General features: G+C 46.9%; 3 protein-coding genes across 4 annotated transcripts in view; all 3 read right to left on the bottom strand.

Annotated features, from left to right (window-relative positions):
• The window catches only part of BPIFA3 (BPI fold containing family A member 3), a 9,163-nt gene extending 2,163 nt beyond the window's left edge, over positions 1-7,000 (bottom strand). The window contains exons 1-4 of one of the 2 annotated variants that reach the window (XM_017884092.1): positions 6,646-7,000; positions 1,693-1,843; positions 1,191-1,298; positions 388-537 (exon numbers count right to left, since the gene is read on the bottom strand). In XM_017884092.1, coding sequence (XP_017739581.1) covers positions 388-537; positions 1,191-1,298; positions 1,693-1,843; positions 6,646-6,769 — 533 coding nt within the window. In that variant the 5' untranslated portion in view covers positions 6,770-7,000. The remainder of the gene's footprint in view (positions 1-387; positions 538-1,190; positions 1,299-1,692; positions 1,844-6,645) is intronic. The other variant, XM_017884093.1, reaches the window with a different exon arrangement.
• A 4,787-nt stretch (positions 7,001-11,787) lies between these two features.
• LOC108536989 (putative BPIFA4P protein) lies at positions 11,788-28,581 on the bottom strand. The gene is made up of 9 exons (XM_017884095.1): positions 28,545-28,581; positions 23,933-24,046; positions 22,783-22,930; positions 20,602-20,706; positions 19,551-19,700; positions 17,033-17,114; positions 16,325-16,388; positions 14,395-14,474; positions 11,788-12,144 (listed from the first exon to the last, which is right to left on the bottom strand). The coding sequence occupies exons 2-8, from the start codon at positions 24,030-24,032 to the stop codon at positions 14,434-14,436; spliced, it is 690 nt and encodes a 229-aa protein (XP_017739584.1). The 5' UTR covers positions 24,033-24,046; positions 28,545-28,581; the 3' UTR covers positions 11,788-12,144; positions 14,395-14,433.
• A 10,459-nt stretch (positions 28,582-39,040) lies between these two features.
• BPIFA2 (BPI fold containing family A member 2) lies at positions 39,041-50,578 on the bottom strand. Its single transcript, XM_017884094.1, has 8 exons — positions 50,422-50,578; positions 47,566-47,710; positions 46,472-46,579; positions 45,080-45,232; positions 42,529-42,610; positions 40,832-40,895; positions 39,906-39,983; positions 39,041-39,229 (listed from the first exon to the last, which is right to left on the bottom strand). Exons 1-7 carry the CDS (start codon positions 50,576-50,578, stop codon positions 39,943-39,945), a joined length of 750 nt encoding a protein of 249 aa, XP_017739583.1. The 3' UTR covers positions 39,041-39,229; positions 39,906-39,942.
• Positions 50,579-70,360: the final 19,782 nt, after the last annotated feature.

Below are 70,360 nucleotides of genomic sequence, written 5' to 3'. Positions count from 1 at the left end.
GGCCAATTTTCTGTGTTAGAAAGTTATTTCTGCTGCAGGGTGGGGAATGGAGAGTAGGAGGGGAGATCCGGGAAAGCCAGGAGGAGGCTCCTGTAGTGCTCCAGGCAGTGGAGTAGGAGGTGGAGATGAAAGAGAGAAGCTGAGGGCTACTAGGAAGTCATTATGGGAACTGGTGATGATGGGCCTGAGGAGTGGGGTGGGAGAAGAGTCTGGCTTCTGGGAGGGTGGTAGGGTCATCACGGTTGGGAACACGGGAGGAAGAGCAGATCCTGGGGGAAGGATGAGATCTGCTTTGGACTAATTTAGGAGATGGTCAGGAAGTGACACTGCAGCTGGGGCTTGTTAGGAAGGAGGCCCAGCTCTGGGGAGGGGCAGCTGGGGTCTTACTCGGTGAGGACGGCCACGTGGACACTGCTAGGCTCTGCATCGCATTTGCCTATCACCAGATCCCTCCGGCCAAACTCGTCTTTCTCCAGCCAGAACTCCACAACGATGCTCATGTGTGCACACATCTTTATGATGTTGTTATCGAAGGGCCTGCAGACGAGAAAGGAGGAGGAGGAAGGGCAAGGGGAGGAGGTAGAGAAAAAGTAGAAATCTCCGTGTTGGCAAAGACGGGCACTGTCCACCATCAGGGCTTCCCCTGTCACTCTGAGTCCTTTCAACAAACCAGGCCCAGTTAAATCCCAAAGTCAGTGCTTAAAGAGAAAACAGCTGTAGCCAGAGTAAAATCCCTTTTTAAATCCCTTTGAAAATCCCTTAAATAGGCCTTTGGAAATTCAAACGTTGAGAGGTAATCTCTGTTTCAAAAATCTTTCCCATTTAGCTGCATCCTCCCTTTCTTGGGGGCAGTGGATGTCAAAGGATAGTTTGAACAGGAGGATGGTGAGCAGGGGCGATGAGATGATTACAGCAGTTCTCTCTTTCTCTCTTTTATCAAGCTCAGTTGTTGTGAACTCTCATAGGTTTGAATGAGCAAATGACTTCCTTCCACTGACTAATGATGGTCATCCACATTTCAGGTAAAGAAAACAAGGCTCAGAGAGGTGAAGTGACTTGCCCAAGGTCACACAGCAAGTGGCCTTGGAAGCCAGGATTTGAATTTAGGTTGGGATCAGAAAGATCTGGATTTCCCAGGTTCCCTGTGAGGAGAGCTAGCACCTCTCAGATGCTGCTTCTGTATGACTCACGGTCTCAATTCAAGGTCAAATTCAAGTGAGATGTTTGCCGAGAACCACTCCTTATGGAATGACATCTGGATCCCACCATAGTCCAGCTGCATGTTGGTGATATTGATGCTGCACAAGGAAAGAGCAGAGGCCCCGCAAGGGTGAGGGACCTCAGAACAGGTAAGGCTTCCTGCTGAGAAACAAGACTGTCCCATCTATAAAGAGGGTCTGGCAATGGGAACTGGAGTGTGATTCTTTTACAGATGCTCTGAGGGCAAGAGTCAGGTGCGGGAGCCCTGGACTGCAAGCTGCCCCAGAGTGGGGCACACAGTGCCACACAGTTTTGATTTGTGCAGCTGGGCCCCCATTCTTCCTCATGTGGGCCTTCCACCTTCTCTTCTTTCAATCTTCCTACCTTCCCTCTTCACAGGCCTTGAACCTCCCCAGCCCCCCATCAGCTCCACCATTCGATCCAGAGCTCTATAAAGAGTTCCAGGGCCAGGGATGGAACTCAGGGTCTCACCTGCTCTCTTGCTGCTGCTGGTGTTTCCTGCCGCTGATTAGCCAGCCCACCATCCCTGGGGCCACTTGTGCCACGGCATTCAGTCTGTCCCCAAAGTGGATGTTCTGTATTCGGCTTTCTGCGTTGTTCTTTATGAGGCCCTGAGCAATAACTGGAAATGCACAAGGACCACTGACTTTGCACAGTGTCATGGAAAAGGTGGGGGGCTTGGGATTCAGAGACCTGGGTTGTAGGCTGGTGCAAGTCACTGCCTCCCCATGGAGATCTACCTCCTTCATCTATGAAATGAAATTATGCTTTGCAAGATTGATATGAGAAATAAAGAAAAAAACCTGCAGAGGGTCTGGCAGGCAGCAGCTGCTCAAAGGGGGGTATTCTGGTTGAAAGTTCACCCAACACTGTATTTCAGTCTGGAGCACGGAGCTAACATACGGGATGTAGATCAGAGTCAATGCTGGTTGAAGAGAAAATTTAGATGGGTAAGTGTGGAGAGAATAGATGTAAATTGCTCCACACCATATCTAGAATAAATTGCAGGACCCAGTGGAACTTCCACCAGAAAAGAATAAATCTCCCAAAGGAAGGAATTTTTAAAGCTATTGGAGATGCTTAAGTCCTGCCTATTTTGTCTCTAGACCCTCCTGCCTGGGATGAGGATCCAGCTCTGATGAATCTCAGAGTGTACCATAGGGCACATTATTTCACTGGTTTTACCTGCCCTGAGATCAGGTCCCACACTGAGAACTCTGGGTTACTGCAGAGTAGCAGTAAATGAAAAGGATACATTTATGATAAACCACAAAATTCCAAGTTCTGATGAGGAAAAATAGAAAACATTCATAACCGAAGAAATTAAGAAATTTCTTAACAAATAAAAATGGTGATTGAAGATCTCATTCTCCAAGAGCTTCTGACCTAGAAGATTTTACGCAGAGTTTTATCAAACTTTTATAAAGAGAAAACTGTGAAAGAAAATGGAGAAACAGAAAGATGTTAAATTCATTCTCTGAGGTTAGTATAACTTTCCTAGCCTCAAGGACAATACCAAGAAAAGAAAGTTACATATTAGTTTTATGTACAAAAAGTTTGCTAAGATCCTAAACAAATTATTAGTTAATGAAATCTTGGCTAGGCACAGTGGCTCACGCCTGTAATCCCAACATTTTGGGAGGCCGAGGCAGGCAGATCACCTGAGGTCCGGAGTTTGAAACCAGCCTGGCCAACATGGTGAAACCCTGTCTCTACTAAAAATACATAAATCCGTAGGGTGTGGTAGTGGGGGCACCTGTAATCCCAGCTACTCAGGAGGCCGAGGCAGGAGAATCATTTGAACCTGGGCTGGGAGGTGGAGGTTGCAGTGAGCTGAGATCCCGCCACTGTACTCCAGCCTGGGTGACAGAGCAAGACTCCATTGCAAAACAAAAACAAAACAACAACAACAACAACAACAACAACAACAACAAACTAATAGTACATCATAAAAATGTTCATTTTAGAAATGTTGGGAAGGTTCAACAGCAGAAAAATCTATTAGTACAATTTATCATTTAGTAGGTTGGAGGAAAAGAGTGATTAACTTTTAGATGCAGAGAAACTTTTGTTAAAGGTCAATACTGACTTATGATTAAGAAAAATTCATAAAACTAGGGGCATAAGGAACAAGCTTAATGTGATAAACACTATATTCCAAAAACCTACAGAAAATATGCTTGGAGGGGAATTCTGGATTCATTTCCATTCCTGTAGAAGGCTCTGGCTACAATGCAAGATAAGAAAAAGGCACAGGGAGTGTAAGGCTTAGAAGAGGAAAGATAAAGCTATTACTACTTACAGATAATATAATACTCTAGATAGAAAAACCCACAGAATAAACAAAACAATAAAACTATAAGAGGTCAGCAAGGCTTTTGAGTATCAGAAGAAGTCAATAGTTTTCCTTCCATCTGTACCTGCAATTCCAACTAGAAAATATAATAGAAGATTAGGTAGCATTTACTATGGCAATGAAAACTATAAATTCTCTAGGAATCACGTTAACAAATCATGCTCGAGACATTGATAGGACTTTAAAATTATATTATGGGATATATAGTAAAATCTGAATAAATGGAAAGATACACTAAGTTTATGATTGGGAAGTAAAAAATATCAACTCCCTTTAAATTAACTAATTCATTTTAACTCCAGTCAAATTTCCAGATGATTTTTTTTTTTTTTTTTTTGGACGGAGTCTCGCTCTGTCGCCCAGGCTGGAGTGCAGTGGAGTGATCTCCATTCACTGCAAGCTCCACCTCCTGGGTTCAAGCCATTCTCCTGCCTCAGCCTCCTGAGTAGCTGGGACTACAGGCCCTCGCCACCATGCCCGGCTAATTTTTTGTACTTTTAGTAGAGATGGGATTTCACTGTGTTAGCCTGGATGGTCTTGATCTCCTGACCTCGTGATTCGCCCTCCTTGGCCTCCCAAAGTGCTGGGATTACAGGTGTGAGTGAACGCGCCTGGTCTGATTTTTTTTTTTTTTAAGAGACAGGGTCTTTGTTGCTCAGGCTGGAGTGCAGTGGCACAATTATAACTCATTGCAGTCTCAAACTCCTGGGCACAAGTGATCCTCCCACCTCAACCTCCCAAGTAGCTGGGACTACAGGCGTGTGCCACCATGCCCGGTTAATTTTCTAATTTTATTTTTGTAGAGACAGGATCTTGATATGTTGCCCAGGCTGGTCTTGAATTCCTAGGCTCAAGCAATCTCCCACCTCAGCCTCTTAAAGTGCTAGGGAGCCACCATGCCCTGCCAGATGAATTTTTTAAAGGAACTCAACACACTCTAAAACTCATTTGGAAGAATATAGGTCTGTCAGATAAAACAGCATTTTACAAAGATGTTGTATTTACAATACTATGTTATTGGCGTAAAACAAATGTACAGATACAGCACAGGGAGCTTAGCAGTGAATCCTCATTTTTGGGAAGTTGATCATTTAGTAGATGAGTTAGGGAAACTGAGTCACATGGAGAGAAGCAAAGCTGAATCTCTGCCATACATACACAGGCATACATAAAGATAGCCTCCAGAGATGGGTTAAAATCTTAAATGTGAAAGGTAAAACTATAAAGCTATTAGAAAAAAACGAAGTAGAATATGTCTGAGGTAGGAGCCAGGTCTTAAGACTCTCCAAACACAAACTATAAAACAAAATATTGATGAATTTGAAAATATTCCTGTTCAGTGAAGGACCTGCAAAGTTAACGGATGACAGTTTGGGAGAAATATTCACAACGCATAAATCTGGCAAAGGGCTAATATCAAGAATTAAGTAATGTCTCTTCAAATCAAAGAGGATTAAAAAAACCCAGACAAGCAAATTTAAAAACGGACAAAAGGTAAGAACAGGGAATTCAAAGAAGTCAAAATGGGGCCGGGCACAGTGGCTTACGCCTGTAATGCCAGCACTTTGGAAGGCCGAGGTGGGTAGATAACTTGAGGTGAGGGTTTCAAGACCATCTGGCCAAAAAGATGAACCATCCCCACTAAATATACAAAAAATTAGCCGGGCATGGTGACATGCACCTGTAATCTCAGCTACTCAGGAGGCTGAGGCCGGAGAATCGCTTGAACCTGGGAGGCGGACATTGCAGTGAGCCAAGGTCATGCCACTGCACTCCAGCCTGGACGACAGAGTGAGACTCTCTGTCTCCAAGAAAAAAGTCAGAATGGTTAACAAAAGTAGAAGATGCTCAGACTTCCCACTCACCAGATAAAGTCAAGCTAAAACAAGTAGTTATCACTCAACCACATATCAAACTGGCAAAAAAAAAAAAAGTCTAAAAATAGTGTCAGTTCGAATTGTGTCCTCTCCTCCCCCAGCGCGACTGTCTTTGGAGATAGGGCCTCTAAAGAGCTAATTGAGGTTAAACAAGGTCATTAGGATGTGGCCCTAAACTGACGGGACTGGTGTCCTCATAAGAAGAAACAGAAGCGATCTCTTTCTCTGCATGCACAGAGAAAAGGCTATATGGAGACATGGAGAACATGTCCGTCTGCAAGCCAGCAAGCCAGGCCTCATCAGAAACCAACCCTATTTGCATCTTGATCTTGGACTTCCAGCCTCCAGAACTGTGAGAAAAGGAATGTGTGTTGTTTAATTCCCAGTCTGTGGTATCTTGTGAGGACAACCCTAGCTGACTGATACAGCTCAGTACTCGGCAGTGCTGGGGAACATGGGGAGACAGGTATAGTCATTTCTTATCGGAGCACGTGTAGACCACATGGCCATTTTAGAGAGGATTCTGGCAGTTTTGGTTAAATTGAGTTTATCTCTACCTCAGGACCCAGCCACTCTCCTTCTGGGTATATCCCAGAGAAATTCTCCCACAGGCTGTAACAGGGACACGTGCAAGGAGGTTCATCTCAGTGTACTTTATAATCGTGAAGAGTTAGAGACAACCTGCATGTTCATCCAGAGGGGAACAGCCAAATAAACTGGGGTGGATGAATCTTATGGCTCTTTCTGCACCAGCTGAAGCAACATAGATGTCAACAGCATAGTGCTGAGTGAAACCAGTAAAAAAAAACAGAATGGGATACATATGGCAATACAATTTATGTAAATTAAAGTACCGAACATACAAGGACACAGGCATATTTAAATATATCCATTAAACACACTGCAGTGCCTGCCAAGGCAGTAGAGATACAGGAGTGAGAATAAGGGATAAAGGGGGAAATAAGAAAATAAAACAAAAGGGGGACCTTGAAGTGGTTTGTGCCAATGAGGATGTGCTAGAAGTTGGCATATAATCAACACAACCTCAATTTTCTGTACTTGAGGTCTAAGAAAAAAAGAGGGTAAGTGACTAACCTGAAGTCACCCAGCAGGTTAGCGGTGGAGCCCAAATGGCACCTTCCCACCTCCCCGACCCTGTGGGCAGTAGGCAGAGCCCGGGGCTTAGCTTACTTCTTGCCAGGGTGGATTTGTTGTCTCTGTGGGCTTGGGCCAGGCCAGGCCAAGGCTGCTTGTGCGGTGCCAAGGGCAAGGCCAGCAACCCGAGGAGGATGAGGAGCCTCCAGAGTGGACACATCGTAGGGTCTGGGACCTGCAGATGTCAAGAGTGTCAGATGGGGCCTGGGCAGATGGCTTTGAGGGTGGCAGTCTGGAGGGATGGGCTCATAGTTTTCTGTAGAAAGATGACATCAGAATTAGCCCCCAGCATGCTGTGGGGAGGGGGTGCACCGGACCCTGGCAGCTGCCACCAGGGCTTGCTCACATTGGGAGAGCAACAGGTGGAACCCTGGGGGGAGGCCAGGGCTCCAGAGGAAGGCCTTGTTGCTTGGAGACACTCACCAGAGCCTATTGTTGGGTCATCCAACAGGAGTCCTCTCCCAGACTCTGGCACAGGCTGGGTGTTGGTGACTCTTTAGTGAACCAATGAATGAATACATTTGAGTAAGGATGGCTAACCCCAGGCTCTCCAATTGGGCTAGGACTTTCTTAAGGGCAAGACCAACCTCTTCAATCTCTACCATGACACTTGCTTGTCAGAAACTGAGTGCTAATGAATGTTTGTTGAGTGACCAAACAACTGAATTGATAAGTGGAGATGGCGAATCTCTGAATCTCCTCCAAGTTATGAGTTTCTTGAGGGCAGGGTATGAGTCTAATTAATCCTCATATCTACAGTGCCTCCTGTGTTTGCCGCATGGTAAGTACTGGTGAATGTTTGTTAATGCTACAAATGAATGAATGACTGGATGGATGGATCTTATCTGTCTGGATAAGATTTACAGTCTTGAAGCCAAAGCAGCAGGTTGACCTTGGAGCCCTGGGATTGGGATTCAGAGAGAATTCAGTTTAAGTCCCCTGTCCTCACTCTCAGGAAATGGTGCCAAGTCCATCTAGTTGCTCCAGTCCCAGCCCGTGGAGTTGCCCTTTCTTCCCCTTTTCCTATCTCCCACAACCCATCTGTCAGGAGATTCTGCTGACACTTCCAGAACATGACCACATCTCACAACTACTCCTCAGCCACCATCAGCTTGGTCTGAATTATTGCCAGTGGGTCCTGGCTGGTTTCCCAGCATTTAACTGTGCCCGCCTACAATCTCTTCCACACAGCAGCCTGGACAGTCATTTTAAGACGTAAGATAGGCCGGGTGTGGTGGCTCATGCCTATAATCCCAGCACTTTGGGAGGCCGAAGCGGGCATATCAGGAGGTCAGGAGTTCAAGACCAGCCTGGCCAACATGGTGAAACCCCGTCTCTACTAAAAATACAAAAATTAGCCGGGTGTGGTGGTACACGTCTGTAGTCCCAGCTACCTGGGAGGCTGAGACAGGAGAACTGCTTGAACCTGGGAGGCGGAGGTTGCAGTGAGCCAAGATCACACCACACTGCACTCTGCACTCTAGCCTGGCAACAGAGCAAGACTCCATCCAAAAAAAAAAAAAAAGATGTAAGGTAGACCATGCCACTCCTCTGCTCAAAACCCTCCAGCATTTCCTACTGCACACAGAGCAAAAGCCACATTCCACACAACACCTCCCAGGCCCAGGAGGGTCCCTGCATCCTCTTGGACCGCACTGCCTGCAGCTCTCCCTTGCCCACTATACTGCAGCAGCACAGGTCTCGGGGGTCTGGGCCCCACCATGCCATTGCTGTGAGCTCTGAGACAAAGGCATTTGTCACTGTCCCTGTGCTGTTTCCCCATACTGCGGGGGACGTAGAGGGCCTCATGTGGATGAGGGATGGGAACGTCCTTTGCAAATTTCACAGAAGCCTTGGGGCTATTCTTGGGCAATTTACTGTGGTGTTGTAAGAGACCGTACTGAGAAAGCCTTGGTTCAGGGTGTTGGCTTTCCCTATTTGAGGTCCTTTCTCAGAGTTCATGCTTCCCTTGGGGATGTTTGTAGAATATCACTTACTTCAAAATGTATTTTTCTAGCCTTCCTGGTCTTATGTAAGTGGTTGGAATTTTTTTTTTTTTTTTTGTCAAGAAAACAGAAGAGTGGGCACTGTCGGGAGGAACAAATCTGTTGTCCTTGGCTCTTTGGACATCTTAACACGGGGCAGGGGCTGTTGGTCCCTCCTCATCACAGGCTGTGGTTCTCAGGGCCACAGAGCCTAATGAAAGGACAGCGTGGAGGGTATAGATTTTCAGAGCTTGATGCATGACAAGAGAGAGCGGATTTGGAGGGATGAGAAGACCCTGCTCAGGGGCTGGGTACTGGATTTGAAGCCAACTCAGTGCAGGATCACATGCAGTCCAGAGCATGTGCTCTGGGGTCACGCAGACCAGGGTTCAACTCCTGACTCTGTCTCTTGGCAAACTCAGTTCCCAGGTCTGTAAAAGGATCACAGGGCAGACCTCAGAGCTATAGTGAGGATTAAAGCGAATCATGTTTGGGCCAGTGCTCCCAAACCATGTTATTGTGATGATCCTCCTCCTTGTCCTTACTCCTCTGAGTCTTCCTCACCTGTAAACCAGGGAAGCTGATGGAGTCAGTGACACGGAGCATGAGAGTCCCGAGATGGTTCCTGGGACATGTGTGCAATGAATGCGGGAGTCACCTCTATCAAGTACTTTCATGAATGAAATGCAACTGCAGAAGGCAGGCAGGAATGATAGAGAGGCTGAGATGGCAGTGACGATGTGATGGTCCTGGAGTGAGCTTGAGCGTGGTTGTTCAGATGGTGGACTTTGCTGTCATTCATTCAATGAATAAAACCACTAAAATCATTGAGCACTGAGTGCCAGGAGCCGTGGGCTCTGGGGATCCCACAGAGAGTGGTCAGGCAGGGCCCTTGTCCTCATGGAGCTCACATACCAGTGGGGAGACACACAGTCTTCAATTATCCCTGCAACTGAGCATAGGATTATGAAGTATGGCCCAGCGGTGAAGGAGGTGGGAGGTACTGTGGGAGGGCACAGTGAGGGGATACCTGGTCAATGGGGGAAAAGGGATGTCAGAGAAAAGACCTCCCTGAGGAGGTGGAGTTTCAGCTGACATTCAAGGGAAAAAGCCCAAGTTGGCTGGGCACCCCACGCTGGTGCTCTCAGGGAGGATGGTGGTGGAGTGAGGACTGCTCCTTAATGAGCAACTACCTGGAGGTTGGTGGAGCTGGTGTTTCTCCGTTGGGACCCGTTCCCTGTGCTAAGCCTGCTCTGTGGTCTATCTTATGCCGTCCTCATGCCACAAAGGTGAGGAGACAGAGACCCAGAGAAACCCAGCGGCTGCCTAAGCTCCCAGCCAGGAAGAGGCTGAGCTGGCATTCCAGCGGGCTCTCTTGCCTTCCCCAGCACTGCCTCAGATACTGTTTTCCTTAGACCCTGGAGCTGTGGAACATCACTGAGCCTCACGCATTAGCAGCCTCTTTCCGTATTCCAAATAGCTTTCCCTAAAACAAGCTTCTTTACCTTCTTGGGGGACATTTTGAAAATGCACTGGAAGTTTTGGTTTGTCTTTTAGAAAAAAAAATGCACCAAGCTAAAAAATGTTGCACACAGTACCAGGATTGCCATGGACCTCTTAAGGCATGCTCATGGGTTCAATGGTAAAACACTTGCTCTCCTGGGAAATTGGCTTTCAAGGAGTTTGACTTTGAAAAAAATTCATTTATCCATCCACCTAACCATTGTTTACTGCGGGCCAACTGTGTGCCTGGCACTGTGCTTGACTCTAGGGAATAACAGTCACCTTGTTCACCAGCAGCTTATCATCTGGCGAGGGAATCAGAACAAGGTGAAATAAACAAGAAACCAAATAACCGGCCGGGCGCGGTGGCTCAAGCCTGTAATCCCAGCACTTTGGGAGGCTGAGACGGCGGATCGCGAGGTCAGGAGATCGAGACTATCCTGGCTAACCCGGTGAAACCCCGTCTCTACTAAAAAATACAAAAAAACTAGCCGGGCGAGGTGGCGGGCGCCTGTAGTCCCAGCTACTGGGGAGGCTGAGGCAGGAGAATGGTGTTAACCTGGGAGACGGAGCTTGCAGTGAGCCAAGATCCGGCCACTGCACTCCAGCCTGGGCGACAGAGCAAGACTCCGTCTCAAAAAAAAAAAAAAAAAAAAAAAAAATCAAATAACCATAAATTATATTAAGGGGAAAAAGCTTAGTGTGAGATTGGAAATAGCAAGGAGGCCACATTAGACCGGGGCTAGGGAAGGTCTCAGGTGACATTCGAGCAGAGACCAGGAGGAGAGGAGGTGATGGAGCCAGCCTTGAGTATCAAAATGTGGAAGGGGAGCCAGGCAGAGGGAACCACGATGGCAAAGGCCCTCAGGTGGGAAAGGGCTCAGCAGGTTGGAGGAAGAAAGGAAGACAGTAGTGGCTGGATCTACGGGGTGAGAAGTCTGTACCCATGTGCCCAGGGAGAGGGCCTGTCTCCCATCCCTGGCTGCAGGAAGAAGCTGTCCAGTGGGACAAGGAGGCAGGAACCTCCCCTGGCAGAATTCTGGGCCAAGCAGGCTTATGCACACCTGTGATCTCCAACGGCCAATTGGGGTGTCCACTTCCTCTCCTTGGGGCCCTAAGGGAATTCCAGGTCCCTAGCAAAAGGCAGAGGTCCCCAAACTCCAGGGAACAGCAGAAGGCAGAAGCATTAAATGCATATTTCTGAATCTGATTTAGAAGGGGCTGGCGGAGGTGCTGGGAGCTGCCTTTGGAATGAACACCCTAGAGAGATGATGCAGGGGGTTCAGTCCATACTTTGAGAATTACTCTTCTAAGGAATGGAATTCATTATTCATCTAGTCATTCGTTCATTCCACTCTTTATGTATGTAATATATACATAAAGAATGGAACATATATATACACACATATATAACAGTTTTTGCAGAGGCACAGAAATGTTAAGTAAAATCCCCAAATCTACCCAGCTGGGGAGGGGTGGGGCTCGGATGGGAACCAGGTAGCCAGGCCTGCAGGAGGGAGCTCAGAGGAGCTGCTGCTCATTCCCCACCAACTGCTCCATCCCACACCCCATTCTGCTGCTCAACATGATCCTCAGCCCTGCTTTCCCCAGCCACAGGCATTGCAAGGAGAGGCAGGAAGAATAGTAAGGGTAGACCCATCTTGAACCCTGACTCTGGAGTCACTTGTCTAAGGACAAATCAACCCACGTATCCTCCCCTGCTTTCCAGACTTTCGTTATCATGGCCAGACCCACCACTGTCTCTGGCTACGTTGCCCCCATCCACATGGCGCTGTGTAAGGTGGACAATTTGCAGTTCAGAATTGCTAAAAATTTATTGTGGGAAGATTACAGGGAATCAGCACAGAGGTTCTGGTGAGGATTTACAGGGAAATAACCTCCATACCCAGAGAAGCAGGGGATCTTTGGGTCCAGGGTGGGTCATGCAGTTCCAGGCATCAGCTGAATAATCAACACCATCTACGCAGGTGGTGTCCTGGAGTGTGGAGAACATTCCAGGGAGAAGACTAGGATGCAGAAGCTGATTCTGTGTGAAATAATCCAGGTATTAGTAAATTTCACACCCTTTTTTCCGGTCAGAACTGACAGCCTTTCCCACTTCCTGCCCTCTCCCTCCGTGCTGGTATGACTGCTGTCCGTGGTGCTGAAGTCTATTCCTGTAGGGACACCCATCCACTGCCTCTCTCTGGATAACGTTTTCTCATTGTTTCCCTGGACTTCCTTTCATCAATTAAGGTGGCTCTTCCTCGTCACCTTGGCCTACTTCACAGCACAATAATACAAAATATCACCAGGTGCCCTAGTTAATCAAAAGACATATTTCTTACTTTTAATATTGGCAACTCAGTCACATGTATAAAACACTTTATAGGCTAAACCAAATACGTCTGTGAGCTGAATATAATATGGGGGGGTCACAGATTTGGGACTTCTGTGCTAAGTGACTGCCTAGATATATTGGCAGGAGCACCTGAGATGCCCTAGACCTTTCAACGTTTTGCAACTGCCAGCCAATTAACTTAGAGAGAGCTGCACTGTCCAATAGGGTAGCCACTAGTCACGCATGGATATCAGCATTTGAAATGCAGCTAGTCCACACTGAAATATGCTGTAGGTATAAAATACACATCAGATCAAAGACTTACCGCAAAAATAACATGTAAAATATTTTATTACTTTTATATTCATTCCATGTTAAAATGATAATATTTTGGATATAAACCAGTAAGTTTAATATAATCTGTAAATATAAACCAGTAAGTTTAATATAATCTGTTTCTTTTTCCTTTCAAAGATGGCTTTGCTAGAAAATTCAAAATTACATGTGTGTCTCCTGTTATATTTCCATTGGATAACAATGGTTTAGAGTATGACATAACTAAGCTAATTAACTCAAGGATATAGATTCCATTATGGTGTTGGCCACTTAATTTTTTATGTCCCCATCATGGACTGTACCTTATTACAACTCGATTCATCACATGTGACCTTGTTCTCACAAAGCATGTGTACAGCACAGCTTATTACATGCTTATCCTTCCTCCTCAGAGGAGGATACCTCTATCCCCCGTGACTCTTACGAGCAGTCACCCAGAGCTTCTCCCCATTGCCCAGAGCATCAGACCCTTTCCTGCTTCTGTGTACTTGCACATGCTGTATCCTCTGCTTATAATGTCTTTTCCCACCAAAAGAGTCTTTATCATTTTTCAATACCCAGTTTAAATCTTGCCTCTTCTGCAAAGACTCCTGGAAGTCTCCTGGCAAGGCTACTGGGTCTTGCCTGTCTACTTCCATAGAACCTTAACTGATCACCTCAGTGCACAAGAAATTGCCTATTTATTTGTTTTATCTCTTGCTAGGCTGGGGGATCTTGAGATCAGGGGCCATGTGTGATTCATTTTTGTAATCCTGGAACTTAGGATAAAACAGGGAATAAGATGAAGTCCCTGATTTCATGAGTTGTACATTATTTTGGGAGGGGTAGAGAAAAGATACAGATAATACAGTAGGAAGTAAGATAATAATGACTGTTATGAGGAAAAATAAAACAGGGAAGAGAGTGGTGGATGTGCCATTTTTGAGAGACTTGAGATAGTGACACCTGAGCAGAGTGTATTCAGCACAGAATTGTTGCAAATACATACATGATAAATGAATGAATAATGACATCTCCTTTTATAGAAACTCCCTTCCTTTTATCTGCCAGATATCACTCTTGTAAAGATGTCTCCTAAAACTGAGCTCCCTGCACACTCCAGCCCATGTCAACCTCCTTTCTTTACTTCAAAAAGGCAAGTTCCTTCATTCCTGCTTCAGGGACTTTGCACGTGTTCATCCTCTTGCTTGTGATACTTTTCTCCTGGGTCTTGGCACAACTCCTACTGCCTGATCATTCAGGGCTCAGCCGAAATATCTGTTCCCCAAAGAGCCTCTGTCTGACTATATTAATTTGATGCCTCTCTCTGTCCCCACCTCAGTTACTTTTGTCCACATCCTCCTGCTTTGTTTTCTTCTGAATACCCACCATCCTCTGGAATTTAGTTGACTAAATTTTATTTCTTTGTTCGCTGTTAGTATTCCCAACTAGGATACAAGCTTCAGGAAATCAGATTCCTTGTCCATCTCCTTCACTGCTGTATTCCTAACATGTAGAATAGTGTCTAGCATATAGTAGAGGCTTAACTACAATTTAATAAATGAATGAGTAACACACTTATAATGACCCTAAAGGCCAAAGGTCATCACTAAGGAATGGAAATATGCTCTGGTTTCTCACCGGATTGGTACACAAGTAGCTCCTTCACTTTGGGGACATTTAGATGGTGACTTGGTACTTTTCCTGCAGCAGGACCAGATCTAGAATGCAAAACAGATACCTCAGACAGTGGGGGTGGGGGAGGATCAGAGAGACCAGGGAGGTTTCCCCGTTGGAGCAGCACTGGGAGCAGAATGGGGAGGGGGAATGAGCCCAAGGTGTGGAGACAGAAGTCTGAGGCTGGAAGCTCTGATTTGCTGCTGGCTGTCTTGAATGATTTCGTGGACAGTTCTGGATACTGCATGGATACTGCATGGATAACCATGCAGTATAGTGACTACCAGTGTGAGCTCTGTAGCTGGAGGATGTGGGTTCACTCTGGCTCTGACACTTTCTTCCATGGAAATATGGGCAAACATTTTGATCTTCCTTTGTTTCTGTTTCCTTATCTTTAAAATGCAGATAGTGATAATACCTAGTTCATGGAGTCGTGTGGACTGATCAAGTTAACATATGTAAAGTCCACAAAGAGCCTGGCACATAGTAAAGCACCTAATATGCATTTAGATTTAATTGTTATTATTTTTTGCCAAGCAATCTTGGATAAATTGCTTAAAGTTCTTGGATCTTGGTTTCCTATCTGTAGATCAGGAACAACCACTTCCTTCCAAGCTAATCACTTAAGAGCTCCTACATTGGAATGAGACAGTGGAGAAAGGTGCCATTACTGCAGCTGGAGTCTCACTTCATCTGGTCATCTCTCTGAAGCGATGGCCCAATAGCAGAGTGAAGGTGTTGGTTGAGCTGTCCCATTCATTTGCATGGGCCTGGGATCACAAGCTTTGGGAATTTTTACGCTCATCCAGATTAGTTGCCTCAAGCTTCCTACCTCATAAGTAGTGAGTTCTGGCCGGGCGTGGTGGCTCACACCTGTAATCCCAGCACTTTGGGAGGCCAAGGTGGGTGGATCACTTGAGGTCAGGAGTTAAAGACCAGCCTGGCCAATACAGTGAAACTCTGTCTCTACTAAAGATACAAAAATTAGCCAGGTGTGGTGATGCATGCCTGTAATCCCAGCTATTTGGGAGGCCAAGGCAGAAGAATTACTTGAACTCTGGAGGCAGAGGTTGCAGTGAGCTGAGATTGCACCACTGCACTCCAGCCTGGGGAACAGAGTGAAACTCCATTTCAAAAAGCAAAAAAAAAAAAAAAAAAAAAAAAAAAGTAAATGAAGTTTCACCAGTCAATGAAGGTATAAAGCATAGGTCAGAAAATTGCTTGCTGGGAGAGCCACTCGAGAGAACTTTAGAAACTCCGGCATCTAGCACTTGGCAGGAATAGTGAATATTCAGTGAATGAAGGCATATACCTTTCAATTCAGCTTTTTTTTTTTTTTTTCGGGTGGGGAGGTTTGGAGTCCTGATGGGGGCCTGAGCTGCTGGGATTCAATCTTGCATTTTTTGCTTTGAATTCTAGCAGATATGAAAACTCTGGATGCTTGAGGTAGAGGCATCTGAAAGGAGGCAGTCTTTGTCTCGGCTGAAACCAGACCAATTTCCTGCCCGTCAATCAACATCATAAAAGTTTAGAGGAGAATAAAGGGAGAGTTGGGCAGATTTTCTCCCCTGGAGAAGCCTTCATTCATATCTTAGCTGCTCTAGGCTGAGGACAAGAATAGAATTGAAACAAGCATGTCCTTAGCTAAAGATGCACATTCAATTGCTAGTGCAGGCACAGTGCTTCATGTTGGCACACTGGGCCCCCTCAGTAAATGTCAGCTGAGTTTATTAAGGTTGTGATTATTAGGGACCATTCTACTTCAGCAGGAAAGAGATTTTTGGTCTAGGAGAAGTGCCAGGGTGAGGTAAGGGGAAATGAGATACACAGGGTGACAGAGGGGTCTCAGACTTCTTCTAGAGTGTTCCTGTCCCTTCCCACCTCCAGCACTTACTAATCAATTCTTTAACCACATGCTGCTCCAGGTTGTAGAGCCATTTATTAATCACGGGACACACCTGAAAGACAAGGAAATAGGCAAAAGTCAGGAGGAGGGCTCCATTAATAAAGCCTAAATAGGAGTGAGCAAGGCAAGTTCTCCTAAGCCAACCCATTCTGGGGACAACCAAGTAGATGGGTTTTGGGGACAGGCTGCCCTAGGGTCACAAGCCAGCTCAGGCTGCCCTAGGGTCACAAGCCAACTCAGCCACTTGGCAGCTATATGGCTTGAGTAAGTCATTGGCCCTGCCTGGGACTGTTTCTTAAATCTGGAAAATGAAGGTGATATTGTCACCTGGAGTATGAGATTGTTTGGAGGATGAGATAAGAAAATTTGGATACTTAGCATAGTGTTTGAGTGCTTAGTGAATGTTAATTTTGTGATTACTTATCCCCATTTTATGGATAAGGAAACTGAGTTTTGGAGAGAATTATCAACTCCCTTCTGGTCACACGGATGCTGATTTTGACCTGAAGAATTAAAGAATGTCTGTTAAATTATTCACCGGTGACCGATTGCAGAATGGGAGCTTAATAGATGCTACTCCATCTCTCCCTAGCTCTCCTTCCTGGAAGATTTCCTCCCACTTCATCAAGAAGATCCAATCCCTCGTTATCTGAGTCTCAGCTCAAAAACGGAAGTAATCTGGGTTTGCATACTTACCTTTTGTCCCAGATCATGGGCTACTATGTTTTTCAGGTTTCTCTCTATGTTTGCCACAATAAATTTTGCTGCTGGGGCGAGTCTAAATGAAGAGGCAGAAAATACGCAGAACAGATTAACTTCTCTCGGATTCCTTTCTCCACATCACTTCTTTGCTCAATGACCGTGAACTTCTTCACCCAGCCATGTCCTACTGCTCCAGTCCACACTCTAGGGCTCCTTAAAATTAATCGTCCAATTTAAGTCACCTTTCCCTTATCATTGTTACCCACCATTATCTTCTCTGTGACTATTTTGCATCTCCCTCTGGAGATGCCTTCTTCAAATTCTTGTTAGGCTCAGCCAACTGGTTTCCTTCAGAAAGCTCTTCCTGACCATCCTGGCTAATTCTGAGTTCTCTCTTTCCTTCTCACTTTCTCATTTCTCTGATTACCTGATGCTACAGTGGAACTTATCTCTTCTGCCGGAGGGCCAGTGCTTTCATGGAAGGAACAGTATAACATCGTTCTTTAATTGGGAGACAGGAGAAAGAAGCAGGAAATAGCATAAAGGTGTCCTTGTGTTCTGTGTTCCTGACTCAGTCTCTAATCCTTAACATGTGAGGATAAATCTGTCCTATTCTCAGGCAAAGGGTTTATGTCTTTATTTTTTAAAGAGTGTGCATAGAAATCAGCTATGATCTACTGCTTCCAAACTTAGGTCTCAGATTCCTCACAAAGGAGGGCCATGTTTTCTTTAGTACATCACGGGAGAGAGAGGTATTTGCAGAGTTTTCAGAATGGGAGATGGGCTGTGAATCTGGCCTGGTTCTCATTTATGTCTGAGCATGTCAGGAGGACAGGACCAGGTGTGCAGAAAGCATTCCACACCCAGAGCTTTCCTAAAACAGTGAGCAACTGAGATGAATCAAAACAGAGAATTCGTGAAAGAGGAAAACAAGATAGAAAATGGACTGGTGATGACCACTGGATTCAGCTAAATGTAGATATCAGCCTTAATTTAAACACACAAACAAATAAACAAACTTTTAAAAGGGCTAGGTGTGGTGGCTCATGCCTGTAATCCCAGCACTTTGAGAGGCTGAGGCAGGTAGATCACTTGGGTGCCAGAGTTTGAGACCAGCCTGGGAGACATGGTGAAACTCTGTCTCTACAAAAAACATGAAAATTAGCCAGGCATGTTGGCCTGCACCTGTAATCTCAGCTACTCAGGAGGCCTAGATGGGAGGATCGCCTGAGCTGGGGAGGTGGAGCTTGCAGTGAGCCAAGATTATACCATCATTGCACTTAAGCCTGGGCAACTGAGTGAGACCCCATTTCAAAAAAATATTTAAAAGGAAGACTTTTGAAAAAGGATTACAAATTTAGAAGTAAACACTAAAACTCTAGTTAACAAAAGGACAAAATCTCTGAAGACAGTTTCTTTGAAGAGGAAATATCAGAGACTAAGAAATGATGAAATCTTTTTCTACTGGTAGTCAAAGTAATGAAAATAATAGCATTTGTGGGATTTTCCTCCTAGTGAAAAGAAGATCTTGTCTTAACGTAGCTCAGAATAATCATATTCAGCACTTTTCCCAGCACCAAGCAGGCTGAAATAAATGAGTAAGAATGAGAGCCATCTATAGCAGATGCTTGGGGAAGGTATATATGTATAAAAGAATAAATGTTGTGAAAAAGAGAATAATTGGGATTTATTGTATATGGGACAAAATTGCCCAATATCAGCTAGAGACATGCCACTTGGTTCAGTTCCATTGGTAAGGTATTTGGTGAGCGGTTTGGCAGTGCTTAAAACTTAGAAGTTGTAGAACTGTGTATACTTTTGGAATAATCTTAAAAATCTACAATAAGAAAATAATTCTATTTTTGGAAAATTTTCCTATATCAAAATGTTCTGGGTTATTTATGATAGCAAAATGTTTGTCTTTTTAATTAATTTAATGTTTTCGAGACAGGGTCTTGCTTGTTGCCCCAGCTGGAGTGCAGTGGCATGCTTGTGACTTGCTGCCACCTCAACCTCCTGGGCTCAAGTGATCCTCCCACCTCAGCCTCCCTAGTAGCTGGGACTATAGGCACCTACCACCACACGTGGCTAATTTATATATTTTTTGTATAGACAGGGTTTTGCTATGTTGCCCAGGCTGGTCTTGAACTCCTGGGCTCAAGCTGTCCACCTGCCTTGGCCTCCCAAAGTGCTGAGATTACAGGCATGAGCCACCTCACTAGGCCCAAAAAGTTTAGAAATAACCTATCAACAAATGGCCAAGCAATCCTTTTTTTTTTTTTTTCTCAGTCCTATTTGGTAAGTCTCTTTTCATGTCAATAGAATTATTACTTTTGTAAAAAACAAAATTTTAAAGGCACAGAAAGTCCTATTTATTATACACACATCACCATACACACAAAAGCCTAATTTTGTAGGGTATTGTTTTTCTGGTGACATCTTTCAGGTGAAACCTCACTGGGAATATCATCATAACCAGCTGGACACAGAGAAAGACAGATGGAGAACTCACTGGGCTCCAGTTTGGATCCAGATAGCCTCAGGCAAGAGCTTGCAGTTCCCAAAGGCAAGTTCGTATCTGCCACCTACATTCTTCTCCAAACGAATCTGGACTTTTATATCTGACTGCATATTAGCTGTGAAGGGCTTCAAGGTCAGTAGCCTGTGGGAGGGAAGAGGTAAGGCAGGTGGGAGAGAAGCTCAGAGCTCACTACATCCCCATTTGTTTCTAGAACTAGGTTCCCCATGTTGCCACAGAATCTTCAAAACCACCCTGTTAAGGTCATTTTCTCATTTTTCAAGAGGCCATTCAGTCCTGGAGAATGGGAATGGCTTTCTCCAAGTCATGCATCCAGCCAGTGGCTAAGTCAGAGGGTTCTGCACTCAGGGAATCTAATACTTGCTATCTCTGGCTCTGGGGACAGTTAGGAAGGAAAATATTGATCCTAAGTATGGCATCTTATCAAAACTAGGAAGCTGCATCTGACCTTGGAAAGTCCTTTTCTAGAGGTCTCAGAATCCATTGCCTTGATGACCAGGCTTGAAATGGCAATGAATGAAGTAGACCGGCAGTTAGTTTCACAGGGAGAGGTAGAGGCTGTGGTGAACTGGAGAATGCCTGGCCTCTGCAGATGCACCATGCAAACCAGACAAAATTTATCAGTGGGCCAGATGCATCTCCTGGGGTGATCTCTAGGCAATAGTGTCACAGAATTGGGGTCCAGAGGTGATTCTGTGTTCTTGTTTTCAGTTACATTCAATCAGAACTAAGCGGACTCACGAAGTCCAAATAAATGAAGGTGGGGCTGTCTGGAAGAGGTAGGGGGAGGAAATCTGCTCAACCCTTCTGCTTTCCCCAGAGGGGCCCCAAGCTTGGAGCACTCAAGTATTCTGCAGGCCTCTCATTCTACACATGGGGTGACTCAGGCCCAGAGAGGGTGGATGTTTTGCTCTAACCACACAGCGAGTCTGTTGCTGAGTCCTTTGGTTAGGGCTCCTGCCCACAACCCCCGACTCCTGTGCAAAAGCCGATGGAACCTGCGAGACTCATAGCTGTGACTTACTGCACGATCAACTCAGATATGAATGGTACTCGTACAGTGGCCTCCTTTCTTTGAGGGGTGCTCTCAATGGAGACTTGGAGGAGTTGAGGATTTTTCACCTGTATCCTGGGTGAAGAAACAGCACAACACAGGGAGGCTGTGGCTCCTGCTGCAGGTGGACCTCACTTTGTGCAATGGCAGGTCCCTTGCAGAGAAGAAGTTGAATATAGGCAAAGATGGTTACTCATTCATTAACCAGGTAGTTTATTGCAAAGCTACTATGTGTTATAAGCACTGGAAATATATCTCCGAGCAAAAAGAAGCTCTTATCTTAATGCATCTCAGAATAATCATGTTCAGCACTTTGCCCAGCACCAAGCAGGCTGGAATCAATGAGTGAATAAGACTGAAAGCCATATACAGCAGATGCTTGGAGCAGGTATGTATGTATAGGAGAATAAATCCAGTAAATAAATACATACAGAAAGTGATAGGCATGGTGAAAAAAAAGGCCCTACAGGATCAGGACAATGGAAGATAATATTGGGAAGAGTGGAATTTCAGACAGGGTAGTCAGGGAAGGTTTATCAAAGGAGTGGACGTTTGGGCAGAGTCACAAATGAAGTGAGAATGAGTCGTGCAGAGAGTCAGGAGAAGGAAAGGACAGGCTTAAGACAGAGCAAGGCTGGGTGCATGGCTCATGCCTGTAATCCCAGCACTTTGAGAGGCCAAGGCAGGAGATCAATTAAGTCTGAGAAGTCAAGGTTGCAGTGAGCCATGATTGTGCCACTGCACTCCAGCCTGGGTGACAGAGCAATACCTTGTCTCGAAAACAAAACAAAGGAAAACAAAAAATCAACCAACCAAACAAAAAATTAGCTGAGCATGGTGGCATGTGTCTGTGGTCCCAGCTACTCGGGAGGCTGAGGCAGGAGGGTGGCGTGAGCCCAGGAGGTTGAGGCCGCAGTGAGCTGTGGTAACACCACTCACTGAACTCCAGCCTGGGAGACAGAGCGAGACCCTATCTCAAAACAATAATAATAGTAAAAATAATAAAGAAGGCAGAGCAAGTGCAAAAGCCCTGAGGCTGAAATGTGGCTTGTGGCTTGTGTGTTTGAGGAACAGCAACAGGCTTTGTGTGGCTAGCAGGCAGAGAGTGAGGCGAGACTAGTAGAAGAGGTGAGCGAGGTAGCCAGGGCCAGATTGCGTGGAGCCTTGAGGACCAGTGGTAAGAACTTTGGACTTGGTTTTGAGGGTGAAGATAAGACATTGGAGGGTTTGGACAAGGGAGTTACAGGGTTGGCTCTGCTTCTTAGAAAAATTTTTCTGGATACTGGCAGAACAGAATGGAGGAGATGAGGGCTGGTGGGTAGAAGCAGGAGAATCCGTGGCTGTAAGTCAAGCGGGGAGATAATGGTGGCTCAGATCACCAGAGGTGGGAAAAAAAAGTGGTAAGATACCTGGCTGTGATTTGAAGGCAGAAGTGACAGGGAGGATTTGGCAACAGGCTGGAAGCAGGTGCAAGGGAGACAGAGGAGCCAAGGGAGGACATCATGATTTTTGGCCAGAGCAACTGGACGGATGGAGTTGTCATTAGGTAAGATGGGCTGGGCAGTGAGAGGCACAGGTTGGGGCAGGGATGAAGGTGGGAGTCAGCAGTTGAGTTTTGGACATGTTGAGTTTAAGAAGCTTGTGAGACAAGGGACCCAGGTCTTTTATACTCTGGTGGCCAGTCTAACCCTAAAGCCCAGCATCATCTAGTATTAGGATTATCACATTCTTGCTGTTGTTTATTACCTGTGATTGGATGCGTACTGAGGAGAGGAAGATGTGCAAGCATTTTACACATATTATTCCACTTAATGTTCACAACAATCCCATGGGGGTAGATGCTATTATTCCCCACTGAACAGGGCAGATGTTGAGGCTCAGAGAAAGGGGGAGATTGGTGATGCTGTCACAGCTGGTGAGCAGCCATCCTCTTCCCAGACAAGGGGACTGGATCCCTGTGTCTTTAGCCCGTCCCCTAGCCTCCTGCAGTGGGAGTTTCTCCCAACCAGGGGATCTCAGGCCATCAGAGTTGGAAAGGCTCTTTGTAAGGGAAGGGCCTCTGCGAGGTCAGGAAATGTGGGGAGAGCTCTAACTATCCAACAAACCAGGACAGCCTGGACTGGGGGTGGTTGGTGATCAGAGACCACTCACCTAACAGTGTCGATCTCATTGGTGAGTGGAGGCCCCAAGATGTTCAGGAGGCCTGATACACCGTCGAAGGCACTACTCAATGATTTCTGGAGGCCGATTGTCTGCAGGCTGGGAAGAAAGTCTGCCCTGAGGAGTCCTTGAGTCAAATCTGTAAAGAATGTCCCACCCCCAAATCCATGTAGACATTTAGATGCCAAAGATCCTCAGATATAACCCTGACTTCTGAGCATGTCCCCTATGTGGCTCTGACTTGTCGATCAGCTATTTCTGGCTTGCTGGGCTCTGGGCCAACTTCCAGACATAATCATCCAGCAAATATTCACAGGGGCCTACTATGCACCTGGGCCATGCACCCAGTCTGTTCACCACCCTGGGCACCACCCTGATGGAGCTGGCATTCTTACGGGGCTGAGGAGAGACAGATGAAAAAGTGGAGGATAAAGGGACAGGCAGGATTCAGGTGCAAACAAGTGCTGTGAAGGGGTTGGTTTCAAAGTATTTAGCAACGAGCTCAACAGGGGCACTGGCCATAACTCTGGACCCAGGTCCTGGGGTCCCTGGGCTGTGCCAGGTGTTAACTGCATAGTTGTTTAGTTCATGGGGAAGCTAGAGTTCTGGGGGTGAAGCTGGGATGGTTGGGGCAATAGGGAGCACCTGGAAAGTCTGTAAGCAGGAAGTATTTCCCAAATAGTATAACCCAAAATTTCAATATTTTAACCATGATGACCATGCCGCTGAATATCAGTCCATCCTATGACGAAAAATAAAAGGCAGGGTGAGGGATTCATTTATGCAGGAGGTCAAGGAAGGGCTTTCTGCAAATGTGGCATTTGAGCAGAGACCTGAAGGAAGGGAGGCAGCCATGTTGACAGGTAGGGGAAGAATGTTCCAGGCAGAGGGAACAGCAGGTACAAAGGCTGGGACAGGGACCAGTCCATGCAGAGCTGGTTCCTTTGATGGTGGGTCTTGATAGATAAAGCACAGCAAGGAGACAGGAAAGAGGGGGCTCTCGGAAAACGAGGATTAAACGATGTTGCAGTCAGGACAGCGAACAATTAATAGTGTTAATTTTGTCCCAGGCACTTTGCTAATGAGAACTTCACTGGCATTGGCTCAGGGTTCTGCATGATCCAGAGCAGGACAGTCTCACCATTAAGGAGCTGGGAAGAAACTCCAGCCAGGACCTCCTGTGCAGTGGATGAGGCAAGCAGCCCACAGAGGAGGACGAAGAGGCCGGAGACATTCAGCATCTTGGGTTAGGTCCCTGTGGAGGATCAGGGCAAAGAGGTCATTTGCAAGGACACTTTCTGAGAGAGTCTTCCCAGAGCTTAGGTCTGACGTGGCCACAGAACTCATGTGGACCCATTCACCTATGTCCATTTTACAGATGGGTCGACTGAGGCTCAGAGAGGGACCTGCTTTTCCTCAGAGTTTAGAGCAAGAAACGGAGGGTCCAAGGGATGAACTCACTTGCCCAAGGCCACACAACTTGTATTTATGCCCAAAAGCTGGACATACGGTTTTTCCTGCAGGGACACTGCCTTCCCCAGCAGGGCTGCTCACGGCTGCTACAAGAGGCTGCATAATGTTAGAGTTATGACAATGGTCTCTGAAGTCCCCCACCTGTTAGCAGCTGTGGGATTGTGGGATTTAGCGCAAGTTGCTTCACCACACGATGTTATGCAGGACACACTCTCCTCATTTTACAGTGAAATGGTGGTGGTGATATGCCCTGGCTTCAGACAGACATACCCGGGATGGAATCCCAGCTCTGCCACCTACCTGCTGGATACCTGAGGCTTTCCTCATCTGGAAATTGCAGAGGATACAAACGCATACCTTCCTCTTGCCCTTGTTATAAGCACTTAGCTCAGCACCTTGCACATTGTAAGTGCTTCACAAATGGTCACCACTGTGCCGATGCGTCATTATGATCATGATTTTCACTTGACATTTTCAAGGGCTGACCTCCCTGAGCTGGTGGGAGAGAGTAGGCTCCGCAGCACGGACAAGAAGGGCCCAGGCTGAGGGACCAGGGCTGGAGTATGTGGACACTACAGGCCCATCTACTGTGCCCGTTTAAACGGTGCATTCCCTGGACTGGGAGTGGCCCTTGGGACCTTGACACACACTCCACCCCTCCCGGAAAGGAGGTGCATGCAGGTGTTCGTGTGGCTTCCTGGGACTTCAACCAAATGCCAGTGCAAATGGCCCCACTGGGACCTGAGACTAACAGGTAGAGGCTGATAGGGGACAATTCTCTCCTTAGACCCTTGACAGATTCCAAGGAGACTCTCAGCCCAGTCCCTGGTCACTTTTCTCATGTAAATTCATAACCCATTTGGTTTAGCATTTTATTTTATTTTATTTATTTATTTTGAGACAGAGTCTCACTCTGTTGCCCAGGCTGAAGTGCAGTGTCGTGTGATCTCGGCTCACTGCAACCTCTACCTCTTGGGATCAAGCAGTTCTCCTGCCTCAGCTTCCCAAGTAGCTGGGATCACAGGCACCCACCACCACGCCCAGCTAATTTTTTCATATTTTTTAGTAGAGACAGGGTTTCACCATGTTGGCCAGGCTGGTTTCGAACTCCTGACCTTAGATGATCCATCCGACCTGGCCTCCCAAAGTGCTAGGATTACAGGCGTGAACCACCTCATGGTTTAACATTTTAATTTGGGTGATCTGTTTTAGGCAAGTAGAAAATTAGAAAATAAAGATATGTACAAAGACAGAAAAGTAGATAAAAATAAGTTCACAGAGATAACTTCTGTTGTGTCTTTTTTTGGCAGTTTTTCTTTCCATAGGTATGCATTCACGTAACATGATGAGAAACAAGGATTGGCCTGTCATGCTTCTACAGAAGCATTTATTCAAGTAGCAGCACGTCAGGACTGTCTACCTCCTCGTCTGCAGAATTTTCTAAGGTATGTATTGACCGATGTTCATGGAATGTCTCCTCTTTTGGGCAATTTTCATGTTTTTACCCCAGATGGCACCGGCAGGAACATCCTTAGGTGTTTTTCTGCATTTCCCTGCCACATTATAACCCGTGAAGCATTTTCCAGAAATAACCAACCCTGAAGTTCTTTGTGTGTGTGTGTGTGTGTGTGTGTGTGTGTGCGCGCGCGCGCGTGTGTGGTGTTTTGTTTTGTTTTTGAGATGGAGTTTCGCTCTGTCACCAAGGCTGGAGTGCAGTGGCGCAATCTCAGCTCACTGCAACCTCTGTGCCAGCCATCACAGCCGGCTAATTTTTTTTTTTTTTTTAATTTTAGTGGAGACGGGGTTTCACCGTGTTGCCCAGACTGGTCGTGAACTCCTGAGCTCAGGTAATCTGTCCCCGTCAGCCTCCCAAAGTACTGGGATTACAAGCATCAGCCACCACGCCTGGCCTGTTTTTATAAATATGGAAGCATTCTCTGTGTTCATCCTTCTCACCCTATCCCTGAACCACACTGAGGGTTCACAGTCCTTGTGAAATCTACACTCAAGTTCCATCTGCAGAGTTCTGGTTTTGATCACGACAGAGTATCTTGCATCAGACTAACCCTCCCAACTAGAGTCAACTATAAGAGATGGAAATCTATAAAAACAAAGGAGGACATCCATGAGCAACTACACGGGCACAAGTTGAAATGCTGTGATTCTTGAGAAAGAGGCATCATTCAAGGTGGGCTCCATATTCACCCCAGCTTTTGCTTGAGGTCATTTTCCAACATATCAACCAGAGTCCAAGCAAAAAGAGTCTTACAGGGATGAGGAGACAAAAATTGGAATTTGGGGCCACCAAAGTAGCTGGGACTTGAGGGGCAAAATCCCAAAGAGGAAGGTCTCCAGGGAAGGAGCCTTGAAATCTCAACTTTTAAGCTGCGCCCTTGCAGGGTAGGACTCTCAGGCTTGAGGCAGAAAACAGCAGCGGAAAGTTAAAAAGCTGAACAGAGACATCAGCACCTCCACTGTGTGATGCTGGGGAAGGAAGCGCTGGTTGGAGGTGGGCCCCTTTGATGGGAGGGACCTTGGTACACATCTTAAGCTCTCAGTGAAGACACAAAAGACTATGCTCTAGGAGAAAGGGCCAAACCCTAGAAATAGTCTCCCTCTAAAAGTAAGAACAAGACCAAAATGGTTCTATCTAATAAAACACAAAGCTAAGCCAAGGCAAGGTCATGATCCATTTCTGCTCTATCTTTCTGCCATCTTCGTTTCTTGAAAAAAGATAATGTCATTTCACCATCATGTTCAGCATCCAATAAAAATTTACAAGGCATGCATGCTTAAAAAATGACCAAGGGACTAAAGGCCAAGAAATTAAAATATACAATATAATAAATCCACAGGCAAGTCAAATATTCCAATACTGAGCAGACAGCAGGGCAAGAAACCAACAGAGGATGAGGAGGCCCGAGACCTTCAGCGTCTTGGGGCAGTACCCGTGGGATACCAGGTAAGTAGAGTCAGCTTCAGGGTCACTCTGAGAAGTTCTCTATGGAGCTAAAAGAGATTGGGGGGAGCAAAGGAGTCATTTGGACTCATTCCTACCCACCCAACACCCATTTTTTTTTGTTTTGAGATGGAATCTTGCTCCGTCACCCAGGCTGGAGTCAGTGGCATGATCTCAGCTCACTGCAACGGCCACCTCCCAGGTTCAAGCGATTCTCCTGCCTCAACCTCTCGAGTAGCTGAGACTACAGGCATGCGCCATCATGCCTGGCTAATTTTTGTATTTTTAGAAGACATGGGTTTCACCATATTGGCCAGCCTGATCTCGAACTCCTGACCTCATGATCCTCCCACCTCAGCCTCCCAAAGTTCTGGGATTACAGGCATGAGCCACTGCACCCAGCCCAATACCCATTTTACAGATGGGACACAGAGGCTCGGATCAGGGTTAAGTTTTCCTAAGGCCGGCTGTAGTTAGTGGCTAGCACCTGGCTCTCCTGCCTGTTAGTTTTTTATACTTTAATCTGCATCTCACTCAAAAAGGTTACTAGGAGAATTCAGCAAGCATTTTGAAAATTGTTTAGCCTAGTGCCACTAAATAGAAGTTAATTTTGAATTTGCAAATTAAAGTTCCTCTTTATCCCTCCCTGATTCTGACAGTAAGTACCCTTGGAAGACTCACAGACAGTCCGAAGGAGGGGAGGGTGGCCGGGAAGCATCTTTCCTGCTGGGTGCTGGAGGAGTGCCCTGATTCCTTACAACATCCCAATCCTATGAGACAGTTATTGACATGCCTCCTTTAAAGAGCAGGAAATGGAAGCTTGGAGAGCTGAGGGCACATGCCCATTCTTCCCTCTTTATTTATAGAATCCTTTTATTTTTGAGGGAAGAAATGTGCTTAACAAAGAAATTATCTTTCCCAACCTTCTTTGCAACCAGGGATGGTCCATGAGATATAAATGGAAATTGTAGGTCGGGGCTTCTTAAAACATTCTCTAGAGTGACTGACCCAGCTGCAAAGCGCATGCTTTTGTTTTCCTCTCCTGCCTTTTCCTGATTACATGTAAGACATGATGACTGAAGCCCAGCAGTTATCTTACTAGAAGGAAGATGAAAGCCACATGCTAGGGGTAGCCAAGGAAGGAGATGGCAGGCTCTGCCAGCCTAACCCTGGGCTTCTCATCATGACTGAAGCCATGATTTTTCATATTCTGTGCTAGAACCAAACACAATTTGTAACTGGTAACATGTATCAAAAGCTTTAGTCTGGTTCAGCATCTGATGAAAAGGCAGGTTGGAGAGTGCCATTGCCTTGTGCTTACCTGGATTTCTCTGGTGTACTGTCGAGACACTCTGGCCTCTGTAGGTTGATTCTCGATGACTCTGTAGGGGAGCAGACTGTATAAATGGCAAGCGATCCCATGGCTGGGGGAGACGTGGCACTGGGTGATGGACAGCTAGGAAGCTGATGGAAAGCCCTTGATTTTACCACGTCTATCCAATACCTCCAAAGCAAACATGCCTGCCTGGAAGGCCCGGGAAAATGTCAACAACATATTTGAATCTGTACATCACGAATGCCATCAAATGGAGAGGTGCAGAGAGTATGGAGAGCACCGAGAGGGGCTGCAAGCGGGAAGACGGTGTGCAGGAGTCACATTCACATCCCTGCCCTGCTCTGAGCTGCTTTTCTCATCTGTACAATAAGCGAGATGGGTCTGGTGACTCTGAGAAAGGAAGCGGCTCGGTCTTCTATGAGTGGGGAGGCAGAGGATTTCCTAGCTTCAGTCTACTGGTCTGTGGTCCCAGACCCTTGAGCTCCAGCATGGCGCTGCCCATTTCTTGCTGTTTGATGCTGGACAGCTCCCAAGCCCTCTCCGGATCTCCGCCTCTCCACCTATAAAAATAACAGCTCACATTGACAGGCAATTTTCACAAAGGCATCCTTATCATGCAAGAACTAATTCACCTGATTTTACAGATAAGGAAACTAAGACTCAAGAGAAGACAAATCTTGCCCAAGGTCCTAGAGCTAGTGTATAATAGAATCAGGATTTGAATCTAGTTCTACCTTCTATGAAAGCTTGTAACCTTCACACTACATCACAATTTCCTCCTTTTAGAGCAGAGCTGTGGCTTCCTTGTGGGGTAGGGGTAACTGTTCTCTATCTTACTGAAGAGGTTTGTTCCTTGAAGACTTGAGAACAGATATGCTCAACCATTTGAAAGGTTGGGACCCCACTAAAGCCTTAATTGCAAAGATGTCTTAAAACACGTGCATGGTTTGAATGCATGTGTCCCTCCAAAATTCGTATGTTGGAACTTAAACCCCAAAGCAGTGGTATTAAGAGGTGGGGCCTGTTGGGAATCAATTAAGTCATAAAGGTTCTGTACTCATGCATAGGACAGTGTCCGTATAAAGGTGGCCTCAGATAGCTGCCTAGCCCCTCCACTTCTCGTTTGCCGTGGGAGGACATAACATTTGTCCCTTTTTGCTCTTTTGTCCTTTCTTGTGATTGCAGTGAGAAGGTGTCATCTTGGAAGCAGAGAGAAAGCCTTTACCAGACACCAACTCTGCTGGCATTTTGATCTTGGACTTCCAGCCTCCAGAACTGTGAGACGTAAATTTCTATTATTTATAAATTGCTCAGTCTAAGATATTTTGTTATTGCAGCAGGAACAGGCTGTACTTTTTTGATGGTGGGAACAGGTCTTGCCCTCTTCCCCTCTCAGTCCCTCCAGTCCCTGCAACAAGTGTAGCAGGAACACATTCCTTGCATGCTGAGGTTGCAGAGGCACTGCCTAGGTCATCTCTGAATTGCTCAGCACAGGCTTGGCTCAGCTAGATACTCAACAACCTCCCTATTTTTTTTTGAAAATGCATTTTTTTTTTCTTGCATGCACTAACACAGAAGTAAGTCACATCTAACAAATAGACTTCTGTCAAATTTTGGCATCTCTTTTCAGTTTTTTTCTCCGTTCCACTTTTTTGCATCATTGTGATTTCAGCTAAGCAAATTCTTAGATCTGTATTTCCACCCAGCTGGAAACTACAGTTATTTTTCCATTTTTAAAAAATGCCCAGAAAACAAGTCTGTTGAGTTGGTGTAACAATTGACTCCCCTAATTTGAGAACTTTGCCTTTTCCAGTGTGATGAAATTTATTCTACTCGCATTCACAGAGCAAATATTTATAGTAAAGGTTTCCATCTGCTGGCAAAGATGTAGTGAAATATGTACACGCTATCATCGTAGTGTAAACAGAAAGATCCAGTTTGGTAAATATTTCATGATGTGTTCCTGGGGTCACAAAATGTTCCAAGGCATAGAGTTAACAGTTTGGATCCTGAAATGTTATCCTGTATGAATCAAGCAAACATTGGAGAGATCCATATGAATGGGCAGCATTGATTTAACTGAATAAAGGCTTCAAAAGAGCCTGCACTAGAGTTGAGTGCTTTACTCTCTGGATAACTTCATGTCCACTTAGGTTGTGCCTTCATTCTTCCCACATATCCCCTTGTGGTAGATGTCCCTCTCCCTCCCAAAGCATCCTCCTCTTCCCCAAAGCCTCCTTCATGGGACATCACCACCTCCAGGAAGCCCTCACCACATCCCCATTTTTAAGTTCTGGGCTTGGTGAGAAAGAAGCCAGAGCTGGCCCCAGGGAGGCTCACAGAGGGGAAACTCCCCCACTCCACACTGGCCACATCGGTCATCAGTGGGTCCTGGTGATCTTGGCCCTACTCCCTCCACAGCCTGGCGCCATGCACCTAGAAGCCATGCGTTTGGTCCATAGTCCATCAATTTTGTCCTCCATTATCTGTCTCTGGTTAACAGAAAATAATGCAGGTCTCCCATACCCCCTAATCCTGGTTTGCTAGAGTTTTCCTGCTTACTCACCCATTCAGCTGCCCAGAGATGGTGTCTGTGTACAGTCAAGAAGAGGCTCATTCATTTATTCGCTCGTTCATTCATTCATTCATTCATCATGGGTTATTTGCTAGCACCTTTGCTAGGCACTGGAGCTGTTGAGGAATGAAGCACCTGCCCTCAGGCAGATAGGCAGAGGGGTGAACGAGAAGCGTGGAAGCCACGCTGTTAAGAACTGATGATTTTTGAGTGTTCTCTCTGCATTGGACGCTGGTGACAAGGTAGCTTGGTTAGACCTGCATGTCGAGAAATACAGTGTCTCATTTTTGGAAACATTAAGGAGCAGTCCCCGCTCAGCTGGGTGGTGACTCCTGAGCAGTGGAGGATTTAACCGGCAGGTGAGGGAGAAGGAAAGGTGTCCTAGGTGGTTGGGACAGCATGGACTAAGGCTTGGCACTGACCCGAGTTAGTTACTGCCCAAAAGAAGCCCCGACTTTTGAGCACCTCCTTGTGTATTTTCTGTGGGATTGGATTGCCACAAATTATAGGCAGTAAGGAAAATTCCCATCCTTCATCTTTTGCTAGCGGGAAAAGCTATGGAGGAGATGAACTTCCGATTAAACGCCATTTTGCCTCTGACCAGCCATGTGGCCTCAGGCAAGTCACTTCACCTCTCTGACCCTGAGTTGCCACACCTAACCAAAGACTCATTCACTGGATCACTGAGTAAAAATCCGAATTCAATGAGATAAAGGTGTATGAGGTCCACTACAGGATTTTTTTCCCCACCTGACCACTTCCGCAGGTTTTAAAATTTAATACATTGTAATCAAATAGTAGCAGCAGTAAATAAACACTTTGAAAAACAAGCAAATATCCCCTTGTATCTGGAAGAATACTAAGTCAAAGTATTCTACATGATAGAAGGGAGACAACTGCCAATGTCCATAGTTAGACAATTCAAGGACATCTTGGAAATTTCTTTTTGTTCTTTTCTTTTTTTTTTCTTTTTCTTTTCTTTTCTTTCCTTTTCTTTTTTTTCTTTTCTTTTCTTTTCTTTTCTTTTCTTTCCTTTTCTTTTCTCTCACCCTCCCTTCCTTCCTTCCTTCCTTCCTTCCTTCCTTCCTTCCTTCCTTCCTTCCTTCCTTCCTTCCTTTCTTCCTCCCTTCCTTTGGCACAGTCTCACTCTGTCACCCAGGTTATAGTGCAGTGGTACGATCTCAGCTCACTGCAACCTCTGCCTCCCGGGTTCAAGCGATCCTTCTGCCTCAGCCTCCCAAGTCGCTGGGATTACAGACATGCGCCACCTTGCCCGGCTAGTTTTTGTATCTTTAGTAGAGACAGAGTTTCACCATGTTGGCCAGGCTGGTCTCGAACTCCTGGCCTCAAGTGATCCGCCCACCTCAGCCTCCCAAAGTGCTGGGATTACAGGTGTGAGCCACTGCGCCCAGCCCAACTTGGACATTTCTTTTTTTTTTTTTTTTTTTTTCAGACAGAGTCTCGCTCTGCCTCCCAGGCTGGAGTGCAATGGCCGGATCTCAGCTCACTGCAAGCCCTGCCTCCTGGGTTTACGCCATTCTCCTGCCTCAGCCTCCCAAGTAGCTGGGAGCTATAGGTTGCCCGCCACCGTTGGCCCGTGTATTTTTTTGTATTTTTTAGTAGAGACGGGGTTTCACGTGTTAGCCAGGGATGGTCTTTGATTCTCCTGACCTCGGTGATCCCGCCCGGTCTCGGCCTCCCAAGTGCTTGGGATTTACAGGCTTGAGCACACCGCGCCTGGCCCAACTTGGACATTTCTAAAGCCATTTCCAAAAAATCAATGGCGACAGGTTGGGACACAGCTACTTCAAAGGGTAAAATGTCTATATCTACATTGGTTTTTATTAACAGAGATCAAGTTGTACCTGTATAGCATGACATTCTTGTCTTTAGCTTTAAAAGAAAAAAAGCCTTTTCCATTGGCACCAGTTTGAAATATTTCCAAAATAAGGCTCCCTTAAAATGGATTAGTACAGTACTTATTCATATGACAGAGTTCATCCACGTAGTAAAAAGACAAATACAGGCTGGGCACGGTGGCTCACACCTGTAATTCCAGCACTTTGGGAGGTCAAGGCAGGTGGATCATGAGGTCAGGAGATCGAGACCATCCTGGCCAACAGGTGAAACGCCATCTCTACTAAAAATACAAAACTTAGCTGGGTGTGGTGGCGTGTGCCTGTAATCCCAGCTACTCAGAAGGCTAAGGCAGCAGAATTGCTTGAACCTGGGAGGAGAAGGTTGCAGTGAGCCGAGATGGCGCCCCTGCACTCCAGTCTGGTGACAGAGCAAGACTCCATCTCAAAAAAAAAAAAAGAAAAAAAAAAAGAAAAGACAAATACAGGGCTTCGTGGGCTTTGTTTGTTTGTTTGTTTGGTTAATTGTACAAAATGAGAGAGAAATACTCACAAGCATGATCTGTTTAACAACTGTTTAACTCTTAGGTACATCAGAATGCAAAATATAGAATGCCCTAAAAGAGACTGACCAACAGGCATATGAAATTGCAGTGAAGCCTGGGATCAGCTCAGTTCCTGCTGTCCCTTCAGCATTCCTATGAGGAGGTCTTTCTCTCCTCCTGGAGCACAGACCTTCGACCTAATAGAAAGGAACCTCAGAAAGGCAAGGCATTCTGATAAAACACTCCTCCAGCCTTTATATGGGACATTTTATTTTTAATTTAAAAGGATCAACCGGCCTTGGTCCGCCTTAGGAAGGGAGGTATCACTTAGGTGAAGATATCTGGGGAAACTTTAAATACCTAGCTGCCTCTTCGCATTTAAATCAGATTGACTTCAGCGGTTCTTACAAAGAATTCCGCATACCTATTCAGAGCAGTCACTCGAGTTTTGGTTCTCTTTTACATAGCTGCATTTGGAGACACTCTATGTACATAAAGGCATGTTTAGAAAAAGAGAAACACGGCCGGGCGCGGTGGCTCAGGCCTGTAATCCCAGCACTATGGGAGGCCGAGGCGGCGGATCACTTGAAGTCAGGAGTTCGAGACCAGTCTGGCCAACATGGTGAAACCCTGTCTCTACTAAAAATACAAAAAATTAGCCAGGCATGGTGGTGGGCGCCTATAACTCCAGTCTGGGCAACAGAGCAAGACTCTAGTCTCAAAACCAAAAACAAAACAAACAAAAAAACCCCCACTTATACCTGGAACAGATATTCTTTCAAATAACTTAGTCTTGTTGGTCAAGGCCGTTCCCAGATATCACTGCCTGTTAGCAGGGGGTTCCCAGATATCACTGCCTGTTGGCAGGCGGTTCCCAGATATCACTGGCTGTTAGCAGGAGGTTCCCAGATATCACTGCCTGTTAGCAGGGGGTTCCCAGAGATCACTGGCTGTTAGCGGGGGGTTCCCAGAGATCACTGCCTGTTAGCGGGGGGTTCCCAGAGATCACTGCCTGTTAGCGGGGAGTTCCCAGAGATCACTGCCTGTTAGCAGAGAGTTCCCAGATATCACTGGCTGTTAGCGGAGAGTTCCCAGATATCACTGGCTGTTAGCAGGGGGTTCACAGATATCACTGAGTGTCAGCGGGGGGTTCCCAGAGCTGCTGTAGAGACGGTGTTTCTGGTGGAGGGTGTCCAGGTTCTTGGCATCTTGAACAAAGAATTGGACAAAACGCACAAATAAAGCAAGAAAGGAATGAAGAAATTTATTGAAAAGAAAGTGCACTCCACAGTGTGGGAGCAGAGCGGAACACAGGGGCTCAAAGGCCCTATTACAGAGTTTTTGTGAGTTAAAAAACCCTGTACTTGGGGTACGCCCTGTGTAAATGAAGAGGATGAAGTAAAGTTACCAAGTCATTTACTCAGTGTAGGCCCTGTGGAGAGGGTATTTCCTGTCCTAGCTGAAGTGTGCATTGGCCTTGCGTTCCCTGCCTCCAGACCCTATTTTCCTGCCTCATCAGGGCTAATGGGTAGTGTGCTTTGGTCAGTAAAGGTGAGCAGTGCCGTTCTGGAACCTTCCCGCCCGTCTGCTCATCCTTGCTCATCTGAACATAGCGGTCAATTAGATGAATCCACACTTGCCGCAAAGGACAGAGTGCAATCTGAATTTCCCATCTTGGTATTTGATTGGAAGATTAGTTGGTCCAGCTGATGTTTTAACAGATATTGTTAATAGGTCATCTGAATGGGAGCTGTCTCTAATCAAGGAAGTTCCTTCTGGTGCCTCTTTTAATTTATCTTTGGCTCCATGGACATATTTCCCCAGTACCATCCTGTGGGAGCTCCTGCAGGGCCTTTCCAGACACGCACCACCTTCGGGCACAGCTCCTCAGCGACCCCGTGATCTCCCTGCTGGCTCTGCATCCCTTCCTTGCCATTCCTCGAGGGCTTGAGACACCGCAGGGTCATGGGAGCAGGGTCACTGTGGCAAAGACAGGTGGCCACTCGGGCTGGCTGGGGTCAGAGAAGGGTTTGTGTGCTTCCTGAATGTCAGTGGGAACCACAAAAGGAGTCCCTCTGGGGTATCTAAAATGTAGAGGAGGGGTAGGGGACGGGGTTCTTTCTCCCCAGGTCCTAAAACACAGATGGCAAAGTCCTTCACAGATATGGTCACCCACAAATTGGCTAACCCGGGCTCCCCAGCTGCAAGGGTGGAGAATCCTGAGGCTGTGCCCCAGGGTCCTGGCCCTCACTGTCCTCAGCCCATACCAGTTGCCTACTACAGGGTTTCTTAACACTAGTGACATTTTAGGTTGGATGCTTCCATTGTGAGGGCTGTCCTGTGTACTGTGGAATGGTTAGCACCACCCCTGGCCTCTGCTCACATGCTCTCCTGGAGTAGCACACACCTCATCCATTTGTGACAACTGAAAATATTGCCAGTGTGAAAGGAAGATATCTTGGGATCCCCAAATCACTAAGCTAAAAGGAAAATTTGAGCTGGAAACTGCTGAGGGCAAACCTGCCTCCCATTCTATTCAAAGTCCCTCTGCTCACTGAAATAGATGCATATTGTGACTGCCTCCTTTGGAAAGGCTAATCAGAAACTCCAAAGAATGGAACCATTTGTCTCACCTACCTATGATCTCGAAGCTCCTTCCCTGCTTTGAGTTGTCTCGTTTTTCCCGGTTTTCCGGACAGAACCAATGTACTTTTTACATATATTGATTGATATCTCATATATCCCTAAAATGAATAAAACCAAGCTGTGCCCCGATCACCTTGGGCGCATGTTGTCAGGGCCTTCTGAGGCTGTCATAGGCGCACATCCTCAACGTTGGTAAAATAAACTTTCTAAATTAACTGAGACCTGTCTCAAATTTTCAGGGTTCATATCAGGCATTACCAACTGTTCCCTGGAGGGCAAAGTCATCATCAGTCTAATACAGTGTCTGGCATGTAGTAGAAACTTAACAAATGTCTATTCTTTCCTTCCCTCTTCAGTTATGGAAGAAACATTAACTTTTGTTGTCAGAGTAGGAAGAACTTTCGGGGATATGGAAACAGGGCTCCGAGAGGGGAAGTTGGCTGCCTAATGGTCACACAGCATGTGACTGGAAGAATGAATTAGGTACAATGTAGACAAAGCAGACTTAGCAAAAATACACCAACATAGTGGTTTAAATAAGCAAGTTCATTCCTTTCTCCCTTAAGAGCCCAGAGCTGAGTGGTCTGGGGCTGCTGGAGCAGCTGTGGTGTTCTCAACACAGGGCTTCCACCTCTGGGTCCAGGGCAGTTGCTCCAATTGCTCCCATTTCTAACTGCAGAGGAGGGAGAATGCCAGGAGGAAGTTGAGGGAATCCCCTTCCTTTTAAAGCACAAAGTGGAATTTGCATAATTAGTTCTGCTTATATGCCATTGGCCAGACCTTAGTCACATGGCCACAGTTAGCTGCAAGGGAGGCTGGGAGATGTATAGTCTCTGGCTGGGGTCCATATGTCTAGCCAAATCTTGGGGAGAGAAGAATGCACACTGGGAGTTAGTTAGCAGTCCTCCCTCATAGAGACAAGGTAGAAACTCAAGATCTCCTTGGGCCACGATTCTTCTACCATATTTTTATCGGTCAGTCAACAAACTTGAGCATGGCAGTTGTAACAGTAGTTTCAGGGTGTAGAGGCCAACATTCATCTTGTGCTTATTTGATATGAGGCCCTGGTTAAACACTTTCCACTCACTGACTCCTCATTTAATCCTCACAAGCCTAGTGAGGCAGATTTTCTATTAATTCCATTTGACAGGTGAGAAAGCTGAGGTTAAGTAACTTGCCCAAGGTCACACTGCTAGAAAGTGGCAGGGACTGACTTGAACTCAGATCTGCCTAAGTCCTCAGTTTCACCCTGTGTCAAGCAACTCGCAGTCATAACCAGAGCTGAGGTCTTCAGCAGAGAGGCTCAGGAGGAGATTCAGCTTGCTGGTCCAAGGCGCTCTAGGCAACTTCAAGGAATCAAAGGGCCCCCGTAGGCCACCTGACTCCGTGAGACTGCCTTCATCAGAGAGGAAGCCCTCGAGTGAATTAGCAGCTGGGTGCAGGCTTCTGTGTGGCCTTGGCCTCTCTGAGTTTGAGTTTCTCGTGGAGACAAGAGCCTTCCCTGCCTCCTAGAGTTGTGCAGAGTAATGAGATGGCTGCTTGGCAAAATTGGCAAAGGTTCCTGGGGCTGGGTTCCTTACTGGAAAGGAGAGCCTGCTGGGATCACGAGGCGACAGCGTGCATTAGGGTGTGGCCCGTGTTGCATCTCTGCTGAGGCCAACGCGATTGTGGGAACGGGCAGTGTCCTGCCCCTTCTAGAACAAAGGAAGAGCCAAGGGTCCACACATGGGGGAGAAGAACAGCACCCACAGCACCTCATCTGTCCTGGGCCAGGGAAGTGGAGCCTGCTGGAGACTGGCAAGAGTAGTGGCCAAAGTGTCTGGAAGCCAGGATGTCACCTCTCTGAGCCTCTGGGCCCTCTTTATGCCTCGGTGTCTTCATTTGTAGTAAATCCAGGGGTCTTACAGCTGTGGATTCAAAGCCCGGCTCTGCCCCCTTGCTCACTGTGTGACCCGGAGGAGTCACTTTGCTTCCGTCAGCCTCAGAGTTCTCTGTCAAATGGGTGTGATAATGGCTCTCCTGGTGCATGGGTGTGGTAAGGAATCAATAGAGCCCGCATGCCGCACAAAGGCAGCCCCCCATGACGCGTTGTTGTGAGCAGTGTGATGCTGTCTCTGCCACAGCCTGGTGCAGCATGGGCCGAGCTGCATTCTGGGGTGTGGATGGAGGGGCCTTGGGTGGAGGGAGAAGCTGGTCTCCATAGGATAGGTGAGCATCCCAGGGTTCTCGACCTCACTAGGGAAGCTGGACCTCCAGGCAGCCTGGCAGGTGGGTGCACAGGCTCTCAGGTGATGGGAGGGGTGGGTGAGGGCGCTACAGACTGAGAACTCTCAGGACCACCTGGAAAAGACATCTCTGCTCCAGTGGGGCCCCTAGAGGCTAGTGGGGCCAACAGGGCAGGTGGAGATGGGGCCACAGGCCTCTGAGCCTGCATCACTGTGCCTTATACTCTTGACTCCAGTCAGGCTAGGTGTCCCCTGATTCTCCAAGAATCCTCAGGGCCCTTGGAGAGGAATGGAGGAAAGCGCTGGGTGGGACTATTCCCAGAATGTGACTTTCCAGTTCCCACTGCCTGTCTGGCACAGAGTAGGTGCTCACTACATACCTGTTGAGTGCGTGAATGGATAGATCGGGGTCTGCCATCGCCACAGACTGCCTGTGAGACTTGGGCTAGTTTGTTGCCTCTCTGTGTCTCCGTGGCCCCCTTTATAGAACCAGGAGATGGGGCTGGATATTCTCGCTGAGCCTTCTAGCTCTGGATCCAGGTCTCTCCCACCCTAGTTGCAGTCCCCAAGCTCCCTCCCCAATTCCCACCAACAAATCCCAAATGGAGGGAACACAACTAACCACACAGAAGGGTGCAGAAATGGGCCTTTATTGCCAGGGGCAGGAGAGTATGTGTAGAAACTGCTGTTCTGACTGTGAGCAGGAGGGGCATCTGGGAAGGTCCTTCTGGTGGGACTTAGGCTTTCATGCTGGTTAGGTGGTGGCAGCAGCTTCCCAGAGGGAGATGCTATAAGGGGGTGGGGCAAGCCACTGGGAACCAATCTGGAATGAGACCACAGGGGGTTAGGACATTTGCAACTAGGCTGCCCTTATACCCATCTGTCATCCACTGGGCACTTGATGGGACCCAAGTTGACCTGGCTCCGGTGTCCCAGCTCTTTCCCACAATACCCCATGTGGTTTAAGTCCTGGGAAGAAGAAACTGGCACTTGTGGTTTGGGGTCTTTCATTGGCACCTAGCACTGACTCCTCTACACTCCCCTCACCATCCTTCAGAACAATGGCAGATGTGAAAAGATTGATTGCAGGCCACCACTGGAGCCAGGTTCAGGGCCCAATATGTGATCAGAATCATGGATCCATTTGAGACCAAGGTTAGGGCTCAGTCTGTGACCAAGACTAAGGCTCAGTCAATAACTGGCATCAAAGCTCGGTCTGTGACTAGGATCCAGGTTCAGTCTAGGGCCAGAATCATAGTTCAGTGATTAAGGCTCAGTGTTTAGAGTGTGACCAGATTCAGGCCCTAGCCTGGGCCAGAATCATAGTTCAGTGATTAAGGCTCAGTGTTTAGAATGTGACCAGATTCAGGCCCTAGCCAGCGCTCAGTCTATGACTGAGATGAAGGCACGGTCTTCTAACACAAAAAGAAGGGAAGCCACACTTGGCTTTTCTTCACCATAGGCCCCTGTGCATTGGGGCTCAGAGCCTGGCTCCTCACCAGCAGGCATCACAGTGGTCCTCGTCATTCATCCTCTTCAGATGTGGGTTTGCAGCTGGGTTTCCTGCTGAAGATTATCTGAAACCAAATCAATAGCAGGTCTTAGTGTCTGTCTCTGGAAAATTGAATAGAGACCAGACTCCAAAAAATGCCGCTCTCCGGCAGGTCACCTGACAGCTGTGGGACCCCAGGGATGTCACTACACCTCTCTGAGCTTCAGTTTGTTCATCTGTAGAGTGGATACAATGACTGTACCCACCCCACAGGGTTGTTGCAAGGATCCAGTGAGATAGTGTGTACGGAGCACCAAGTGACTGCCTAAGGGACTGGACTTGCGGCTATTTCCTTTCTTCTTCTTTTTTTTTCTTTTTAATTTTTTTTTTGAGATGGGGGGTCTCACTCTGTCACCCAGGCTGGAGTGCAGTGGCATGATGTCGGCTCACTGCAATGTTCGCCTCCCAGGCTCAAGCAATCCTCCCGCCTCAGCCTCCTGAGTAGCTGGGACTACAGGTGCATGCCACACACCTGGCTCATTTTTGTATTTTTTTTGTAGAGGTGGGATTTCACCGTGTCACCCAGGCTGGTCTCAAACTCCTGATCTGCCCACCTCAGCCTCCCAAAGTGCTGGGATTACAGGTATGAGCCACCGTTCCTGGCTGATTTGTGGCTATATTCATAGAAGGGTCACCTCCAGGGTCTTGACACCTTTACTTACTCCATTTCTCCCCAGCAACCTCAGCCATGCCTGTAGACCCAAAAGCCAAAGAGACCCCCCACGTGCCTGTGGAGGGGAAGCCACAGCTCCCAATTTGCTTAGGACAGTGGGTTCTTCTGCTTCTCCAGGGTCTCCTGACCAGAACTGCTTATGCGGTGGGCACAGAGCTCCAGGCCTGCCTCGGAAGGTCCCCACTTCCCCACTGACTTACCAATGATCTGCTGAATGAATTCCACATCCAGGGAGTGGAGGAAGATGCGGATCAGTGGGCATATCTGACAGCCGGAGAGAGGAGGAAGAGGACGGTCAGGAGAAGGAGGAAGAACAGACCATTCTCCTCCGCTGGAAACAAACTGCTCGCCTGCTCGCCACCCACAGAGGAGCTCGTTTCTAGGGATCTTAGGACCTTTAAACTTTAGGATTTTATTTTGTTTTATTGTTTTTTTTTTTTTTTTTTTGAGACGGGGTCTCACTGTCTTGCCCAGGCTGGAATGCAGTGGTACAATCTCTGCTCACTGCAACCTCCGCCTCCTGGGTTCAAGTGATTCACCTGCCTCAGTCTCCCAAGAGACTGGGACATGTGCCTGTAAACCCCAGGGACATGGAAACTCCTTTCTAACTACAGACAGAGCCACATGGATCATCACTTAGAATCCCACATCCGACCAGTGGCTCACCCCAGGGCCTCATGAGATTCTCAGCAGAGACCTTATACGTTCACTCATTCAACCCATATTTACAGAGCACCAACTATGTACCAGGAACCTAGCTGGGCCCTGGTACCGAATGAGCGAAGTACAAACATCCCCTAACCTGGCATCTAAACATGCATGACTAATTTTTGTGTTTTTAGTAGAGACAGGGCTCCACCATGTTGGCCAGGCTGGTCTTGAACTCCTGACCTCAAGTGATCTGCCCACCTTGACCTTCCAAAGAGCTGGGATTACAGGCAAGCCACCGCGCCTGGCCTGAACTTTAGAATTTTAGAACAATGGGATCCCAGCAGTCTTAAATCTGGAAACCCTAGGGTGTTAGAATCCTAAAACCTTAGAATACTAGAATTCTAGGACCTCAGAAATCTACATTCTAGAGTGTTGACATCCCCATGTTGTTAAGCTTTGGAACCCTGGAATTTTAAAGGGACAAATGGTGCCCTGAGGCATTTGCCCTGAGGTTGTAGAGCAGAGTATCTCATGCTGTTGTGTGTACGCAGTTCCCTGCAGATTGCAATTCAGCAGGTCTGGGGTGGGGCCTGAGATTCCACATTCCTATCAAGCGCCCAGCCGAGGCTGAAGCTGGTGGAGGACCACACTTGGAATATAAATAAACTCCGGTTCAGTGAGTCACAGAGCCATCCGAAGGATTTTTCTTTTATAAACCCACATTCCTGGGTCCCCTTCCAGAATGACTGATTTAGACTGTCTGCAACTGTGGGCCTAGGAATCCTGCACATTGTACCTATGGTTCTGGATGATGCATAGATGGAAAAAAAAAATTAAAACTATTTTATAAGTCTGTGTTTAGTTTTTCCATTGATTGTATGATATGTGATATTAATTTTCTATTTGTGATAGGGATACAAAGTTTTATTTTTAAAAATAAACGCTTCTAAAGAAATGTATTTAAGTAAAATTGTGTCGAAGATGTTAGCTGCAAAAGCATATTGGTAGTGAATGGATATGTTGAGTGGCTCAAGTTTGGGTCCTGGCAATTTCAGCTGATGTCAGGCCTCTGTTCTCCCCTGCTACCCCCCAGGCTGATTAGTAGAGGAGGAAGTTCCAGCTGACCTCCCAAGGAGAAGCTTTCACCTCTAAAGGAAAAGTGCCCAGAGGATACAGCCAGGCCTGCAAATTCCCCAAAATGCCACGACCAGGCCTGGATCTGGGCCCCAAGGAGTAGGAGACCTACCTCCTTCTGCACCAGGAAGGATATGGTGCTTTTCAGTGTGTTGGTCACTCTATTCACGACATTGTTGATGATTTGGCTGTGGCTGCAAACACAAGGAACTGTTAAAGCCTAGTCAAGTGGGCAAGAGATGGGGGAAACTGCCAAGAAGCTAGGGGGGAGACACTATGGAGTCAGATAAACCCCAGGGACATGGAAACTCCTTTCTAACTACAGACAGAGCCACATGGATCGTCACTTAGAATCCCACATCTGACCAGCGGCTCACCCCAGGGCCTCATGAGATTCTCAGCACAGAGACCTTATTCGTTCGTTCATTCAACCCATATTTACAGAGCACCAACTATGCACCAGGAACCTAGCTGGGCCCTGGTACCGAATGAGCGAAGTACAAACATCCCCTAACCTGGTACCTAAACATTAACGGTCCAAACATACCCTAATGTGGTACCTAAACAATTCTTGCCAAGGTTGGCTCCTCCCACCTTCAACTCTCAGTATAACCGCCACCTCCTCAGGGCAGCCCTCCCTGACTACTTATCTAAGAGAGTGCTTTGCTCTGTGCAGGACTCATATTTCCCTGGAGCGTTCTTTACTGATGGACTGAATTTGGGTTAGATTTGATCCAAAGTGCAAAGAAAAGCCCTGAGAAGATTCGGAGCTGTAGAGCGGTGTCATTTCACAGATGTGGACACAGAACCAGGGCAGCTTAGCTTTCCCTTAGGTAAGCTCTGCAAGAACAGGGACCTTGTTTGTCATTACCAATCAGTTCTCCAGAGCCCAGAATGGTGCCTGCTCAATACACTTTTTTTTTTTTTTCTTTTTTGAGACAAGGTCTTGCTCTGTCACCCAGACTGGAGTGCAGTGGCACGATCTCGGCTCATTGCAACCTCTGCCTCCTGGGTTCAAGCAGTGCTTGTGCCTCAGCGTCCCAAGTAGCTGGGATTACAGGCACTCGCCACCAACCCTGGCTAATTTTTGTATTTTTAGTAGTGATGGAGTTTTGCCATGTTGGCCAAGCTGGTCTTGAACTCCTGACCTCAAGTGATCCGCCCACCTCAGCCTCCAAAAGTGCTGGGATTACCAGTGTGGAGCCACCGTGCCCAGTCTCAATATATTTTTGGCTGAAAGAATGAAAGAAGTGAACATGCAATTAAATATACATTGAGAACTTGTGACAAGTGCTTTAAAGGTAAGAGTAGACTCTTACGAGAGAGAATAGGAGGAGCCCTGTGAAGGCCCTGCAGGATGCAGCAGTTCATTGAAGCAGAGTGAGAAGAAGGTGCTCTAGGCAGCCAGAGTATCCCATGCAAAGGTCTTGAGCTGGGAAAGAGCCTATCTGAGGCACGGCATAAAGGCCACTGTATCTGGGCACAGTGAGTAAGGGGAGGGTGCAGGGATACAAGGGTGGGGCCAGATCAAACAGAGCCTACATGACCATGGGGAGTACTTGGGATTGAACCACAAGTGCAAAGAAAGGCCCTGGAAGGATCTGGAGCTGCAGAGTGGTGCCATCTCACAGATGTGGGCACAGACCCAGTGCAGCCAGACTCCGGTCTCTGAATTTACATCCCGGCCTTTGCAACTCACATCAGGCTATGGAAACCTTTGGTTTTCAGGGTTCTTTGGGCAACCTGTGTTCAGATCCCTCAGTGCAGGGCAAGTGGAGTGTCCTCTGCTCATGGCCATCGGGGCTGAGAGCTGAGGACCCAGCCTTGCTCCTGGCCAAGGCCAAGTAGCCCCAGCCCTCAGCTTCTGGGTCGCTCTTCCTCTCCCAGTCATCGGCCAGTGTCACTCTTTTTCCCTCCACCCTCTTGCCTGAGTCAGACCTGCTCTTTCAAGCACAGAGCTTAAGATGTAGATTTTGTGGATTAAAAGGGATCAATGATTTAAATGGGGAGGATTAAGTTTTCAAGATCTCCTTTCAGGAAATTTCCACTGTGTGGAGAACAATTTGGGGACAATCTGAAATTAGAGCCCATGGCAGGCACTTACTCTCCCCTCTCCTTCCTTCTGGAGGCAAGAAGGTAAATATAATTTTATTATTATTATTATTGAGGGACATTACATAACAATAAAGGGGACAATTCTCCAAGAAGTCATAACAATCCTAATGTGCATGCACCTAACAACAGAGCTCCAAACGGTATGAAGCAGAAACTGACAGAGTGGAAAAGTGAAATGAACAAATTAATGATTACAGTGGGGGGCTCAACACTCCAGTCTCAGTAATGGAGAGAACCAGCCAGGAGAGAGGCAGCATGTTCCAGGCTGCATGCTAAATATTTGTATTTTCTTATCTGGTCATCTCAGAAGCCTATGAGTAGTTATTATGAACACCCCCAGTTTACAGATGTGAAAACAGGCTTAGAGGATCAAGTTGGTGATAAAGTTACAAGTTAGTGGCAGAGCTGATGTTTAAACCAAGGTCAACATGACCCCAGAGCTTGAACACTTTCACCACGAGGCCTCCTCTTATGTATAGGACTAGAGCTGAAATTAGGGGTCCTCAAGTTCCCTGAGAGCCCAACTCTGCTAAGATGACGGGACTTACTTGTCCAGCAAGGAAAGTGAGATGCTGGTTGGGTCACTGGCGCATTCTCCCAGGACGGCAACAGACTGATGTGTCTGGGGATCAGTTTCAATGCTGACTGCAGTCAGGAGGTCCAAGGAAGCTTGCAGGTTGATAATCTGGCCAGTGATGGGCCTGTAGGAAGTAAGATGCACAGTGAACAGAGTCTAGAAGGTCCTGCCTGTTGCCCAGTTGGGTTCCTCCACCTGTGTGGACATAAGTCAGAATGTCTATGTGTAATGTCAACATAGCCCAGGTAATGTCAACATGGCCCAGGTAATATCAACATGGTCCATATCCTCTGTGAAATTTACATGTTTATATGAGGGACTTCTTCTCCTGGCCACTTGGGTTTAGGTCGTATGAATTTTTTATACAACATTACACCAATAGGTAAAATAATAATAGTTAATATTTATTGACAACAATTTATGTGTAGGTACTTTAAAATGTATTTTACCTGGATTTGTTTATTACTCTCCCTATTTTCTGAATGAGGAAACCTTGGTACAGAGAGGTTAAGTAACTTTCCCAAGATCTCATAGCTAAATGATGGATGGCACCATTAGTGCATGTAGTTTACAGAAGTGCTTTCACACATGCTCCTTTCTTGTCTATCTCCTTTAAAATTAAAATTTTTAAATTTTCGTGAGACAGGGTCTCACTGTGTCACCCAGGCTGGAGTGCACTGGTGCAATCAGGGCTCACTGCAGCCTCGACCTCTCGGGCTCAAGCAATCCTCCTGCCTCAGCCTCCCAAGTAGCTGGGACTGCAGGCGTGCACCGCCACACCTGGTTAATTTTTGTATTTTTTGTAGAGACAGGGTTTTGTCATATTGTCCAGGCTGGTCACGAACTCCTGAGCTCAAGCGATCCTCTCACCTCAGCTTCCCAAATTGCTGGGATTACAGGTATAAGCCACCACTCTCAGCTAAAATTAAAAGAGTTTAAACTTATATTTTGCACACACACACTTTATTATACAGTGTGTATTGCTGTATGAATTTTTCTGTAATGGTCACTGCAATTTAGAGAGAATCTTGAGAGACAAAATAATGCCGGAGGAAATTTTGCCAAGGAATAATAAATGTTTGTTTTCTCAACTTTTCAAATTTTAAAACTAGATAAATGTCATGATTTCAAAACTACATTCAATGGAGCATTATTTTTAAAAGACCCTTGGTTATGGCTAGAGTTCTCTAGAGCATTTTAAGGATTGAGATCTTAGACCCAGAAGGGTCCTCTCACTCACAGACTGGGAAACTGAAGCCCAAGGTCACCTAGTAGCGGAAGGAGGTGCCCGATTCCCAGGTTGGGCATCCATCGGCCAGGTTGCACTGCCTTTCCCAAATCTCAGATTCTAGCGCATACTCACAAGGCCGCAGTGACATTCGCGGTGACGGGGAAGCTCAGGTTAAGGCCTTTGCCATCATCGATTGGTTCAGCTTTGACATCCAGGATGAGGGAGTCGCTGATTTTCAACCTGTGTAAAACCCATAATTCACCCATGTCACTCCTTGTAACAGCCACTTGCCAAGCACTTCCCTGAGCTAAGCGTTTGGGCCTCGTCAGCCTTGCCTTCTTTAGTCTTCACTGTAGCCCTGTTCAGAGGTTTGATTCTCTCCATTTTATGGCACAGCACACCGAGGCTCAAGGCTGGTATGATTTTTCCCCCAGATCTCCAGGGGAGTAAGTGCCAGAGGCAGATTTTGAGACCAGAACTGTCTGACTTTAAAAGTTCATGAGTGGGGCCGGGCACGGTGGCTCACGCCTGTCATCCCAGCACTTTGGGAGGCAGAGGCGGGCGGATCACCTGAGGTCGGGAGTTCGAGACCAGCCTGTCCAACAGGGAGAAACCCCATCTCTACTAAATATACAAAATCAGCTGGGTGTGGTGGTGCATGCCTGTAATCCCAGCTACTCAGAAGGCTGAGGCAGGAGAATCGCTTGAACCCGGGAGGCAAGGTTATGGTGAGCCAAGATCGTGCCATTGTACTCCAGCCTGGGCAACAAGAGCGAAACCTCGTCTCAAAATAATAATAATAATAATAATAATAACATAAAAAATTTATGAGTGGATCCACTGCCTGGGGTTATGTGGTGAAGACTCCAGTTTCCCTTCCTCTAAAGGGATCTGGGCTTTTAACCCCGGTTATATATGGAAAAGAAAAGTTTTATTCCTTGGAAAGGGACTTTGTGTACCAGCAAACAGGTAGAGGTAAGGATGAATATAACCTTCACCCTGACCCTGAAATTAAAGAACATGGAAGCCCAAACCCGTAAGACACCCAGATTGACCTTGTAGCCCTGCCTCTAATTTACTCAAGCTCTGGTGGGTCTGACCTCGCTCAGACCACCTTGGCTCTGTGGGAGGGGAATGAGGCTTGTCTTCATCTTAAACTTACCTCCTCAAAGATATGTTTTCCCTTTTCTTAGAGCAAAGATCTCCACCCTGAAGCACCAACTCACCCCAAAGTGTTCGTATTAGTTGGAAGCAGCTTAGAAATGACATTGTTCCGCAATTTCTCAGGTTCCTGGGCCTTCTGCTTGGCCAGTTGCCAGGCACTGGATTTCTGAAGCACCCCTAGGTCGACCTTCAGTTTCTCAAGGACATCTGCCAAAAACAATCGCCATTTTGTGTCACGCACCCCTTACGAAGTAGCCACGATGCTCCAGGTACCGGGTAAGACTGTTTGCCTATGTTATTTCATTTAATCTTTATAACAACTCAGTGAGGTAGATATTGTCATTGTCTGCTTTTTTACAGCTAAGGAAATAAAGGCTCAAGATGGTTAAGAAGTGTGTCTAGCCACACAGCCAGGGAGCTCTTTTTCCTTCATGCTGCCTCCGTACTGTTAATAATATATTCTGATTATTTGTCAACAGAGCAATCAACCAATTGGCCAGGCGATTGATATTGATTGTACGCCAGCGTCTAGGAGTGACTTATGGGTCTATTGTGTTAAGTGAGATGCTCACGTGAGTTTGAAAAACTAGAAAGAATGAGAGAATACACTCAAGAAATGAAAAATCTAGAATCAAGGAGAAAAAATGGCTCCAATCCATGAAACTGGCAAATGAGAGTCCCAGAATGATAGCTTTGCAGCAGGCCCACAAAGCAATGATTCTTTTTTTTTTTTTTTATTTTACTTTAAGTTCCAGGATACATGTGCAGAATGTGCAGGTTTGTTACATAGGTATACATGTGCCATGGTAGTGAGCTGCACCTATCAACCCGTCATCTAGGTTTCAAGCCCCACATACATTAGGTATTTGTCCTAATTCTCTCCCTCTCCTTGCCCCTGAGCCCCCAAAAGGCCCCAGTGTGTGTTGTTCCCCTCCCTGCATCCATGTGTTCTCATTGTTAAACTCCCATTTATGAGTGAGAACATGCGGTGTTTGGTTTTTTGTTCCTGTGTTAGTTTGCTGAGGTATGATGCCTTCCGAGCTTTGCATCCATGTTCCTCCTACAAAGAGCATCATCTACCGTCTGCCGTTTTTATGGCGCCATAGTATTCTCGACTGTGTATATTGTATACATTTCTCTGGTTTTCCAGTCCTGAGCATTCGATGGGCATTTGCGGATTGGTACTTCATGTCTTTCTTATTGTAAATAGCTGCTGCAGTTAATGGACATATTTGTTGCTACATGTGTCTGGTTACAGCTAGAATGAGTATTATGCTCTGTTGGGTTATTATCTATCTAGTAATGGATGCTTGAGGTCACGATGGGTCAAATGGTATTTCTGGTTTTAGATCCTTGAGGAATAGCCACACTGTCTTCCTTAATGGTTGAACTAATTTACAGTCCCACCAATAGGGTAAAAGTGTTCCTATATTTCCACAGCCTTGCCAGTATCTATTGTTTCCTGACTTTTTAATAATTGCCATTCTTACTGGTGTGAGATGGTATTTCATTGTGGTTTTGATTTGCATTTCTCTAATGATCAGTGATGATGAGCTTTTTTCCCTATGTTTGTTGACCACATAAATGTCTTCTTTTGAGAAGTGTCTGTTCATATCCTTTGCACAATTTCTGATGGGGTTGTTTGTTCTTTTCTTGTAAGTTTGTTTAAGTTTCTTGTAGATTCTGGATATTAGACCTTTGTCAGATGGGTAGAGTGCAAAAATGTTCTCCCATTCTACAGATTGCCTGTTCACTCTAATGCTAGTTTCTTTTGCTGTGCAGAAGCTTTTCAGTTTAATTAGATCCCATTTGTCAATTTTCCATGCTCATGGATAGGAAGAATCAATATCATGAAAATGGCCATACTGCCCAAAGTAACTTACAGATTCAATCTGTTCCCATTGAACTACCATTGACTTTCTTCACAGAATTAGAAAAATCTACTTTAAATTTCATATGGAATCAAAAAAGAGCCCATATAGCAAGACGATCCTAAGCAAAAAGAACAAAACTGGAGGCATCATGCTACCTGGCTTCAAACTATACTACAAGGATACAGTAAGCAAAACAGCAGGTCACTGGTACCAAAACAGACATATAGATCAATGGAACAGAACAGAGACTTCAGAAATAACACCACACATCTACAACCATCTGATCTTCAACAAACCTCACAAAAGCAAGCAGTGGGGAAAGGATTCCCTATTTGATAAATGGTTCTGGGAAAACTGGCTAGCCATATGCAGAAAACTGAAACTGGACCCTTTCCTTACATCTTATTCAAAAGTTAACTCAAGATGGTTTAAAGACATAAATGTAAAACCCAAAACCATAAAAACCCTAGAAGGAAACGTAGGCAATACCATTCAAGACAAAGACATGGGCAAAAACTTCATGACACCAAAAGCATGAAGAAAGAAAAGAAAGAAAGCAGTAATTCTTATAGGGGGAGGAGGGCAAAGTGTCTTTATGATAGGTCTCTGGAGAACTTAGAGGAGTGCAAAGTGAAATAAGTTATAGCTTTTCATCTGTGAGACAGGCAGAACATTTAAAGTTGTCCAGACCCACTGCTGGAAAAGGGGTGGGAAAAAAGGCACTCTCGTAGACTGTTGGAGACAGTGTTAACATAGGAGATTATTTGTCAACAGCATAGTTTTTGAACTTTTGAAATCCCACTTGTAGGAATTTATCTTATGCACATATTGGCAAACGTTTATCAGGATATAATATATAAAAGGATATTCATTGTGGCATTGCTTGTTTCTAGAAAGATAAACGAATGAGCCAGGAATTGAATAGCCACTTTTCTCAGTAAGCCACCCATAAAGAGTAGCCACTGGTGGCAGCCTCTGGTAATGCAGGCATAGTGTTTAGGAGGCTAATTTAGGTGACACTGTTCATAACCCTCATTGATTTACCTTTAAGAGTATTGTCAACTGTCTCAAGTCCATCCTGAAGAATAGGTTTCAGCTCATCCACGACATTGCTTAGGTCACTGCCAAGATTGCCAAGAAGAGACTCGGAGGTCCCAGTGAGCACGCCACATAGGAGAGCAAGTTTCCAAAGCTGAAGCATCTTTTGTCTTGACACCTGGACAGTCATGGGAAGAACAAAGTGAGAATTGTCCAGAGGGAAATGGTCTCTTCAGTGAGTTCCCATCACTCTTAACATTTAACATTCCATTAAGATAGATGTAGTTATTTCCTGTTTTACAAATGGGCAACCAAGGTCAGAAAGCTACAGCAACTTGCCTGGAGACACACAGCCAGTGAGTGAAGGAGCTGGGATTTGAAAAGTCAGGCTTGACTCCAAGCCCATACTCTTGGTTCCTTTTCATACGCTGTCTTCTCTGCCTAAAATATTTTTCTTCTTCTTTACTTTTCCACTTAGGTCAATTCCTATATCATGCCCTCTGTGAAGCCTACTGTAGGCCCCTCCTCAGATTCTAGGTTGGGGGAGTCCCACCTTGCTGTCTTCATTATCCTGTTCAAGGTCCTGGGTAACACTTCCCTGATTATTTGACCACCTTTCCTACCAGGCTGTGAACTCCACAGGGGAAGGACTGTGACTTATTTCACTGTCAAATCCTCAGGCGCCAGTAAAAAGCCTGCACCTAGTACAGTACAGTAAATGAATAAATATTTGTTGAATAAAAGTATGAACAAATCAGTGGAGACCACCTCGTGAACCTGCATTGTTCATTAGTTTGACGCTTATTTTAATATAATCTATAGATCTCTAAATTTGTTCTGATTTGCTATGTCTTGATACCTGGACCGTCATGGGAGGAACAGGAGTAAGAATTGCCCAGAGGGAAATGGAATCTTTAGTGAGTACCCATCACTAAGTTGCTATTTGGAGCAAATTTAGAGATATATTGATTATCTGTGCTATATGCAAAATATTAGCTAACCCAAGCAATCCCACCCCTCTGCCTCTTGCCCCCAAAGCCTTCTGAAGACCACCATGTGTGGTGCCAGTGGGGGAAGCACACCACTCACAGGTTTAGAGGAGGATGCTCATGAAATCCTTGCCCCCTGCACAGTCTGCTGGGATTCTGCTGAATGGTGGTGGCTCTTATATGGTGGAGATGGGATGGAAGGCTGCCCACAGAAGCAAGCCTTGGTTCTGGGATCATCCAAGGACACTCCAAGGAAAATACTCCTCTCAGGATGAGCAGAGAGAGAGATTTCCAACCCAAAGGTCACCCAGGATGTTTGAATTGAAATGGATGGCTATGAAGAGGGCTTTCTGCCAAGACTAAGACCAGGTCCTCATGGAGCCTGCAGCTACCAAGGGGGTGGTCCTTGGTCCTAGTGGGTGAGGACTGGGGAGAGACTGAGAATGAATGAATTGGAGAATGTCCTGGCAGGAGGACCCACAATGACCATTCAGTCTAACTCCGTCATCACTTGGAAACTGAGGCTCAGAGAGGGGAAGCTACCAGCCTGGGGTCATTCAGCAAGACAGGGACAGAGATGGGTCTAGAATTGTGGCCCACAAGGAGTCAGACAGTCTCCCAGTGCACAGTATCCTGCCTCCAGGGGTCTGCACCCGGCAGGTGCAGCAGATGCCTGGCAGCTGCTTATGCTGACACTGGGCTGGGTGTCCCTAAAGGGCACTTTAGATGCACTTTCCTGTTATTCCTTATGAAAACTCCATAAGGCAGGTTTTCAGAGCTCCATTTTCCAGTTAAGGAAGCTGAAGTTCAAAGAGGGAGGTGGCTTGTCGACACTTGCAAGGACAGGAGCCAGGCATTTGGGTCCCCAGGGAAGACCCTTCCACCCATATCAGGCTGAGGTCAGTTAGCAAAGAGGGAGAGTCCCTGGGCCTGAATATCCTGCTTTTGCTTCGGCCACTGATGTTTGGGTTGGTTGTAACGCCTGCTGCATTGGGCCTGTGTCAACCCGGAACAGCACAGGAAACTCGGGTGGGTGCCCACTTGGCCTCAGGCTGGGAAGGACTGGCACAGAGCACAGGGTCACTATGGGTCTCTGCCCTTCTGCTTACCCACCTGCAACTCAGCAAGGACCTTGGGGGGTGAGGGGCGTCCTCAAAATGACGCAACCAGGCAAAGGTTGGGACAAGACCGGTGGCTCCAGGAACTGACTGTTCCTACGCTGACCGTGGCTCCGCTGTTACAGCACAGAGTTGGGCGGCTGCAGGGAGAAGGTGATGGCTAGGCCTCAAGAGCCCAGACCATTAGAGCACTGCTGCGGTCTTGCCCGTGGTCTTGAATGGTTGTCACACCTCCTTCCCTGGCTGCCTGACACTGGGTTCTGCACACGTCTGAGCCCCGCTCTTCCCTCAGTTGTGAAGCACAGAGCCAAGGGCTGTGCTGAAATCTTGTGAAGGCAGTTTGTTCCAGCCCAGGAATACAGTCCAGGGTGCTGAGCATGATGCAGTGACCTCGAGACCTGGTGTTGGCCTAGGCCTCAGTTGCCTCATCTGTAAAATGGGTAAACATCCTGTTCCTGGATCTCAGAGGCATAGTGGACAGGCAAGGACCTAGGAAATCAAAGCGATGGTGAGGGACTTTGAGGGCGGTGCTCAGAGCCTGGCACTGGGCTTGGGCTCTCCCGGGCTTGAATACTTGCTCTGCTGGTTGCTGGCTATGTGACCTGGGCCAGAGACTGCACCTTGCTGAGTCTCAGGCTCCTTATCTGTGAAATGGGACTAAGAACAGTGCTCACCTCATGAGCGTGCTATGAGGTCAAAGTGGGGGAACACCCATGAAGGCTTAGCATAGGGTAGGCCCTTGATGCACGGCGACAGCAAAGATGGTGAAGATGATGCTGATGAATATGTGCACATATGGTCCCAGATTACCATGGTTTGACTTCAATAATTCCACTTTACTACGGGTTTATTGGAACATAACATTATAAAATGAGGACCATCTGGCCGAGTGCAGTGGTTCATGCCTGTAATCCCAGCACTTCGGGAGGCCGAGGCGGGCGGATCACCTGAGATCAGGAATTCGAGACCAGCCTGGCCAACATGGTGAAACCCCGTCTCTACTAAAAATACAAAATCTAGCTGGGCGTGGTGGTGGGCACCTGTAATCCCAGCCACTCTGGAGGCTGAGGCAGGAGAATCACTTGAACCCAGGGGGTGGATGTTGCAGTGAGCCAAGATTGTGCCCCTTCACTGCAGCCTGGGCAAAAGAGTGAAACTCTGTCTCAAACAAACAAACAAAAATAAAATAAAATGAGGAGCATCTGTCATAAGATTAATATTATATAATATATAATACAGGGTCTTTGGTGGGTGGGGAGTTTGGGACCCTCAGAGGTCACCCGTGGTTCAGGCTGGCCGGTCTGAGTCCTTCCGGAAAGAGAAGCAATGCCACCTCCTCCTGTGTGCTCCTCCTCCTCCTCCTCTTCCCTCTCCAGGTTACACAAAGTCTTCTCACATGGAAGATGTTTGCCTTTTAGGGACAAAGGCCCCAGCCATGAGGGTCGCAAGATGAATTTCTTACTGAAAATTCCCAGCGAGGCATTAAAGACTAGCTGTGCCAAGACTAGGACATCCTACCCCTGGCATGACTGCTAATCCCCAGCTGGGGCAGCTTCCTGGTCCCACTGGCTCAGCCTTAACCTCTAAGCTGGTATCTTTTTCCATACATGGCTCAGTGCCCTGGCTAGAAAGAGCCTAAGAGGTCACGCAGCCTACTGAGACCAGAGAAGGCGAGTGACAGGGCTGCGGTTGCACAAGGGGCCAGCCAGGCTGGGGGATGCTCAGCTAACCAGGCTCTGCCCCATTGACCTTCCTTCTCCCCAGCGACAGAAGCAGTCCCCACCCCTTCTCCAGATAACAAACACACAGATGTGCACTCCCATCGCACCCATCAAAGATAATTGCCTTATTTTGCCAGTAAAATTGCTGAAAGGCTTGTCACCATTTTGCTTGTGAAATCAGTCAGGTACGAATCATCCATCCAATTTCTAGTAGGTCCTAGGTTGTCACACTTGAACCGCCTACTCAGGAATTCTTGGCAAATAAGAAAGATCAGAGCAACAAGATGTGTTCACACGTTACTGTCCTTCTTATGACTGCTCAATAGAGCAACTAACAAAGTTGTCACAGTGTTACAGTCTGAAGGCCTTTAATTCAACTTTTACTAATTTTGACTTTGCTGGGGTTTACTTTCTGATTTTGGAGGTGACAACTGTTTTCTTTCAGCTCTCAAGTATTTTCCTCAGTCCCGGATTCCACATCTGGACACTAATAGACCCCCCTCAGGTCCTGCCCCTAGAATATGGGGAGCCGCCTCCTATGGACTGACTGATGGAGGGGCCTTGCCCCACTGCAGGCTGGTGTCATCTTCCTCCTGTCCCATGGAATGGTCCCTGAATGCTTCACCCAACACTCCCAGAGAAAATTTAAAGGAGTTTTCACCGGGTCAGGGTCCTCCCCTGGGTCCTTTGAAGTCTGGGCACCTTGTCTTGTTCACCTTGGTTCCCCCAGAGCTGGAACAGGGTCTGGTCTACAGCAGGAGTCAAATGATGTTTGTGGCAGGAAAGAAGAGAGAAAGAAAGGAAAAAGAGGGAGAGGGAAGGAGGAAAAAAGAGAGAGGAAGGAAAGAGGGAGGGAAAGAAGAAGGAAAGAGAGAGAAGGAGGGAGGAGAGAAAGACAGGAAAGGGAAGGAGAGAGGGAAGGAAGAAAGAGAGAGAGGGGATGTGGAGAGAGAAGAAGAGAGGCAGGAGAAGAGAAAGAGAAGAAGGGAGGGAGGGAGGCCAGCCACGTCCCACCAGTTCCACTCTCTGAGGGCAAGACCACATCATCTCCAAGGTCCCAGTACCCAGCCCAGGGTCTGGTTCAGCTCATGGGCATTGACTTCCTGTCTTCCCCAGGTGGGTGGGCCTCTTGACATGAGTGAGCTCTCTGGGTCCCTCCCTGTTCTCACCTCACTCCCTGGAATTTGGTCCCTCAATCTGTCTGTGCCCTGTCTCATCTTCCAGATCCTCCTGGCTAAAGTGGGCCTGGCCCTGCACCTAGTCATCTGTCCATTTATTTATTGTTCATTCACTTTACAAGGGCAAATTATTTTCTGCTGGAACCACTCATGCGTTTGACAACCCTTTGGTGGACACCCCAAGCCCTGTGATGAGTCAAAGATGTCTGAAGCTCAGTCCTTGTCCCAGAGACAAGCCACCTCCAGGGCAGTAGGTGAGCTGCTTCGATCGGCTCATGTCTGGCAAGAAGGCATTTACTCCTCCCAGCAACCAGAGGCAGGGACTGTCTTATTCCTATTTTATAAACAAGGAAACTGAGGCACAGAGCGGTAATGTGTATTGCCCAAGGTCACACACCTAGTAAGTGGCAGAGCTGGGATTTGAACTCAGAAAGCCTGACTCCGGAGTCCATGCTCTGAGCCACTCACAGTGCACTGCCATTTGTATACATATATATTTTTTTAAACAAAGTCCATCTTGGCTCACTGCAACCTCCACCTCCCGGGTTCAAGTGATTCTCCTGCCTCAGCCACCTGAGTAGCTGGGATTACAAGCAAGCACTACCATGCCCGGCTATTTTTTGTAGTTTTAATAGAGATGGGGTTTTACCTTTTGGCCAGGCTGGTCTCGAACACCTGACTTCAGGTAATCCACCCGCCTCAGCCTCCCAAAGTGCTGGGAATACAGGCAAGAGCCACCGTGCCTGGCAGCACTGCCACGTATATTCTAATCGTCAGAATCCCCCCTGGGCTGTGTGGGTCCTTCTGATTCATCCGCATTGCGCCAGCACCCCCAGCCCCAAGCCTGTGTCCGGGGAATCCCTTCATAAAAGCTTGTTGGTTGAAGGCATGTGAGTTAGCCCTTTCTCCTCCACTGGACTGGGGCTCCTTAAGGTTGAGGACCATGATTCTGACATCTGTGTGTCCCCGGCAGCAGCCTGGGGCCTGGCTTTTGGTGGATCCCAATAAACACCACAATTAATTAAAGTGAAAAAAGCAAGTTAATCCACAGACTGAACAGATGAATGTAGGAGATGAGACCCAGAATCAGCAAGAAGAGTCCTTCCTTCCCCCAACCCACCCATCCTGTCATTCATTCATTCCTCACACACGTACGGAGCATCTTACCTGGGTCCTGCCCCATGTGGGGTTCTGGGCCCCACAGAGCCACCTCACATGTGTCCACCCTCAGACCCCACCGGCAGGGGCAGAGGCCAACACGCACACTGACAATTACTTTCCACAAAGCAGGTATGGTTCTTGCAAGTGTTCCGTGCATCGACGGCCCGAAGCAAACAGGCAGCTGCTGTCCCTGGCACAGTGCCCCGCCCTGGTGAAGGTCCTTCCTTTAAGCACTGAATGGGGTCGAACTGACTTTGGGAGTGGAAAGAGGAAATGCTATGACACTGTGGGGTAGGTGGAGACAGATCATATAGACGACAAAGGATGGGAGGATTCCAAAATGTGGGTAAGTCTGGGTGTGTTTGTCTTGCAGGGGCTTTGGGTCACCAACCAGACCTCAGTTTGGGTCCTAACCATGCTGCTTTCTAACTGTGTGACTCTGGAAAAGTGACATTGCCTCTCTGGGCCTCCATTCCCTCATTTGCAAAATGGTGACCGTGATCATCCGCCCGACACAGCTGATCTGGGACTTAAGCCTGGAAAAGAGTCAGCCCAGTAGCAGGCACATCATAAGCGCTCACTAAAGATAATTCAGAAGTGCCATGCCCAGCAGCAGGATTAAGGGTGGGAAAGAGGGCAGAGCCTCACTCCAGGCTCTGCCACTGACCAGCTGTGTGATATTAGGCAAGGCACGGCCGCTCTGTGAGACAGGGTCTTCTGCTCTCTAAAATCGGTGCTAATCCTGGCCAGTAGGGACTGGGGAGGCGTTAAATAAAAGGGGGAATGCAGAGTCCTGGAGCATCGTGTGGTGGCCACTCTATCAAAAGGGGGGGATCAAAACCATGGGAGAGGCTGGGCAAGGTGGCTCATGCCTGTAATCCCAGCACTTTGGGAGGCCAAGGCGGGTGGATCACCTCAGGTCAGGAGTTCGAAACTAACCTGGCCAACATGGTGAAATCCTGTCTCTACTAAAAGTACAAAAATTAGCTGGGCGTGGTGGCAGGTGCCTGTAGTCCCAGCTACTTGGGAGGCTGAGGCAGGGGAATCACTTGAACCTGGGAGGCAGAGGTTGAGGTGAGCCAAGATCTCACCATTGTACTCCAGCCTAGGCAACAGAGCAAGACTCTGTCTCAAAAAAGAAAAAAAAACAAAAAATCCCAAACCATGGGAGAAGTACCATAGCTCCTTGTCTTTTCTTCCAGGGCCCTCAAAGGACTTGTGTCTGTGGGGTCTTGGCTTACCACCTCTGTCAGACTTCTCTGTTTCTGCTAGACAATTCCCAAAGCCTCCTCTTTGGCCTCCCAGAATTTCTTTGCATCAACTCTTCCTAGTGCCAAGGACCAGGTCTGAGGATGTCACCCCCCTGCAAATTCTCCCCATCCTGCAAGCACCTCTTATATAAAGCCTTCATTGAGTCACCCAGCTGACCTTTTCTCACGTTCTGCCTTGTCAGTTTTGAACAGGTCTCTTCCTTGCCTACACACCCACAGCTGTCTCTCCTCCATTGTCAATTCCGGGAGGCCAAGTTCTGTCTGGGGTTCATCTCTGGTTTCCCACTATGGCTTGCCAATAAACTGAAATGTTTGTCAGTTGCATTTGTCAGGATTCTTTGGGTTATATTTGTAATTGAAAACACAACCCAAACTGACTTAGATGTGAAAGAGAGTCATTGGCTCATGTAACTAGCAGGTCCACAGATTTCAGGCATGGCTGAATCTAGGTGCTCAAAAGAAATCTCCAGGCCTCTGTTTCTTTCCATGACTTGGCTTGGCTTTCTTCTCAAACTGACATCCCCCCAAGAGGTGGCAGAGATGGCCACCAACAGCTTCACGTCCACATTCTGTCTTAACAGTCTAGCAGAAAGAGAGTATGTCTTTTTTTAACATCTCTTCAAAAGTTCTAGTACTGATTCCCATTGGTCCTGCTGAGGTTACATGCTGAGTACTGAACCAATCAGAGTGGCCAGAGTGAAGGAAGCCACTGGTTGGCCAATTTGCAAATATCACATCTGCAAAGAAGGCAGAGGTAGAATGGTCAGAGGAGGAGGAGGAGAGCTAGGGGAGGAAGGCCAAGGGAAGAACTGATTTCATGGAGGAGGAAGTGGTATGTGTGCTATGATCAAGATGAGGCTGACCTCAACTATGGTCCACTGGCTTCCTCTACCTGGTGACCACAGAGGACCTGGTAAAGGCGAGTTTGGTGGGGTGACCAGTGGAAACAAGATGGGTAGTGGGGTGGATGTATCCAAAATGAGCATGCTGTTCAAAGGGTGGCCCATGGACCACTGGCCTCTCCCTAGTTCAGACCAACTGCCCTAGAACCTGCATCTTAACAAGAGTCCAGGTGGCTCATGTGTGTGTTCAAGGTGGAGAAGCACAGCTCTAAGGAACTTTGACTGCAAAGGGGACGAGAGAGCGAAGGAGGTTGGTGGAGGGAATGTGTAGTTACAGGTGGAACCTTTATTCTTCCTGAGAAGGGAGGGACTTGAGGAAGTTAGGTGTGTGTTCTTAACAGTGGAAAATGTGGGAGGAGGGGATATGTTTTATTTAACTTTCTGTTCACCATGTAAAACTTAATATGTTGTAGGACACTTGCAAATTTGCAGGTCAGATTCACATCAAATGGGACCTGGCTATGTTTACTGCCTGAAAGAATGAGTGTCGTGGTGGTGATATTTCCCAAGAGCCTCCCACAGTGGATCCTGTGGTGACCCAAGTCCTCGCCATCCATCTGAGCATTTATTGCTGGACCAAGAACACAGGTGCCCTGGGCCTGTGGAGACTCAGGAACCCTGAAGGCCGGCTCCACTTGCTTCTTCTCTCCCTTCCTGGTGCCACCCTCAGGCTCCACATGACTCTCCCCACAGCCTGCAGGGCCCTCATGTTGTTCACAAAGACGGTCCTGACAAAAAGGTTGAGAAAACAAATGTTGTCGTATGTGTCATCAGCCATGCACCCAAGTGACACTAGGGATGCCCAGCATGAACTGAGCTCTGGGTGGCTTTGGCTGGGGCATGGGGAGACACACAGGAGCTTAGGGTCCTCCTCTTGCTGCAGGGCCCACCCCCCAGCCCCAGGAGCCTCCTGGATATGGCTTCTTGGCTGTTGTACTGCAGTTTCCTCCAGAGAACCAAGGGGTCGTGAAGGAGCTCCACTTCAAGCACCCCAATCCCTGTGGTACTAGTGGGGAAACAGGCCAGAGGGCATGGGAGACTCAGCCAAGACATAGTAGGGTCCCCCCTGCTCCCAGCTCCAGACACCCACCACCTCCTGCAGCGCCTACTCGCTGCCAGAGGACCTGGGTGTGAAGCCCAGCTCTGCCTCCTTCCATCTGTGCGGAAGTGGGCTAGGCAGCAGTTAACCTCACTGGGCCTCAGTTTCCTCATCTGCAAAATGAATATGTTTGAACAGCTGCCTCTTAGGGTGAGTAAAGGGCTGAATGAAATGATCCATGGCTGGGCACAGGATAAACAATCCACAAAGAGCTAAGGTCTATTCAAAATATTATTGCTATCATTGGCCCCATTTTTCCCCTTTGGAGCCTGAGGCACAGAGAGGTTGTGTGCCCTGGTAGGCCGAAGAGCTGGGATTTGAGCCTGTTCTGATTCTGACTCCCCTGTCCATCCATGCAGTCCCATCACCACTTTGAACCTCAGTCTCCTCATGTCTAAAATAGAGATAATGATACTGCTGACCTTGAGAGGTCGCTGTGAAAATCACATGCGATCCTGAAAGCCAGATGCCCAGCACAGCGCCTGGCATAAAAAATCAAAATCAAAATCAAATGCTGCTTTATGCAAATATCCTTCAAGTCTAACAAGTGTGAGAAACATGGATTAGCATGGTCACAACTCCACCTTGTGGCAAAATCTGAGACCTGTGCCTGCCCTCACCCCCATCCATCTGCCCGGGAGCCCTGCCTGTGCCCAGGCCATTCCTGCTGCTCCCTGTGTGTGGCCAGAAGCGGGGGAGAGACACGGAAGGCCACGCAGTGTCCAGCCTCTGTGACTGTGCTTGTCTACAGGGAACAGGGAGAGGCAGAGAGTGTGACTGCGGGTTCTCACAGCCCCTTCCTTGCAAGTCCCCCCTCCACACCTTAGCTCAAGCTGCCTGTTCCCTCTGCCTGGTAGTATGTAGACAATCCACCAGTGCTCATATTCATTTAACAGTCCAGGAAACTGAGGCCAGTGAGGTGAGCTGCCTGGCCCACTTCTGCACAGCTGGAAGTACAGAGAGCTGAGCTTCACACCCAGGTCCTCTGACAGCGGGCAGGAGCTGCAGGAGGGGGTAGGTGACCAGAGCCTCAGGCAGGGGGCACCCTACGGTGTCTTGGCTGAGTCTTACAAGCCCTTCTGGTCTCAGTTTCCCCCACTGGTACCACAGGGATTGGGGTGTTTGAAATGGAGCTGCTTTACCACCCTCTGGTTCTCTGGAGGAAAGATAGAGTGCAGAGATGTGGTTAATTGGAAATGCAAGGCCCAATGGTTCCAGGTAACTTTACATTTAGCGGTCATTTCCTTTCATTCTTTTTCTTTTTCTTTTCTTTTTTTGAGACAAGGTCTCACTCTGTCACCCAGGCTCTGAGCGTAGGCTTTCTTCATGCATTTTCTCACAATTTTCCTATAAATCGGTGCCATTCTCATTCCCATTTTGTGGAAGAGGAACCTGAGATTCCTAGTCATTGGAAGGGTAGAATTTGAACTCAGGTTTACCTGACTCTTAAGCCTGTCCCTTTCACTGCCACACCAAAGAGCCACGACAGGGGTCACCTACTTCCCAGCACACAACTGCATCATGGGAGTTTCATGCAATTAAAGGATTCAGTGCTTCAATCCTGTGGACCCGCAGGCTCAGCACCTCTGCTCATTCCCACCCATTGCCAAGGTCTCGGAGTTCCCAGGACCTCTAAGGCCAGGATTCTGACCTTCCGAAATTCTAAATGTGTACTTTTCTTTATTTCCCTTGGCAGGTCCTGAAGTGAACCTCACTCATCGAGAAAGTGGCTTGGGAGTACCTTGTTTATGCAGGAGAGGAAAGCAGAGCACAGAGATGTGGTTAACTGGAAATGCAGAGAATCCAAGGGTTTCAGGTAACCTTACATTTAGTACCAATTTCCTTCAGGTTTTTTTTTTTTTTTTTTTTTTTTTTTTTTGAGACAGACTCTTGCTCTGTCACCCAAGCTGCAGTGCAGTGGTGCAATCGTGGCTCACTGCAGCCTTGACTCCCTGGGCTCAGGCCATCCTCCCACCTCAGCCTCCCAAGTAGCTGGGACTACAGGCACATACCACCACACCCAGCTAATTTTTGTGTTTTCTGTAGAGATAAGATGTTGCCATGTTGCCCAGGCTGGCCTCAAACTCTTGGGCTCAAGTGATCCTCCTGCCTCAGTCTCCTGAAGTGCTGTGGTTACAGGCAGGAGCCACTGTGCCTGGCCTCTATTTCCTTTAGTTCTAAAAGACTTAGAGTCAGGCTTGCAACCTGGCTTCATGCATCTTACTGCACTGCCATTGTCCTGCTGGATGGAACGTCTCATCAGCTTCAGATGGTCCTCAAGAACACTCAAACCCTAAGCTATAAATCCGATCATCTGTCTGAAGTGGGAGGGGCATTCACTGTCGGTCCTTCCCCTGTCAGTCACCGTTCCTTTAGTCTGATTCTTAGAGGCTCTTCTACCTCCATCAGCTCCATGCTGAATTACCTTCCCTTGGGAAGTTTCCCAGCTTATCAGCTTTGGGCATATCCAAACGTAAGCTCTAATGAAAGAACTATTTGTGGTTTGACTGTGGGAAATCATTGGTGGGTAGATTAAGGTCACAGCCACCTAGATGGGGTCAGAGAGTCCCACAGTGATGCTCCAGTGTTTGAACATCCTTACCATAGTCCTGGGAGGGTCCCAGGCTCATCCTAGAAATAGGAAGACTGCTGGGTCATTGCAATTGACAGCACAGAAGACATTAGAAGATGCCACCATGAGAAGGACCTGTTGTGGCCAAGGTTTTGCCCTGCTTTCCACCTTCCCAACACTCATTATTGAAGGAAAGGCCTTTGGAGACTGGGCACACTTTACAGATGAGAGGAGAGAGGCCCAGAGAGGGTGGGGCTGGCATAATTTCTCCCAGAGAGTTAGTGTCTGAACTGGGTCTTTAACCTAGGTCTCAGGATCCCCGGCTTAGGGCTCCTTCTGCTCACCTTTTCTGGCTTTCACCATAATGTTGGAGAAGTCCCAGAGAAACAGCAAGAGGGCTTAAGACCTTCCCTGGTTCCCCAGGGGAACAATAGGCTTCCCCGCCTGCTTGGAGGAGAGGGGTGTCCCATCTTTTCCCCTGCCTCCTGCCTGGGACTCAGCCTCAGTGAGAAACTGAGAAGTGGTGCAAGGCACCCTATAATGGCAGTTAGTCCAGAAGTTTGGTCCAGGACAACTCTCCTTCTTTGCCTACGTCCCTCTGCTCTTACCCCAACAGTAAGCATAGGGGATGTGGGAAATGACATGGAAGCACAATGATTTTTAAAGAATTCCTCCAGACTCAGAAATCAGTTCTGGAAAGCTTCTCACAATAGAGCAGTGGGCTATCCCAGGAATTCCAGCCCTGTATTCTTCACTAAAAAGTGGCATAGCCCAGGAACGTAGCCGTAATACCAAAACCATGATAACCACAACGTTTCACTTTAACACCAAGGGAAGGGGCCAGTCCTGAGCCCGATGGTAACGCCTTCATTACGGAGGCGTTATTTCAATAACAGACCACAGTAGTGAAATATTTTAGGAATTTTACTATAATAGTCTTCCCACAGCACTGATTGTTATGGAGTGGGAAATTTCAGCAATTTCACTAGAAGACTAGTCACCCTGGAGTGCATGATCACAGGAAGCTAATGATAAAGCCCTTCACTGCACAGTAGGTCAGTTCAGGAGACCCACCCTAACACTGATCACTGTGGAGTGGGCTATCCCATGAACCTAACACTGGTCACTGTGGAGTGGGCTATCCGATGAACCTAACACTGGCCACTATGGGATGGATACTGCAGAGATCCCTCAATAACAAGAATGGAATAGGATGGCCCTAGAATGCATTGTAACAGTAATCACCGTGGTGTGGGCTATCTCAGGAACCACACCGCAACCCTGATCACCATGTAATTGACTATTCAGAAACCGCGCTTTGGTGCTATTGATCAAGGCACAAATTCTGTGTCAGGTAGGTTCTCTGTGGCCCTACGATTTTACAACAACATTTGAGAAAGGACTGTTCTGCCCTGAAGAGGGAGGCAGGACTGGGGGACAGTGAGGCATATATGAGAAAATAAAACTTACTTTCAAGCAGCCAGTTAATGAAAGAGCCGGGGAAGTATTTGTCCTGGGAAAAAAACCAGATAACCCACATTAGTTGAGCACCTATTGTATGCTAGACTCTGTGCCTCTCATTTAATCCTCACAACAACCTTGCGATATAAGAATTATGGACAAGGAAAGAAGACTCACAGATGGCTCTGCCCCAAGATCCCTGAAGGTTCCACTTTGTGGAACAAAACACATTATCTGTAATTCAAGAATTCTCATGAGTTAGAGGGGCTGGCAGGATTATGCTAAGGCTTGGGAGAAGCTGAGAAGGAAGGGAAGCAGGCCCACCATGGACCTAAAACCCCCGCATATTATGATGCCAAGTAACTCACTTAATTTAACATTTTAAACTAAGGGCAGGCTGGGCATGGTGGCTCAAGCCTGTAATCCCAGCACTTCGGGAAGCTGAGGCAGGGGGATCACCTGAGGTCAGGAGTTCGAGACCAGCCTGGCCAACACGGTGAAACCCTGACTCTACTAAAAATACAAAAATTAGCTGGGCGTGGTGGTGGGTGCCTGTAATTCCAGCTATTTGGGAGGCTAAGGCAGGAAAATCACTTGAACCCGGGAGGTAGAGGTGCAGTGAGCCTTGATTGCACCGCTCCAGCCTGGGTGACAGAGTGAGACTCCATCTCAAAAATTAATAAATACTAAAAATAAAATAATAAAATAAGGGCAAAGAGGAATAAACCACTAGTGTTTGAGCTCCTAGTCTGTTCTAGATAAATAACCATGCATTTTCTCATCTAATCATCATATTATATTCCACACACACTAGAATACCATTGATTAAGATATGTGTTATTTAATGTGCCACTAAGAAATTTTTAAATTGCCAATTAAATTATGAAATGCCATTGAATATACAAAGCATTCCAATTTAAGAAATTTACAATGTAAGGGAAATGCGTGTCTTGCAAGTGATGAACTATGTTAGCTTTGTGTGGGGAATGCTAATCATCCTCAGCTGATGGAGGAAGAAACCGAGGCTTAGAAAAGTGAGAGGATTTGCCCAGGGTTGCACAGTCAAGCAGAAGCAGAGCCTGCCTGGATCTGAAGCCGTGGCACATACTCCCTCTTTTAAGGGGACAGCTGCGGGCACATTTGCCTGGGAGACTCAAGTGAGTGAAGGGGCACCATTGCTAGTCTCAGATGTGAAGAAAATCTCAGAGGCAAATCCCAGAACATTCCTCAGGAGAGAAGCAGCTGGTCCTACATGAAAGTCCAGGCGGTAATACTGCTGAGACAACAGGGGTATTTGGGAGAGAGGAGAGGTGGTCCCCAAATAATCCCAGTGAGTGGACATCTGATGGAGACAGAGGGAGACAGGGGGCGACGGGAAGGGTGGACAAGAGAAACATAAGAGATAAGTCAACTGAGTTGGAGACTTATAAAGCTCATTCATTTCCTCTGTCATCCATAGATTTATGCAGGAGAGGGAGATGATTCCCAAACTGTTACATTGCAGCTAGAAGGCCCACTGTCTTCTGACACAGACAGTGGAGCGTTCTCAACTTGGCATGTTGTAATCCGTCTCTCTTCCTTGTCCAGCCACAAAGCTCTCCTTACTGCCTGCCTAATCAACGTCTTTCTACACATCTTCCCATCCATCCACGCAGCCACCAAATTTTCCTTTTTTCTTCCTTCTTTCCTTTTCATTCATCCATCTCTATAGCTTTTTTCCTTCACCCATTCATTAATCTGTCTATTATTTATCCATCCACCTAGCCATCATTCATCTTCCCACACATCCAGTAATAAATCTTTACTTCATTCATTCACTCACCTATCCATCCACCATTTATGTACACTTTAATCCATTCATCCTCCTATTCATCCTTCCTTCTTTCCTTCTTTCTTTTTCTTTTTTTCTTTTTTTTTCTTTTTGAGACGGAGTCTAGCTTTGTTGTCCAGGCTGGAGTGCGGTGGCCGATCTCGGCTCACTGCAAGCTCCGCCTCCCGGGTTCACGCCATTCTCCTGCCTCAGCCTCTGAGTAGCTGGGACTACAGGCGCCCGCCACCACGCCCGGCTAATTTTTTGTATTTTTAATAGAGATGGGGTTTCACCATGTTAGCCAGGATGGTCTCGATCTCCTGACCTCGTGATTTGCCCGCCTCGGCCTTCCAAAGTGCTAGGATTACAGGCGTGAGCCACCGCGCCCGGCCGCTTCTTTCTTTCCTTTCATACTTTTATCCAGCTTTCTCCCTTTGCTTCTCTCATCCATCCATCCACATATTCTTCATCTTTTATCCATCTAAGTTGCCTTCCTTCCTTCCTTCCTTCCTTTTTCTTCCTCTCTCCCTCCCTCCCTCTCTCCCCTCCCTTCCTTTGTTCTCCATCCATCATTTCATGTCCATACTTCCTTCCTTCTATTTGACTATCACTCATCCACCCTTCTATCCATGCATTCTTCCATTCATCTTTTCATTTTTCTATTTTATCATTCATTCATACTTCTGTCCATCCACATTTCTTCCTTTCATCTCCAGTTCATATGCCAACAAAATTGACATGGTGGGTCTACTCTGCGCCCAAGAAGGACTGAGACAAATACGAGAGAGTACAACAAAGTCTCCACCCTTAACAAGCTTCTGGTCTAGATAAAGACACAGCCAAGAAACAGAGAGTTACTATGCTATATGATGAGTAACAGATGGGTGTGCACGGTCCTGCAGAAGTCCTTAGGAGGGAGTCCTTCTGCCTGGAGAGATCTGCAAAGGCTTTGGAAGCACAGATCATTGGAGTCACACCTTGAAGGGGTAAAAGAGTTTTCCAGGCACAGAAAGAGGCTGTAGGAAGTCTCCAAGAGCAAAGTCATTGTGTCTCAAAAGGGGCTGGCATATGTGGGGGTGACTGAGGCCAACCAGCTGGAACAGCAAGAGGAAAGTCAAGACTAAGGCTGGATGGAGCAGTTGCAGGAGAGACCTCAACTGCCAGCCTTGGGGGTGTGCCTTTGATCCTCCTGCTCATCTGCAGAAGATTTTGATCAGAGGTTGATCCAGAAAAATTTCTCTGGCAGCCACGAAGGGGAGAAAGCAGGAGTGGGTGAAGAGGGTATGCAATGGTCTAAACAGATTTGGTCTCAAACCATTGGCACAACTCACTTTTCAGAAGGTTCAACTGTTGATTGATGATGTAGAACCAGAACCACTGGGCACAGCTGAAATACAGACGAACAGAGGTCTCGGTGAGAGGAGCCTTGGGCCACCCTTCCAGCCCAGCTGCTTCTGCCTGGCTGTGTGACCCTAGATAGATCCCATCCCTCCATGGGCCTCCAGGTCCCCATCAAGGGACTAAATCAACCTAATCCAGTCTGAGCTCTGCCATTTTCTACATGATAGAAATATCATCATGTTACCACCATCAACATTAACCATTTCATTCAGGGTTTCTCAGTGTTGGCACTATTGACATTTTGGACCAGATCATTCTCTGTCATGCGTGGCTGTCCTGTGCCCTGTAGGATGTTAACTAGCATCCCTGGCTTCTACCCACTAGATGCCAGGAGCACTCCCCTAGTTGTGACAACCAAAAATGTCTCCAGACACTGCCAACATCCCTTGGCATGCAAACATACCTTGAACTGAGAACCAATGTTTTAATCAGTTTGAGTTCCACTCAGCAATGAACTATATAACAATGATAACAGCTAACACTTATATAGTGTCCTTGGGCAAGTCACTCCACCTCTCTGAGCCTTTTTTCTCATCTCAAAAATGGAGGGAATTATAGTCTACACCTCATAACATGGCCATATGGGGGACAAAATTATAAGTCTCAAATATTTAATTATTATAGCACTCTCTTTTTTTTTTTTTTTTTTTTTGAGATGGGGTCTCGCTCTATCGCCCAGGCTGGAGTGCAGTGGCACGATCTCAGGTCACTTCAATCTCCACCTCCCTAGTTCAAGTGATTCTCCTGCCTCGCCCTCCTGAGTAGCTGGAATGACAGGCACCCATCACAATGCCAGGCTCATTTTTATATTTTCAGTAGAGACGGGGTTTGACCATGTTGGCCAGGCTGGTCTTGAACTCCTGACCTCAAGTGATCTGCCCTTTTTGGCATCCCAAAGTGTTGGGATTACAGGCGTGAGCCATGGCACCCAGCCAATTATAGCATATTCTTATAAGCCTCAAATGCATTAATTCAATGTTTGACAAAATTAAAGAACAGAAGCACAAATCAGTAGATGTGATGGCATTTTAATGAGAAATTTTTAAGAAAAAGACTTGACAAAATCCTTTTGTGAGTGCATCCTAAGAGCTAATTATTACCTTTAGTTAAAAGATAAGGGAGTAAGTTGGAGATTCACATAATAGTTAGTGTAAGAGAACTAAGGATAAATAGCTTTATTCAGTTGGGGTAAATGCTTTAGGCGAAATTTATATTTATTCTCTAGCTTGTCATCATAAAATTGGATTTCTGGCTGGGTTGCTAAGAAGGTCAGGAAAACATTGTTCATACCTCCTCATATTCCCTTCCTTTGCCACTGGAGTCCAGCTTCCACTTGCATCTGTCTATTGGAGCCTCCAAAACCGGCTTTTCCTGCCTGTGCATAGGCTGGAAATACCATGGAATCAATGCTCCCAGGAGCAGCCCTCAGCCAAAGACTGATGGTTAGTTGGTGTATAAATACCCCAGCTCCCTCACCCTTGGGTGGGGTAATTCTAAGGCATGTTCTATGCACTGAACCAGGCTTTCCCAAGGAGACTAAGCTCCAGTGCTCATAATGGTAACTGGCTTGATATCACACCATAAGAGCTGCCTCCTCTTCCCTGTCTCTCATCTTCACTCGCATACTTGTGCTTCCTGGGACGACCTCCCAAATAAACTGCTTGCATTCAAACCCTTGTTTCAGTGTCTGCTCCTGAAGGAATCCAAACCTGGTCAGTAGGACACAGTGCTCTTTTTCAAAAAAATTTCTTAAGTTATTTTGCAAGCACTACAACGTATACCCTTAATCCAAGCATATTTGTGATGGAGACACTGCGTTTATTAGACAGACTGTTGTAGGGAATTGCGATCGTTCGTTTAAGTTGTAAACCCATGTTTGCCAGAAGAAGTTGATTGTTTACCAACCTTGTAATAATGAACTTGCTGGTGGATATCTCATTGATCAAATTGTAACCAGTAAACAGACGCTGAATTCTCTTGATAAGAAAATATCTGTATGCCTTTCTCTTTGGAGAATAAATTTATCAGATGAGATTAAATGATTCTATCAGATTCCTTTGTAACACAATGCAAATCTCCGTCTTCCACAGGTGTAAACTACTTGGTATATAGTTGTCCCTCATGATATGTCCCTTTCTCTCCCCCTTGCCCAGCATCAGGAACCCATAAAAAGGACAGGAAAGCAAAACTCTGGGAGGCTAGAGAGCCCAGGAATAAACCTGGCATGGCTGCCTCTCCCACCTTGGCTACCCCTCCATACTTCAGCTGCAAAGGGTCTGCGTAGTTTCCCTTTTCAAATTTACCATGTTGGGTAGGGAGGTATCCAGGATCCATTTCAACGTGGTCTCCATCACTGCAGAGAGCAGGCTGGGGAGTAGGAACATTAGAAATAATAACAATTATAGCTAAAGGTTACAAAAGGTTTCCTTTGCTCTAGGGAGTAGTCTAAGTTCATGGCATATGTTAACTCAAACTGCCTGCATAGTTAAAAACACAGATTGCTTGAATCCCAGCGTCACTATTTCCTGACTGTATGACCTTGTCCAATTTATATAACCTCTCTGTGCCTCTTATATATAAAATGTAAAATACGGTTGTTGTGAAGACTAAATGAGTGAAAGAAATTGGCTGGAGGGCATTCAACCCATCACCACAGGGTACCTGCCTTCTCTTAAACAAGGGGTGTCTCATATTCTTTGTGACTTGACCTAAGGCACTTAGAGGGCACTTCTCCTTAGAAATCAGATTCTAAAATAGAGACTGTAGAATGGCAGGCTGCAGGCCACACGAGGCCCATAGGTGTGTTTTCTTTTGCAAAAATAGTCTTTTAAATTTTTACAGTGAGGTTTCAGAATTTACTTTCCAGTCTCTTCAAAATACAGAAAACTGGCAAGACTGGGCCAGCCTTCACATATGGCCATGGTCAACTGGAGCCAAGGAGGGGCTACCTGCTTCAGATGAGACATGTGCTGTCCAACTTGCTACAGTCCCTACCACTCTCTATTGCATCCCAAAAATTGAAATTGAACTCAAATGTTGTATTTCTTTAAACTGGACCCCGCTTACTAATTTATGCTACCTTCCTACCCCTAATAGGCATTTGAGCATGTGACGCATGTTCTAAGGCATTGAATTCAGAATCTGGGAGTTAGAAAGGATCTCAGAGATCATGCAGATGAACTCTCAGGCTAGCCTGCCTACCTTGTTAAACCCATGATGAAACTGAACTGTAGCACTCCTGATTTACAGCACCTCCCTGAGG

The sequence above is a fragment of the Rhinopithecus bieti genome, unplaced genomic scaffold, assembly GCF_001698545.2.
Source record: "Rhinopithecus bieti isolate Rb0 unplaced genomic scaffold, ASM169854v2 scaffold_14455, whole genome shotgun sequence".
Lineage (NCBI taxonomy): Eukaryota > Metazoa > Chordata > Mammalia > Primates > Cercopithecidae > Rhinopithecus > Rhinopithecus bieti.
This window is presented reverse-complemented; position numbering and strand designations above follow the sequence as displayed.

What these genes read in the sequence shown, in the direction of transcription:
- LOC108536989 (XM_017884095.1), bottom strand. Translation starts at nt 24,032, where the DNA reads ATGCTGAATGTCTCCGGCCTCTTCGTCCTCCTCTGTGGGCTGCTTGCC. An exon ending in TTCTTCCCAGCTCCTTAATG is followed by an intron (nt 22,931 to 23,932) that starts GTGAGACTGTCC and finishes CATTCTTTACAG; the next exon opens with ATTTGACTCAAGGACTCCTC. An exon ending in TGGATCCAAACTGGAGCCCA is followed by an intron (nt 17,115 to 19,550) that starts GTGAGTTCTCCA and finishes CTCTTCATTTAG; the next exon opens with ACTCGCCCCAGCAGCAAAAT.
- BPIFA2 (XM_017884094.1), bottom strand. Translation starts at nt 50,578, where the DNA reads ATGCTTCAGCTTTGGAAACTTGCTCTCCTATGTGGCGTGCTCACTGGG. An exon ending in AGTTGACAATACTCTTAAAG is followed by an intron (nt 47,711 to 50,421) that starts GTAAATCAATGA and finishes TGTTTTTGGCAG; the next exon opens with ATGTCCTTGAGAAACTGAAG. An exon ending in TCACTTTCCTTGCTGGACAA is followed by an intron (nt 42,611 to 45,079) that starts GTAAGTCCCGTC and finishes TTGTGTTTGCAG; the next exon opens with CCACAGCCAAATCATCAACA.